The sequence below is a fragment of the Triturus cristatus genome, chromosome 2_1 (genome assembly GCF_964204655.1).
Source record: "Triturus cristatus chromosome 2_1, aTriCri1.1, whole genome shotgun sequence".
NCBI lineage: Eukaryota > Metazoa > Chordata > Amphibia > Caudata > Salamandridae > Triturus > Triturus cristatus.
The window spans coordinates 1,198,155,697-1,198,226,299 of NC_140581.1; positions in this window are offsets into that span (position 1 = coordinate 1,198,155,697).

Here is a 70,603-nt window from a genome sequence, read left to right on the forward strand (position 1 = left end):
GGCCAGAGTAAGAGGTAAGACCTTAACCAGTAGGCTAGAGTAAGAGTTAAGACCTTAACCATTAGGCCAGAGTACGAGTCTAAGACCTTAGCTATTAGGCCAGAGTAAGAGTTAAGACCTTAACCAGTAGGCCAGAGTAAGAGATAAGACCTTATCCAGTAGGCCAGAGTACGAGTCTAAGACCGTAGCTATTAGGCCAGAGTAAGAGTTAAGACCTTAACCATTAGGACAGAGTAAGAGTTAAGACCTTAACCAGTAGGCCAGAGTAAGACTTAAGACCTTAATTATTAGGCCAGAGTACGAGTCTAAGACCTTAGCTGTAAGGCCAGAGTAAGAGTTAAGACCTTAACCAGTAGGCCAGATTAAGAGTCTAAGACCGTTGCTATTAGGCCAGAGTAAGATTTAAGACCTTAGCTATTAGGCCATAGTAAGAGTTAAGACATTAGCTATTAAGCCAGAGTAAGAGTTAAGACCTTAAACAGTAGGCCAGAGTACGAGCCTAAGACCTTAGCTATTAGGCCAGCGTAAGAGTTAAGACCTTAACCTGTAGGCCATAGTACGAGTCTAAGACCTTAGCTATTAGGCCAAAGTAAGAGTTAAGACCTTAACCATTAGGCCAGAGTACGAGTTAAGACCTTAGCTATTAGGCCAGAGTAAGAGTTAAGACCTTAACCAGTAGGCCAGATTAAGAGTTAAGACCGTAAGCTGTAGAACAGAGTATGAGTCTAAGACCTTAGCTATTAGGCCAGAGTAATAGTTAAGACCTTAGCTATTAGGCCAGAGTAAGAGTTAAGACCTTAACCAGTAGTCCAGAGTAAGAGTTAAGACCTTAACCTGTAGGCCATAGTACGAGTCTAAGACCTTAGCTATTAGGCCAGAGTAAGAGTTAAGACCTTAGCTATTAGGCCAGAGTAAGAATTAAGACCTTAACCAGTAGGCCAGAGTAAGAGTTAAGACCTTAACCAGTAGGCCAGAGTAAGAGTTAAGACCTTAACCAATAGGCCGGAGTGCGAGTCTAAGACCTTAGCTATTAGGCCAGAGTACGAGTTTAAGACCTTAGCTATTAGGCCAGAGTAAGAGTTAAGACCTTAACCAGTAGGCCAGAGTACGAGTCTAAGACCTTAGCTATTAGGCCAGAGTACGAGTTTAAGACCTTAACCAGTAGGCCAGAGTAAGAGTTAAGACCTTAACCAGTAGGCCAGAGTATGAGTCTAAGACCTTAGCTATTAGGCCAGAGTACGAGTTTAAGACCTTAGCTATTAGGCCAGAGTAAGAGTTAAGACCTTAACCAGTAGGCCAGAGTACGAGTCTAAGACCTTAGCTAATAGGCCATAGTACGAGTCTAAGACCTTAGCTATTAGGCCAGAGCAAGAGTTAAGACCTTAACCAGTAGGCCAGAGTACGAGTTAAGAACTTAACCAGTAGGCCAGAGTAAGAGTTAAGACGTTAGCTATTAGGCCAGAGTAAGAGTTAAGACCTTAACCTGTAGGCCAGAGTACGAGTCTAAGACCTTAGCTATTAGGCGAGAGTAAGAGTTAAGACCTTAGCTATTAGGCCAGAGTAAGAGTTAAGACCTTAACCTGTAGGCCAGAGTACGAGTCTAAGACCTTAGCTATTAGGCCATAGTACAAGTCTAAGACCTTAGCTATTAGGCCAGAATAAGAGTTAAGACGTTAGCTATTAGTTAAGACCTTAGCTATAAGGCCAGAGTAAGAGTTAAGACCTTAGCTATTAGGCCAGAGTAAGAGTTAAGACCTTAACCAGTAGGCCAAAGTACGAGTTAAGAACTTAACCAGTAGGCCAGAGTTAAGACCTTAGATATTAGGCCAGAGTAAGAGTTAAGACCTTAACCTGTAGGCCAGAGTACGAGTCTAAGACCTTAGCTATTAGGCCAGAGTAAGAGTTAAGACCATAGCTATTAGGCCAGAGTAAGAGTTAAGACCTTAGCTATTAGGCCAGAGTAAGAGTTGAGACCTTAACCTTTAGGCCAGAGTAAGAGTTAAGACCTTAACCATTAGGCCAGAGTACAAGTCTAAGACCTTAGCTATTAGGCCAGAGTAAGAGTTAAGACCTTAGCTATTAGGCCAGAGTAAGAGTTAAGACCTTAACCAGTAGGCCAAAGTACGAGTTAAGACCTTAACCAGTAGGCCAGAGTAAGAGTTAAGACCTTAGATGTTAAGCCAGAGTAAGAGTTAAGACCTTAACCTGTAGGCCAGAGTAAAAGTATAAGACCTTAGCTATTAGGCCAGAGTAAGAGTTAAGACCATAGCTATTAGGCCAGAGTAAGAGTTAAGACCTTAGCTATTAGGCCAGAGTAATAGTTAAGACCTTAACCAGTAGGCCAGAGTAATAGTTAAGACCTTAACCAATAGGCCAGAGTAAGAGTTAAGACCTTAACCATTAGGCCAGAGTACGAGTCTAAGACCTTAGCTATTAGGCCAGAGTAAGAGTTAAGACATTAACCAGTAGGCCAGAGTAAGAGTTAAGACGTTATCCAGTAGGCCAGAGTACGAGTCTAAGACCTTAGCTATTAGGCCAGAGTAAGAGTTAAGACCTTAACCATTAGGCCAGAGTAAGAGTTAAGACCTTAAACAGTAGGCCAGAGTACGAGCCTAAGACCTTAGCTATTAGGCCAGCGTAAGAGTTAAGACCTTAACCAGTAGGCCAGAGTAAGAGTTAAGACCTTAACCATTAGGCCAGAGTACGAGTCTAAGACCTTAGCTATTAGGCCAGAGTAAGAGTTAAGACTGTAACCTGTAGGACAGAGTATGAGTCTAAGACCTTAGATATTAGGCCATAGTAATAGTTAAGACCTTAGCTATTAGGCCAGAGTAAGAGTTAAGACCTTAACCAGTAGGCCAGAGTAAGAGTTAAGACCTTAACCTGTAGGCCATAGTACGAGTCTAAGACCTTAGCTATTAGGCCAGAGTAAGAGTTAAGACCTTAGCTATTAGGCCAGAGTAAGAGTTAAGACCTTAACCAGTAGGCCAGAGTAAGAGTTAAGACCTTAACCAGTAGGCCAGAGTAAGAGTTAAGACCTTAACCAGTAGGCCAGAGTACGAGTCTAAGACCTTAGCTATTAGGCCATAGTACGAGTCTAAGACCTTAGCTATTAGGCCAGAGCAAGAGTTAAGACCTTAACCAGTAGGCCAGAGTACGAGTTAAGAACTTAACCAGTAGGCCAGAGTAAGAGTTAAGACCTTAGCTATTAGGCCAGAGTAAGAGTTAAGACCTTAACCTGTAGGCCAGAGTACGAGTCTAAGACCTTAGCTATTAGGCCAGATTAAGAGTTAAGACCTTAGCTATTAGGCCAGAGTAAGAGTTAAGACCTTAACCAGTAGGCCAGAGTACGAGTCTAAGACCTTAGCTATTAGGCCATAGTACGAGTCTAAGACCTTAGCTATTAGGCCAGAATAAGAGTTAAGACCTTAGCTATTAGTTAAGACCTTCGCTATAAGGCCAGAGTAAGAGTTAAGACCTTAGCTATTAGGCCAGACTAAGAGTTAAGACCTTAACCAGTAGGCCAGAGTATGAGTTAAGACCTTAACCAGTAGGCCAGAGTAAGAGTTAAGACCTTAACCAGTAGGCCAGAGTACGAGTTAAGACCTTAACCAGTAGGCCAGAGTAAGAGTTAAGACCTTAGCTATCAGGCCAGAGTAAGAGATAAAACCTTAACCTGTAGGCCAGAGTAAGAGTTAAGACCTTAGCTATTAGCTCAGAGTAAGAGCTAAGACCTTAACTAGTAGGCCAGAGTAAGAGGTAAGACCTTAACCATTAGGCCAGAGTACGAGTCTAAGACCTTAGCTATTAGGCCAGAGTAAGAGTTAAGACCTTAACCAGTAGGCCAGAGTAAGAGTTAAGACCTTAACCTGTAGGCTATAGTACGAGTCTAAGACCTTAGCTATTAGGCCAGAGTAAGAGTTAAGACCTTAACCAGTAGGCCAGAGTAAGAGTTAAGACCTTAACCATTAGGCCAGAGTGCAAGTCTAAGACCTTAGCTGTTAGGCCAGAGTAATAGTTAAGACCTTATCCAGTAGGCCAGAGTAAGAGTTAAGACCTTAGCTATTAGGTCAGAGTAAGAGTTAAAACCTTAACCAGTAGGCCATAGTGCGAGTCTAAGACCTTAGCTATTAGGCCAGAGTAAGAGTTAAGACCTTTGCTATTAGGCCAGAGGAAGAGTTAAGACCTTAGCTATTAGTTAAGACCTTAGCTATAAGGCCAGAGTAAGAGTTAAGACCTTAGCTATTAGGCCAGAGTAAGAGTTAAGACCTTAACCATTAGGCCAGAGTAGGAGTTAAGACCTTAACCAGTAGGCCAGAGTAAGAGTTAAGACCTTAACCATTAGGCCAGAGTACGAGTCTAAGACCTTAACCAGTAGGCCAGAGTAAGAGTTAAGACCTTAGCTATTAGGCCAGATTAAGAGTAAAGACCTTAACCTGTAGGCCAGAGTACGAGTCTAAGACCTTAGCTATTAGGCCAGAGTAAGAGTTAAGACCATACCTATTAGGCCAGAGTAAGAGTTAAGACCTTAGCTATTAGGCCAGAGTAAGAGTTAAGACCTTAACCAGTAGGCCAGAGTAAGAGTTAAGACCTTAACCAGTAGGCCAGAGTACGAGTCTAAGACCTTAGCTATTAGGCCAGAGTAAGAGTTAAGACCTTAACCATTAGGCCAGAGTAAGAGTTAAGACCTTAACCATTAGGCCAGAGTACGAGTCTAAGACCTTAAACAGTAGGCCAGAGTAAGAGTTAAGACCTTAGCTATTAGGCCAAAGTAAGAGTTAAGACCTTAGCTATTAGTTAAGACCTTACCTATAAGGCCAGAGTAAGAGTTAAGACCTTAGCTATTAGGCCAGAGTAATAGTTAAGACCTTATCCAGTAGGCCAGAGTACGAGTCTAAGACCTTAGCTATTAGGCCAGAGTACGAGTCTAAGACCTTAGCTATTAGGCCAGAGTAAGAGTTAAGACCTTAACCAGTAGGCCAGAGTACGAGTCTAAGACCTTAGCTATTAGGCCATAGTACGAGTCTAAGACCTTAGCTATTAGGCCAGAGCAAGAGTTAAGACCTTAACCAGTAGGCCAGAGTACAAGTTAAGAACTTAACCAGTAGGCCAGAGTAAGAGTTAAGACCTTAGCTATTAGGCCAGAGTAAGAGTTAAGACCTTAACCTGTAGGCCAGAGTACGAGTCTAAGACCTTAGCTATTAGGCCAGATTAAGAGTTAAGACCTTAGCTATTAGGCCAGAGTAAGAGTTAAGACCTTAACCAGTAGGCCAGAGTACGAGTCTAAGACCTTAGCTATTAGGCCATAGTACGAGTCTAAGACCTTAGCTATTAGGCCAGAATAAGAGTTAAGACCTTAGCTATTAGTTAAGACCTTCGCTATAAGGCCAGAGTAAGAGTTAAGACCTTAGCTATTAGGCCAGACTAAGAGTTAAGACCTTAACCAGTAGGCCAGAGTATGAGTTAAGACCTTAACCAGTAGGCCAGAGTAAGAGTTAAGACCTTAACCAGTAGGCCAGAGTACGAGTTAAGACCTTAACCAGTAGGCCAGAGTAAGAGTTAAGACCTTAGCTATCAGGCCAGAGTAAGAGATAAAACCTTAACCTGTAGGCCAGAGTAAGAGTTAAGACCTTAGCTAATAGCTCAGAGTAAGAGCTAAGACCTTAACTAGTAGGCCAGAGTAAGAGGTAAGACCTTAACCATTAGGCCAGAGTACGAGTCTAAGACCTTAGCTATTAGGCCAGAGTAAGAGTTAAGACCTTAACCAGTAGGCCAGAGTAAGAGTTAAGACCTTAACCTGTAGGCTATAGTACGAGTCTAAGACCTTAGCTATTAGGCCAGAGTAAGAGTTAAGACCTTAACCAGTAGGCCAGAGTAAGAGTTAAGACCTTAACCATTAGGCCAGAGTACAAGTCTAAGACCTTAGCTGTTAGGCCAGAGTAATAGTTAAGACCTTATCCAGTAGGCCAGAGTAAGAGTTAAGACCTTAGCTATTAGGTCAGAGTAAGAGTTAAAACCTTAACCAGTAGGCCATAGTGCGAGTCTAAGACCTTAGCTATTAGGCCAGAGTAAGAGTTAAGACCTTTGCTATTAGGCCAGAGGAAGAGTTAAGACCTTAGCTATTAGTTAAGACCTTAGCTATAAGGCCAGAGTAAGAGTTAAGACCTTAGCTATTAGGCCAGAGTAAGAGTTAAGACCTTAACCATTAGGCCAGAGTAGGAGTTAAGACCTTAACCAGTAGGCCAGAGTAAGAGTTAAGACCTTAACCATTAGGCCAGAGTACGAGTCTAAGACCTTAACCAGTAGGCCAGAGTAAGAGTTAAGACCTTAGCTATTAGGCCAGATTAAGAGTAAAGACCTTAACCTGTAGGCCAGAGTACGAGTCTAAGACCTTAGCTATTAGGCCAGAGTAAGAGTTAAGACCATAGCTATTAGGCCAGAGTAAGAGTTAAGACCTTAGCTATTAGGCCAGAGTAAGAGTTAAGACCTTAACCAGTAGGCCAGAGTAAGAGTTAAGACCTTAACCAGTAGGCCAGAGTACGAGTCTAAGACCTTAGCTATTAGGCCAGAGTAAGAGTTAAGACCTTAACCATTAGGCCAGAGTAAGAGTTAAGACCTTAACCATTAGGCCAGAGTACGAGTCTAAGACCTTAAACAGTAGGCCAGAGTAAGAGTTAAGACCTTAGCTATTAGGCCAGAGTAAGAGTTAAGACCTTAACCAGTAGGCCAGAGTAAGAGTTAAGACCTTAACCAGTAGGCCAGAGTAAGACTTAAGACCTTAACCATTAGGCCAGAGTACGAGTCTAAGACCTTAGCTATTAGGCCAGAGTAAGAGTTAAGACCTTAACCATTAGGCCAGAGTAAGAGTTAAGACCTTAAACATTAGGTCAGAGTACGAGTCTACGACCTTAACCAGTAGGCCAGAGTAAGAGTTAAGACCTTAGCTATTAGGCCAGAGTAAGAGTTAAGACCTTAACCAGTAGGCCAGAGTAAGAGTTAAGACCTTAACCAGTAGGCCAGAGTAAGACTTAAGACCTTAACCATTAGGCCAGAGTACGAGTCTAAGACCTTAGCTATAAGGCCAGAGTAAGAGTTAAGACCTTAACCAGTAGGCCAGAGTAAGAGTCTAAGACCTTTGCTATTAGGCCAGAGTAAGATTTAGGACCTTAGCTATTAGGCCATAGTAAGAGTTATGACCTTAGCTATTAAGCCAGAGTAAGAGTTAAGACCTTAACCAGTAGGCCAGATTAAGAGTTAAGACCGTAACCTGTAGGACAGAGTACGAGTCTAAGACCTTAGCTATTATGCCAGAGTAATAGTTAAGACCTTAGCTATTAGGCCAGAGTAAGAGTTAAGACCTTAACCAGTAGGCCAGAGTAAGAGTTAAGACCTTAACCTGTAGGCCATAGTACGAGTCTAAGACCTTAGCTCTTAGGCCAGAGTCAGAGTTAAGACCTTAGCTATTAGGCCAGAGTAAGAGTTAAGACCTTAACCAGTAGGCCAGAGTAAGAGTTAAGACCTTAACCAGTAGGCCAGAGTAAGAGTTAAGACCTTAACCAATAGGCCAGAGTACGAGTCTAAGACCTTAGCCATAAGGCCAGAGTAAGAGTTAAGACCTTAGCTATTAGGCCAGAGTAAGTGTTAAGACCTTAAGCAGTAGGCCAAAGTACGAGTTAAGACCTTAACCAGTAGGCCAGAGTAAGAGTTAAGACCTTAGATGTTAGGCCAGAGTAAGAGTTAAGACCTTAACCTGTAGGCCAGAGTACGAGTCTAAGACCTTAGCTATTAGGCCAGAGTAAGAGTTAAGACCATAGCTATTAGGCCAGAGTAAGAGTTAAGACCTTAGCTATTAGGCCAGAGTAAGAGTTAAGACCTTAACCAGTAGGCCAGAGTAAGAGGTAAGACCTTAACCAGTAGGCTAGAGTAAGAGTTAAGACCTTAACCATTAGGCCAGAGTACGAGTCTAAGACCTTAGCTATTAGGCCAGAGTAAGAGTTAAGACCTTAACCAGTAGGCCAGAGTAAGAGATAAGACCTTATCCAGTAGGCCAGAGTACGAGTCTAAGACCGTAGCTATTAGGCCAGAGTAAGAGTTAAGACCTTAACCATTAGGCCAGAGTAAGAGTTAAGACCTTAACCATTAGGCCAGAGTACGAGTCTAAGACCTTAACCAGTAGGCCAGAGTAAGAGTTAAGACCTTAGCTATTAGGCCAGAGTAAAAGTTAAGACCTTAACCAGTAGGCCAGAGTAAGACTTAAGACCTTAATTATTAGGCCAGAGTACAAGTCTAAGACCTTAGCTATAAGGCCAGAGTAAGAGTTAAGACCTTAACCAGTAGGCCAGATTAAGAGTCTAAGACCGTTGCTATTAGGCCAGAGTAAGATTTAAGACCTTAGCTATTAGGCCATAGTAAGAGTTAAGACCTTAGCTATTAAGCCAGAGTAAGAGTTAAGACCTTAAACAGTAGGCCAGAGTACGAGCCTAAGACCTTAGCTATTAGGCCAGCGTAAGAGTTAAGACCTTAACCTGTAGGCCATAGTACGAGTCTAAGACCTTAGCTATTAGGCCAAAGTAAGAGTTAAGACCTTAACCATTAGGCCAGAGTACGAGTTAAGACCTTAGCTATTAGGCCAGAGTAAGAGTTAAGACCTTAACCAGTAGGCCAGATTAAGAGTTAAGACCGTAAGCTGTAGGACAGAGTATGAGTCTAAGACCTTAGCTATTAGGCCAGAGTAATAGTTAAGACCTTAGCTATTAGGCCAGAGTAAGAGTTAAGACCTTAACCAGTAGGCCAGAGTAAGAGTTAAGACCTTAACCAGTAGGCTAGAGTAAGAGTTAAGACCTTAGCTATTAGGCCAGAGTAAGAGTTAAGACCTTAGCTATTAGGCCAGAGTAAGAGTTAGGAACTTAACCAGTAGGCCAGAGTAAGAGTTAAGACCTTAACCTGTAGGCCATAGTACGAGTCTTAGACCTTAGCTATTAGGCCAGAGTAAGAGTTAAGACCTTAACCATTAGGCCAGAGTACGAGTATAAGACCTTAGCTATTAGGCCAGAGTAAGAGTTAAGACCTTAACCAGTAGGCCAGAGTAAGAGTCTAAGACCTTAGCTATTAGGCCAGAGTAAGAGTTAAGACCTTAGCTATTAGGCGAGAGTAAGAGTTAAGACCTTAGCTATTAGGCCAGGGTAAGAGTTAAGAACTTAACCAGTAGGGCAGAGTAAGAGTTAAGACCTTAACCTGTAGGCCATAGTACGAGTCTAAGACCTTAGCTATTAGGCCAGAGTATGAGTCTAAGAACTTAGCTATCAGGCCAGAGTAAGAGTTAAGACCTTAGCTATTAGGCCAGAGTAAGAGTTAAGACCTTAACCTGTAGGCCATAGTACGAGTCTAAGACCTTAGCTATTAGGCCAGAGTAAGAGTTAAGACCTTAACCAGTAGGCCAGAGTACGAGTCTAAGACCTTAGCTATTAGGCCAGAGTAAGAGTTAAGACCTTAGCTATTAGGCCAGAGTAAGAGTTAAGACCTTAACCATTAGGCCAGAGTAAGAGTTAAGACCTTAACCAGTAGGCCAGATTTAGAGTTAAGACCTTATCTATTTGGCCAGAGTAAGAGTTAAGACCTTAGCTATTAGGCCAGAGTAAGAGTTAAGACCTTAACCAGTAGGCCAGAGTACGAGTCTAAGACCTTAGCTATTAGGCCAGAGTAAGAGTTAAGACCTTAGCTATTAGGCCAGAGTAAGAGTTAAGACCTTAACCATTAGGCCAGAGTACAAGTCTAAGACCTTAGCTATTAGGCCAGAGTAAGAGTTAAGACCTTAACCTGTAGGCCATAGTACGAGTCTAAGACCTTAGCTATTAGGCCAGAGTAATAGTTAAGACCTTAGCTATTAGGCCAGAGTAAGAGTTAAGACCTTAACCATTAGGCCAGAGTACTAGTCTTAGACCTTAGCTATTAGGCCAGAGTAAGAGTTAACACTATAACCAGTAGGCCATATTACGAGTCTAAGAACTTAGCTATCAGGCCAGAGTAAGAGTTAAGACCTTCGCTATTAGGCCAGAGTAAGAGTTAAGACCTTAACCATTAGGCCAGAGTACTAGTCTTAGACCTTTGCTATTAGGCCAGAGTAAGAGTTAAGACTTTAAAAAGTAGGCCAGAGTACGAGTCTAAGACCTTAGCTATTAGGCCAGACTAAGAGTTAGAACCTTAACCAGTAGGCCAGAGTACGATTCTAAGACCTTAGCTATTAGGCCAGAGTAAGAGTTAAGACCTTAGCTATTAGGCCAGAGTAAGAGTTAAGACCTTAACCAGTAGGCCAGAGTAAGAGTTAAGACCTTAACCAGTAGGCCAGAATACGAGTCTAAGACCTTAGCTACTAGGCCAGAGTAAGAGCTAAGACCTTAACTATTATGCCAGAGTAAGTGTTAAGAGCTTAACCAGTAGGCCAGAGTAAGAGTTAAGACCTTAACCAGTAGGCCACATTACGAGTCTAAGACCTTAGCTATTAGGCCAGAGTAAGAGTTAAGACCTTAACCAGTAGGCCAGAGTAAGAGTTAAGACCTTAACCAGTAGGCCAGAGTATGAGTTAAGACCTTAACCAGTGGGCCAGAGTACGAGTCTTAGACCTTAGCAATTAGGCCAGAGTAAGAGTCTAAGACCTTAGCTATTAGGCCAGAGTAAGAGTTAAAACCTTAACCAGTAGGCCAGAGTAAGAGTTAAGACCTTAGCTGTTAGGCCAGAGTAAGAGTCTAAGACCTTAGCTATTAGGCCAGAGTAAGAGTCTAAGACCTTAGCTATTAGGCCAGAGTAAGAGTTAAGACCTTAAACAGTGGGCCAGAGTAAGAGTTAAGACCTTAGCTGTTAGGCCAGAGTAAGAGTCTAAGACCTTAGCTATTAGGCCAGAGTAAGAGTTAAGACCTTAGCTAATAGGCCAGAGTAAGAGTTAAGACCTTAACCATTAGGCCAGAGTAAGAGTTAAGACCTTAACCTGTAGGCCATAGTACGATTCTAAGACCTTAGCTATTAGGCCATAGTAAGAGTTAAGACCTTAACCATTAGGCCAGAGTATGAGTTAAGACCTTAGCTATTAAGCCAGAGTACGAGTCTAAGACCTTAGCTATTAGGCCAGAGTAAGAGTTAAGACCTTAACCATTAGGCCAGAGTAAGAGTCTAAGACATTAACCAGTAGGCCAGAGTAAGAGTTAAGACCTTAACCATTAGGCTAGAGTAAGAGTTAAGACCTTAACCATTAGGCCAGAGTAAGAGTCTAAGACCTTAGCTATTATGCCAGAGTAAGAGTTAAGACCTAAAACAGTAGGCCAGAGTAAGAGTTAAGACCTTAGCTGTTAGGCCAGAGTAAGAGTCTAAGACCTTAGCTATTAGGCCAGTGTAAGAGTTAAGACCTTAACCATTAGGCCAGAGTAAGAGTCTAAGACCTTAGCTATTAGGCCAGAGTAAGAGTTAAGACCTTAGCTATTAGGCCAGAGTAAGAGTTAAGACCTTAACCAGTAGGCCAGAGTATGAGTCTAAGACCTTAGCTATTAGGCCAGAGTAAGAGTAAAGACCTTAGCTATTAGGCCAGAGTAAGAGTTAAGACCTTAACCTGTAGGCCAGAGTAAGAGTTAAGACCTTAGCTATTAGGCCATAGTACGAGTCTAAGACCTTAGCTCTTAGGCCAGAGTAAGAGTTAAGACCTTAGCTATTAGGCCGGAGTACGAGTCTAAGACCTTAGCTATTAGGCCAGAGTAAGAGTTAAGACCTTAACCAGTAGGCCAGATTACGAGCCTAAGACCTTAGCTATTAGGCCAGAGTAAGAGTTAAGACCTTAACCTGTAGGCCATAGTACGAGTCTAAGACCTTAGCTATTAGGCCAGAGTAAGAGTTAAGACCTTAGCTATTAGGCCAGAGTAAGAGTTAAGACCTTAACCATTAGGCCAGAGTACTAGTCTTAGACCTTAGCTATTAGGCCAGAGTAAGAGTTAAGACTTTAACCAGTAGGCCATATTACGAGTCTAAGAACTTAGCTATCAGGCCAGAGTAAGAGTTAAGACCTTAGCTATTAGGCCAGAGTAAGAGTTAAGACCTTAACCTGTAGGCCATAGTACGAGTCTAAGACCTTAGCTATTAGGCCAGAGTAAGAGTTAAGACCTTAACCAGTAGGCCAGAGTACGAGTCTAAGACCTTAGCTATTAGGCCAGAGTAAGAGTTAAGACCTTAGCTATTAGGCCAGAGTAAGAGTTAAGACCTTAACCATTAGGCCAGAGTAAGAGTTAATACCTTAACCAGTAGGCCAGATTTAGAGTTAAGACCTTATCTATTTGGCCAGAGTAAGAGTTAAGACCTTAGCTATTAGGCCAGAGTACGAGTCTAAGAACTTAGCTATTAGGCCAGAGTAAGAGTTAAGACCTTAGCTATTAGGCCAGAGTAAGAGTTAAGACCTTAACCATTAGGCCAGAGTACGAGTCTAAGACCTTAGCTATTAGGCCAGAGTAAGAGTTAAGACCTTAACCTGTAGGCCATAGTACGAGTCTAAGACCTTAGCTATTAGGCCAGAGTAAGAGTTAAGACCTTAACCATTAGGCCAGAGTAAGAGTTAAGACCTTAACCATTAGGCCAGAGTACTAGTCTTAGACCTTAGCTATTAGGCCAGAGTTAGAGTTAAGACTATAACCAGTAGGCCATATTACGAGTCTAAGAACTTAGCTATCAGGCCAGAGTAAGAGTTAAGACCTTAGCTATTAGGCCAGAGTAAGAGTTAAGACCTTAACCTGTAGGCCATAGTACGAGTCTAAGACCTTAGCTATTAGGCCAGAGTAAGAGTTAAGACCTTAGCTATTAGGCCAGAGTAAGAGTTAAGACCTTAACCATTAGGCCAGAGTACTAGTCTTAGACCTTAGCTATTAGGCCAGAGTAAGAGTTAAGACTTTAAAAAGTAGGCCAGAGTACGAGTCTAAGACCTTAGCTATTAGGCCAGAGTAAGAGTTAAGACCTTAACCAGTAGGCCAGAGTACGAGTCTAAGACCTTAGCTATTAGGCCAGAGTAAGAGTTAAGACCTTAGCTATTAGGCCAGAGTAAGAGTTAAGACCTTAACCAGTAGGCCAGAGTAAGAGTTAAGACCTTAACCAGTAGGCCAGAGTACGAGTCTAAGACCTTAGCTACTAGGCCAGAGTAAGAGTTAAGACCTTAACTATTATGCCAGAGTAAGTGTTAAGAGCTTAACCAGTAGGCCAGAGTAAGAGTTAAGACCTTAACCAGTAGGCCAGAGTATGAGTTAAGACCTTAACCAGTGGGCCAGAGTACGAGTCTTAGACCTTAGCAATTAGGCCAGAGTAAGAGTCTAAGACCTTAGCTATTAGGCCAGAGTAAGAGTTAAAACCTTAACCAGTAGGCCAGAGTAAGAGTTAAGACCTTAGCTGTTAGGCCAGAGTAAGAGTCTAAGACCTTAGCTATTAGGCCAGAGTAAGAGTCTAAGACCTTAGCTATTAGGCCAGAGTAAGAGTTAAGACCTTAAACAGTAGGCCAGAGTAAGAGTTAAGACCTTAGCTGTTAGGCCAGAGTAAGAGTCTAAGACCTTAGCTATTAGGCCAGAGTAAGAGTTAAGACCTTAGCTAATAGGCCAGAGTAAGAGTTAAGACCTTAACCATTAGGCCAGAGTAAGAGTTAAGACCTTAACCTGTAGGCCATATTACGAGTCTAAGAACTTAGCTATCAGGCCAGAGTAAGAGTTAAGACCTTAGCTATTAGGCCAGAGTAAGAGTTAAGACCTTAACCTGCAGGCCATAGTACGAGTCTAAGACCTTAGCTATTAGGCCAGAGTAAGAGTTAAGACCTTAACCAGTAGGCCAGAGTACGAGTCTAAGACCTTAGCTATTAGGCCAGAGTAAGAGTTAAGACCTTAGCTATTAGGCCAGAGTAAGAGTTAAGACCTTAACCATTAGGCCAGAGTAAGAGTTAAGACCTTAACCAGTAGGCCAGATTTAGAGTTAAGACCTTATCTATTTGGCCAGAGTAAGAGTTAAGACCTTAGCTATTAGGCCAGAGTACGAGTCTAAGAACTTAGCTATTAGGCCAGAGTAAGAGTTAAGACCTTAGCTATTAGGCCAGAGTAAGAGTTAAGACCTTAACCATTAGGCCAGAGTATGAGTCTAAGACCTTAGCTATTAGGCCAGAGTAAGAGTTAAGACCTTAACCTGTAGGCCATAGTACGAGTCTAAGACCTTAGCTATTAGGCCAGAGTAAGAGTTAAGACCTTAACCATTAGGCCAGAGTAAGAGTTAAGACCTTAACCATTAGGCCAGAGTACTAGTCTTAGACCTTAGCTATTAGGCCAGAGTTAGAGTTAAGACTATAACCAGTAGGCCATATTACGAGTCTAAGAACTTAGCTATCAGGCCAGAGTAAGAGTTAAGACCTTAGCTATTAGGCCAGAGTAAGAGTTAAGACCTTAACCTGTAGGCCATAGTACGAGTCTAAGACCTTAGCTATTAGGCCAGAGTAAGAGTTAAGACCTTAGCTATTAGGCCAGAGTAAGAGTTAAGACCTTAACCATTAGGCCAGAGTACTAGTCTTAGACCTTAGCTATTAGGCCAGAGTAAGAGTTAAGACTTTAAAAAGTAGGCCAGAGTACGAGTCTAAGACCTTAGCTATTAGGCCAGAGTAAGAGTTAAGACCTTAACCAGTAGGCCAGAGTACGAGTCTAAGACCTGAGCTATTAGGCCAGAGTAAGAGTTAAGACCTTAGCTATTAGGCCAGAGTAAGAGTTAAGACCTTAACCAGTAGGCCAGAGTAAGAGTTAAGACCTTAACCAGTAGGCCAGAGTACGAGTCTAAGACCTTAGCTACTAGGCCAGAGTAAGAGTTAAGACCTTAACTATTATGCCAGAGTAAGTGTTAAGAGCTTAACCAGTAGGCCATAGTAAGAGTTAAGACCTTAACCAGTAGGCCATATTACGAGTCTAAGACCTTAGCTATTAGGCCAGAGTAAGAGTTAAGACCTTAACCAGTAGGCCAGAGTAAGAGTTAAGACCTTAACCAGTAGGCCAGAGTATGAGTTAAGACCTTAACCAGTGGGCCAGAGTACGAGTCTTAGACCTTAGCAATTAGGCCAGAGTAAGAGTCTAAGACCTTAGCTATTAGGCCAGAGTAAGAGTTAAAACCTTAACCAGTAGGCCAGAGTAAGAGTTAAGACCTTAGCTGTTAGGCCAGAGTAAGAGTCTAAGACCTTAGCTATTAGGCCAGAGTAAGAGTCTAAGACCTTAGCTATTAGGCCAGAGTAAGAGTTAAGACCTTAAACAGTAGGCCAGAGTAAGAGTTAAGACCTTAGCTGTTAGGCCAGAGTAAGAGTCTAAGACCTTAGCTATTAGGCCAGAGTAAGAGTTAAGACCTTAGCTAATAGGCCAGAGTAAGAGTTAAGACCTTAACCATTAGGCCAGAGTAAGAGTTAAGACCTTAACCTGTAGGCCATAGTACGATTCTAAGACCTTAGCTATTAGGCCATAGTAAGAGTTAAGACCTTAACCATTAGGCCAGAGTATGAGTTAAGACCTTAGCTATTAAGCCAGAGTACGAGTCTAAGACCTTAGCTATTAGGCCAGAGTAAGAGTTAAGACCTTAACCATTAGGCCAGAGTAAGAGTCTAAGACCTTAACCAGTAGGCCAGAGTAAGAGTTAAGACCTTAACCATTAGGCCAGAGTAAGAGTCTAAGACCTTAGCTATTATGCCAGAGTAAGAGTTAAGACCTAAAACAGTAGGCCAGAGTAAGAGTTAAGACCTTAGCTGTTAGGCCAGAGTAAGAGTCTAAGACCTTAGCTATTAGGCCAGAGTAAGAGTTAAGACCTTAGCTATTAGGCCAGAGTAAGAGTCTAAGACCTTAACCATTAGGCCAGAGTAAGAGTTAAGACCTTAACCTGTAGGCCATAGTACGAGTCTCAGACCTTAGCTATTAGGCCAGAGTAAGAGTTAAGACCTTAGCTATTAGGCCAGAGTAAGAGTTAAGACCTTAACCATTAGGCCAGAGTACTAGTCTTAGACCTTAGCTATTAGGCCAGAGTACGAGTCTAAGAACTTAGCTATCAGGCCAGAGTAAGAGTTAAGACCTTAGCTATTAGGCCAGAGTAAGAGTTAAGACCTTAACCTGTAGGCCATAGAACGAGTCTAAGACCTTAGCTATTAGGCCAGAGTAAGAGTTAAGACCTTAGCTATTAGGCCAGAGTAAGAGTTAAGACCTTAACCATTAGGCCAGAGTACTAGTCTTAGACCTTAGCTATTAGGCCAGAGTAAGAGTTAAGACTTTAAAAAGTAGGCCAGAGTACGAGTCTAAGACCTTAGCTATTAGGCCAGAGTAAGAGTTAAGACCTTAACCAGTAGGCCAGAGTACGAGTCTAAGACCTTAGCTATTAGGCCAGAGTAAGAGTTAAGACCTTAGCTATTAGGCCAGAGTAAGAGTTAAGACCTTAACCATTAGGCCAGAGTACTAGTCTTAGACCTTAGCTATTAGGCCAGAGTAAGAGTTAAGACTTTAAAAAGTAGGCCAGAGTACGAGTCTAAGACCTTAGCTATTAGGCCAGAGTAAGAGTTAAGACCTTAACCAGTAGGCCAGAGTACGAGTCTAAGACCTGAGCTATTAGGCCAGAGTAAGAGTTAAGACCTTAGCTATTAGGCCAGAGTAAGAGTTAAGACCTTAACCAGTAGGCCAGAGTAAGAGTTAAGACCTTAACCAGTAGGCCAGAGTACGAGTCTAAGACCTTAGCTACTAGGCCAGAGTAAGAGTTAAGACCTTAACTATTATGCCAGAGTAAGTGTTAAGAGCTTAACCAGTAGGCCATAGTAAGAGTTAAGACCTTAACCAGTAGGCCATATTACGAGTCTAAGACCTTAGCTATTAGGCCAGAGTAAGAGTTAAGACCTTAACCAGTAGGCCAGAGTAAGAGTTAAGACCTTAACCAGTAGGCCAGAGTATGAGTTAAGACCTTAACCAGTGGGCCAGAGTACGAGTCTTAGACCTTAGCAATTAGGCCAGAGTAAGAGTCTAAGACCTTAGCTATTAGGCCAGAGTAAGAGTTAAAACCTTAACCAGTAGGCCAGAGTAAGAGTTAAGACCTTAGCTGTTAGGCCAGAGTAAGAGTCTAAGACCTTAGCTATTAGGCCAGAGTAAGAGTCTAAGTCCTTAGCTATTAGGCCAGAGTAAGAGTTAAGACCTTAAACAGTAGGCCAGAGTAAGAGTTAAGACCTTAGCTGTTAGGCCAGAGTAAGAGTCTAAGACCTTAGCTATTAGGCCAGAGTAAGAGTTAAGACCTTAGCTAATAGGCCAGAGTAAGAGTTAAGACCTTAACCATTAGGCCAGAGTAAGAGTTAAGACCTTAACCTGTAGGCCATAGTACGATTCTAAGACCTTAGCTATTAGGCCATAGTAAGAGTTAAGACCTTAACCATTAGGCCAGAGTATGAGTTAAGACCTTAGCTATTAAGCCAGAGTACGAGTCTAAGACCTTAGCTATTAGGCCAGAGTAAGAGTTAAGACCTTAACCATTAGGCCAGAGTAAGAGTCTAAGACCTTAACCAGTAGGCCAGAGTAAGAGTTAAGACCTTAACCATTAGGCCAGAGTAAGAGTCTAAGACCTTAGCTATTATGCCAGAGTAAGAGTTAAGACCTAAAACAGTAGGCCAGAGTAAGAGTTAAGACCTTAGCTGTTAGGCCAGAGTAAGAGTCTAAGACCTTAGCTATTAGGCCAGAGTAAGAGTTAAGACCTTAGCTATTAGGCCAGAGTAAGAGTCTAAGACCTTAACCATTAGGCCAGAGTAAGAGTTAAGACCTTAACCTGTAGGCCATAGTACGAGTCTCAGACCTTAGCTATTAGGCCAGAGTAAGAGTTAAGACCTTAGCTATTAGGCCAGAGTAAGAGTTAAGACCTTAACCATTAGGCCAGAGTACTAGTCTTAGACCTTAGCTATTAGGCCAGAGTACGAGTCTAAGAACTTAGCTATCAGGCCAGAGTAAGAGTTAAGACCTTAGCTATTAGGCCAGAGTAAGAGTTAAGACCTTAACCTGTAGGCCATAGTACGAGTCTAAGACCTTAGCTATTAGGCCAGAGTAAGAGTTAAGACCTTAACCATTAGGCCAGAGTACTAGTCTTAGACCTTAGCTAATACGCCAGAGTACGAGTCTAAGAACTTAGCTATCAGGTCAGAGTAAGAGTTAAGACCTTAGCTATTAGGCCAGAGTAAGAGTTAAGACCTTAACCTGTAGGCCATAGAACGAGTCTAAGACCTTAGCTATTAGGCCAGAGTAAGAGTTAAGACCTTAGCTATTAGGCCAGAGTAAGAGTTAAGACCTTAACCATTAGGCCAGAGTACTAGTCTTAGACCTTAGCTATTAGGCCAGAGTAAGAGTTAAGACTTTAAAAAGTAGGCCAGAGTACGAGTCTAAGACCTTAGCTATTAGGCCAGAGTAAGAGTTAAGACCTTAACCAGTAGGCCAGAGTACGAGTCTAAGACCTTAGCTATTAGGCCAGAGTAAGAGTTAAGACCTTAGCTATTAGGCCAGAGTAAGAGTTAAGACCTTAACCAGTAGGCCAGAGTAAGAGTTAAGACCTTAACCAGTAGGCCAGAGTACGAGTCTAAGACCTTAGCTACTAGGCCAGAGTAAGAGTTAAGACCTTAACTATTATGCCAGAGTAAGTGTTAAGAGCTTAACCAGTAGGCCAGAGTAAGAGTTAAGACCTTAACCAGTAGGCCATATTACGAGTCTAAGACCTTAGCTATTAGGCCAGAGTAAGAGTTAAGACCTTAACCAGTAGGCCAGAGTAAGAGTTAAGACCTTAACCAGTAGGCCAGAGTATGAGTTAAGACCTTAACCAGTGGGCCAGAGTACGAGTCTTAGACCTTAGCAATTAGGCCAGAGTAAGAGTCTAAGACCTTAGCTATTAGGCCAGAGTAAGAGTTAAAACCTTAACCAGTAGGCCAGAGTAAGAGTTAAGACCTTAGCTGTTAGGCCAGAGTAAGAGTCTAAGACCTTAGCTATTAGGCCAGAGTAAGAGTCTAAGACCTTAGCTATTAGGCCAGAGTAAGAGTTAAGACCGTAAACAGTAGGCCAGAGTAAGAGTTAAGACCTTAGCTGTTAGGCCAGAGTAAGAGTCTAAGACCTTAGCTATTAGGCCAGAGTAAGAGTTAAGACCTTAGCTAATAGGCCAGAGTAAGAGTTAAGACCTTAACCATTAGGCCAGAGTAAGAGTTAAGACCTTAACCTGTAGGCCATAGTACGATTCTAAGACCTTAGCTATTAGGCCATAGTAAGAGTTAAGACCTTAACCATTAGGCCAGAGTATGAGTTAAGACCTTAGCTATTAAGCCAGAGTACGAGTCTAAGACCTTAGCTATTAGGCCAGAGTAAGAGTTAAGACCTTAACCATTAGGCCAGAGTAAGAGTCTAAGACCTAAAACAGTAGGCCAGAGTAAGAGTTAAGACCTTAGCTGTTATGCCAGAGTAAGAGTCTAAGACCTTAGCTATTAGGCCAGAGTAAGAGTTAAGACCTTAGCTATTAGGCCAGAGTAAGAGTCTAAGACCTTAACCATTAGGCCAGAGTAAGAGTTAAGACCTTAACCTGTAGGCCATAGTACGAGTCTCAGACCTTAGCTATTAGGCCAGAGTAAGAGTTAAGACCTTAGCTATTAGGCCAGAGTAAGAGTTAAGACCTTCACCATTAGGCCAGAGTACTAGTCTTAGACCTTAGCTATTAGGCCAGAGTACGAGTCTAAGAACTTAGCTATCAGGCCAGAGTAAGAGTTAAGACCTTAGCTATTAGGCCAGAGTAAGAGTTAAGACCTTAACCTGTAGGCCATAGTACGAGTCTAAGACCTTAGCTATTAGGCCAGAGTAAGAGTTAAGACCTTACCTATTAGGCCAGAGTAAGAGTTAAGACCTTAACCATTAGGCCAGAGTACTAGTCTTAGACCTTAGCTATTACGCCAGAGTACGAGTCTAAGAACTTAGCTATCAGGCCAGAGTAAGAGTTAAGACCTTAGCTATTAGGCCAGAGTAAGAGTTAAGACCTTAACCATTAGGCCAGAGTAAGAGTTAAGACCTTAACCATTAGGCCAGAGTAAGAGTCTAAGACCTTAGCTATTAGGCCAGAGTAAGAGTTAAGACCTTAGCTATTAGACCAGAGTAAGAGTTAAGACCTTAACCATTAGGCCAGAGTAAGAGTCTAAGACCTTAGCTATTAGGCCAGAGTAAGAGTTAAGACCTTAACCAGTAGGCCAGAGTATGAGTCTAAGACCTTAGCTATTAGGCCAGAGTATGAGTCTAAGACCTTAGCTATTAGGCCAGAGTAAGAGTTAAGACCTTAACCATTAGGCCATAGTAAGAGTTAAGACCTTTTGTTATTAGGCCAGAGTAAGAGTTAAGACCTTAACCAGTAGGCCAGAGTATGAGTCTAAGACCTTAGCTATTAGGCCAGAGTAAGAGTTAAGACCTTAGCTATTAGGCCAGAGTAGGAGTTAAGACCTTAACCAGTAGGCCAGAGTAAGTGTTAAGACCTTAACCTGTAGGCCAGAGTAAGAGTCTAAGACCTTAACCAGTAGGCCAGAGTAAGAGTTAAGTCCTTAGCTATTAGGCGAGAGTAAGTGTTAAGACCTTAACCTGTAGGCCAGAGTAAGAGTCTAAGACCTTAACCAGTAGGCCAGAGTAAGAGTTAAGACCTTAGCTATTAGGCCAGAGTAAGTGTTAAGACCTTAACCTGTAGGCCAGAGTAAGAGTCTAAGACCTTAATCAGTAGGCCAGAGTAAGAGTTAAAGACCTTAGCTTTTAGGTCAGAGTAAGCGTTAAGACCTTAGCTATTAGGCCAGAGTAAGAGTTAAGACCTTAACCTGTAGGCCAGAGTAAGAGTTAAGACCTTAACCATTATGCCAGAGTAAGAGTTAGGACCTTAGGTATTAGGCCAGAGTAAGAGTTAAGACCTTAACCAGTATGCCAGAGTAAGAGTTAGTGATGAATACAGGCCCCAGCTAGGCCCGCAAAGCACAAGGGTTCGCTCTCCTGTAACGGAATCTATAAGGAAGTTGGCACGGAAACTGCAAAGTACAAAGACAACGTTTATTAACCCTTAAGGGTGGTCCTACAATCCACACAACACTCTTCAGTATTGTAAGGAGTAGCACACAGAACTTGCGTACACAGTCCCCTCTTATACACAGCAGAGGGGCTCATAGTGGGTGGATACAACATGAGGTCGAAGAACATTACCGTTTATGGTCATTCTCGATACTGAATCAATACATGGGCGGAGCTAACATACTCTTTGAGCCCGCGAAAACACATGGTCAAGCAAAGCTAATTATAACAGATGTGGTCAAGTCTGGGCATGCGCCAGATGGACAAGAGAGCTATTTATAAACTGTTACTAGGCAGATTACAGGAGCAACTAACACAGAGGTCGGACTCTCCTCGTGACGAACACGTGGCAGCATGTCAATACAAAATGGAGTCCGGACTTCTGTCAACATAACGAGGAAAACACGATCTAAAGGGGAAGCATTAATGTTTTCAGTAAATGCTTAATCACATTCTGCTTTAATTTACAACAGACGACCCTTTCAGCATTTACTGAAGACATCCGGCTTCCAAGAATAATCATCATATATATCAATTATCATCATTCCCTTAACCTCTTTAGCTAGACCCTTCTGGCGAGCAACATTGGCAATAGCTTTCTTATCTGGAATGCAGAATGAAATGCATACGGAACAGCACAATGGTCCACATTGAATACACATACAGAAAAGGAACAGAACTGCTATAATAATGCAGAGACCAGTTAAGACCTTCCATCCCCAGGCAGTAACCAACGCCCAAAACCATCCAGAAAAGGACCAAGTGCCGTTTTCTGTGTGGATTTCAGCTGCTATTTTATGCAGCTTGTTAATGGCGTTATAAACGGATGGCGTATGATCAGGGATGAACACACAGCAGCTACTTCCAATAATTTTACAGGCTCCACCTCGATCAGCTAGCATTACATCCAATACCATACGATTCTGTAATGCAACAATCCTAGTTATTTGTAATTCTTCCGTAAGATTCCCAAGAGCGGCAGCAGTCTGATTTGTCACAGCTTCTACCACTCTTGTCAATCTTCGGATCTTCCTACTATTCAAAGCAGCTCCAACAAAGAAAAACAGTCCTAGGTTAAAATCAATATACTGTTGCAAGCTGGTATCGGTTTGATCCACATCATCAATTGATAGAGTACGTTTATATCTATTTACAGTCACATTATTCAACAGCTTCAAATCCTTATGATATGACGCAGGTGCTAAGAATACAGGAGGTAATAGGAATGATACATAGCATACCCCAGACCACCCAGCCGGCAAACGGTAATAACCTTTATTTCCACATACAAAATAGGTATTATGGGACGCTAGGAAGGTACTGTTGTTCAACCCGTCAATGTTCAATACGGTTATGCAATCACTGACACCAACAGGGATAAAACCCACACTCTGGACACACAGGTCCGCTTGGGCTTGGGCCACTTGGATCACAAATTTGTCCTTCCCCCCAGTGTCTCTGGTGTTCGTGAAGATATAGGGAATGGATTCATTGTCTGGTCGGTACTCTTCCCATTCCCAAATTGTCCCATTTGCTTGTGGATATCCATTTTTGTCCTGATGACATTCTTTATTGAGTCTGAAAAGCAATCGTCCCACTATCGGTTTCCGAGTGGCAAACAGCAAAGTGTACCATGCTCTACAAGAGCCATTATGAGAGAAAGGAAGTGGTATGAATGGCGTACCTCCTTTCTTCTGATGGGCTGGCATCATCCCACATATCCAACAGTTCGTAGCGTTCGTGGCAACGTGGGTGTGATGCAGCATCTGAATGAAAGTGTTATTCAAATAGGATTGTCGATGCTTCAACTCTTGATATGGCAATGTATAAAAGTAGTGCTCCGCAGGCACTGGAGTCGTCAACACAAGCGTCTTTCGAGCAGGAGTTGCCTCCTCCACAAACCATGTGGTTATACCAACGATAGCTACGGTTAGCATGAACCCCAACGCACAAAGAATTTTCTTCTTCTCCATGTCAAAGGAAACAATACCCTGATGTCTTCCTGAAACTAAAAAGGTCTGTCAGAACTCTTCCCCTTGGGCAGCGGTTGATTTCTTCACCAGCGGGCCAAGACGGGTGTCACTACACTAATGCAGGGCTGATCCCCCCCCCTTGCCTCATCGGCTCTCCGTTTCACTAACCCAAGGGCCGTTCTGACAGTATGTCCCGGTACTGGAAACCTCACTTCCTTGGTCGCAGATGATATCGCCTTCCTCCAGAAGTCGTGTGGTCCGGAAAGAGCTCCTCAGTGACGTTTGGCTCCGCAGCACGGCCTGTCTCTGCTGCTAGGATTTCTCGTTGATCGGTCAGCACGGCAGACTCCACCAATCCGGGCGGTACCTTTCGACAGTGTAAGGAATGGATCCAATTCTTCCTGTTCGAGACTCGCACTGCCGTCCTCGTTGCAAGGAGGACTTGCTCAGGTCCGACCCATCTCGGCTCCAAACTGTTCGTTCTGTCGAAGACCTTCACCATGACATGATCCCCAGGCCGGAGACCATGTCCTTCGCCGGTAGACCGATCAGGGAGCGCCTCTCGGACCTGTTGATGAATAGAAACCAAATTATCCGTTAACTGTGCCAGATAATCGCTCATCATTACACAAGGTACATCATACACCGCCTTAGGCCTTGGTGGACCCCAAATATTCATTGGGCGTCCAAATACGATTTCATATGGCGTAAGGCCAGTTCGAGAGTGTGGCACCGACCTAATTGACAATAACGCCAGTGGTAGGGCGTCTGGCCAAGTCAAAGATGTTGAAGCTTGGATTTTGGCGATCTTAAGCTTCAGTGTACCATTATACTTCTCGACTAGTCCTGCAGACTGGGGGTGGAATACGGCGTGGAACTTCTGGGTGATGCCTAGGCCCTTCAAGACATATTTTATAACATCCGCTACAAAGTGAGGGCCATTATCACTCCACAGAAGTCTACAAACGCCGTATCGAGGAAAAAACTCTTTCAGCAATAGCTTCGCTGTAGTCATTGCAGTATTGTCTTTCGTAGGGTACGCCTCAACCCATTTACTGAAGGCGCAGACCACTACTAGAACATACTTCAAATTGTTACAGCGCTCAAGCTGGATATAGTCCATCTGCAGAACCTCAAAGGGTGCAGTGGGCGTCGCAAATCCTCCTGCTGGAGTTCGAGTGCCTTTCCCTGGGTTATACTTCAGACAGATCATACAGGTCTGCACCACCCTCTTTGCTGTGCTAGAAATCTCTGGATGCTCCCAGACTTGGGTAAGCAATTTCACAATTGCGGAAGCTCCAACATGTGCTAGCCCATGTGCCATTTGAACCATAGGTTGTACGAAAGCCGTGGGTAACTTCCATCTATCCATCTGCTTATTTCTCCAACAGCCCTCATCATCCAACTCTCCCTCGCTAGCCCATTGCTCCCGCTCTTTATCAGAAGCGGTCCTTTGCATTTCTCGCACTTCCTCCTTCGCATCATGCCATCTTTCCACCTGTGACTTTACTACATACATGGCAGTAGCGCCGGGCTGCATCGCAGTCTCCCGTGCTACCCGGTCTGCTAACGCATTCCCTTCTCCAACTTTATCAACTACTTTCCTATGAGCACTACACTTAACAATGGCAATTTTCTTCGGGTATGTCAATGCGGTTAAGAGATTGTGGACTAACTCCCCATGCATTATCTGTACCCCATGTGACGTTAAGAACCCTCTCTCCTTCCAGAGTAGGCCGAAATCGTGCGCTACTCCGAAGGCATAGCGGCTATCTGTGTAAACATTCACACACAATCCTGTACTGAGCTCACATGCTCGTGTTAGTGCTATCAGTTCCGCTGCTTGAGCTGATTTCTGCGGTATGCGTGCTGTCTCCACTATCGTCTGTAACGTGGTAATTGCATACGCTGCTGAAGTCGTACCATCTGGTAGCTTCAGGCATGATCCGTCTACCCACAACTCTCCATCTACCTCTGAAAAGGGCGTATCCTGGAGATCAATACGACCCTTTGTTTGTTCCTCAGTCACAAGAATACAATCATGAGCTTTCTGCGCCTCAGGCTGGGTCTCGGGGTATGGCAACAATGTGGCCGGGTTTAATGTCACGCACCTTTTTAACGTAATATGAGGAGCCAAAAGCGTCAACTCATATCCCGTTAAACGGGCACTGGTCAAATGCTGCGTCTTTGTTTGATTAAGCAGGGCATCAACAGCGTGGGGGACTAACACCAACAGCTTATGGGACAACACAATTCCTTCACTCTGCCGTATTGACACAGCTGTCGCCGCAACCGAGCGAAAACACCCTGGCAATGCTCGGGCGACAGGATCAAGTACAGCCGAAAAGTATGCACAAGGGCGTTGCTTATCGCCGTGCATCTGCACTAAGACTGATAATGCACATCCATGTTTCTCATGCACATACAACGAAAAGGGTTTTGTATAATCAGGGGTCCCTAACACTGGTGCTGAACAAAGGGCCTGTCTCAATTGCTGAAAAGCAGCGTCACACTCATCTGACCAGGGGATCGGGATGGGCGTGTCTTTTGTCAAGAGAGCTAGTAATGGCTTAGCTATGTGTGAAAACCCCAATATCCACTGTCTACAAAAAGAAACAAGACCCAAAAATGCACGCACATCCTTCTGCGTGGATGGTCTCGGTGTGTCCAAAATTACTTGGATACGATCTGGTGTGAGTGCACGCCCCTCCTTAGACAAAAAATAAGTCACCTTTGGTCTACAGAATTGCAATTTCTTCCTAGAGACCTTGTGATTGTGGGATGCTAAAAAGGAAAGTAAGGCTAGCGTGCTTTTCTCGCACAACTCCAGGGTGTCAGCCGCCAACAGGATGTCATCGACATATTGAATGAGGGCGACCCCCTCGAGTAAGGCAAAGGAGTCCAACTGTCGTTTCAAAGCCTGACTATAAATACTAGGGCTTTCTGTGTAGCCCTGGGGAATTCTACAAAAACGATAAGATCTATTGTTTAATGTGAACCCAAAAAGAAATCGGCTATCAGGGTGAATGGGAATAGAAAAGAAGGCATTTTTCAAATCAATCACTGAGAACATGGTCGCCGTAGGCGGGACCAAGGTAAGCAACGTCGTGATATCGGAGACCACCGGGTACTGAGGTATCACGATCTTATTTACCTCCCTCAAATCAATTATGAACCGATAGACCCTTGCATCTGTATCCTTTTTCAGAATAGGGAGAATCGGACTGTTACAGATATTATAGGGAACTTCTTCCACTACTCCTACTGCGATCAAATCATGCACAATCTGTATGAGAGCTTCCTCGCCCTCCTGGGAAATACGATACTGCGGGAGGCGTGGTAGCACCGCCCCCTCCTGGACACTAATGTGGACCGGAGGAATCACCATTTGTCCCACATCTGTGTCCGAAGTCGCCCATAAAGCTCGGGGGAGGGTAGCCAACAATGCATCCTCTGATATCGTACACATCCGCCCAGACCTGGGATAGTTGTCATTTAAGATCACCCTCACACCCTCAGGGGAGCAGCGGATTGTAGCCCTAAAGTACTTTAACATATCAAGGCCCATAATGTTATCCGGTGTATACGGAGCAAGCAGAAACGGACAGGGCGCAGAAAAACAATCAACTTTAAATGCAAGGGGCTGTGAAAGAGGGCTTCGGGAGAGTGTACCGTCAAACCCTACCGATGTAACTATTGAGCCGGATGGGGGAGCCCCCGGAACCAAGTACCTAGACAATGCACTACGTGTCGCTCCTGTATCCACTAGGAACTGATCAGTAGAACCTAAAACCTCAGCCGATACATAAGGACCCGTCTGATCGACCGGCACCTCAACTGATTCGGACCCCCATCCAACGCATTCCTATGCATGCTGAGAATCATGATATCCCGATTGATCGATGTCCGATACATGATACTGGTGCTGGCGATCAAAAACATTTGAGCTATCTCGGTGCTGCCCGGCAGTATCGAAACGGACATTATCGTTAGAATTCCCTCTAAAGTTCAAGAAGCCCCCTCTACCTCTCGGGCCACCCGGAGTGTGCCCCTGACGCGAAGCACGCAACGCTGGGCAATCCCTGGCCCAATGGCCCAACTGCTTGCAGTACGCACACTGGTTCCTATTCAAATCAGATCGGCCCGAAGGGGGACCATAAGATCCGCCCCTTCCTCTATTATTATTACCCCGTCGGGGCGGGCCATATACTTGTGCTAACATCACCTTGGTTTTGAGATCTTTCGATTTCTTCTCCTCCTGGCCCTTCGCCTCGTGCTCCTGACGCTCATAATACTGAGCGATGGTCAGAAGGGCCGTCGGTGTCGCGGAGGACCAAGAACTCTCACTCGCTTTCAACCGGGCCGCAACTGCCGGCAGCAGATTAGCCACATATTTGTCCACGAAAAGATGGCGGCCTGTGTCGTCAGTAAGCGACTGGCCACTAAAGTCATGAAACGTTTCTTCAAAGCGCGTGAAGAAATCTGCAACTGACTCGTCAACTTTCTGTTTACATGCTGCTAACATATTCCAGTCAATCTTTTTAGGGGGGATAATCGTCTTTAACTTAGTCACAATAGCAGCGGGGAGATCTAAAATACTCTGCGGCGGTTTCTGCGCGGGCTTCCTCTCCCTGTCTTCATCCTCAAGCTCAGACCACCGGGCCTTAAAGGCAACTATATCATCTACCTTTCGTACAGATCGCCACATATCCGGTGGTAGAATAAGGCCAAAGAACAGGTCTATATCCGCTAAAGTCATAATGCAAGAATTCAAGGCCCCCTCGACTTCCTCATAGAAGGCCGCTGGATTCTTGCGGGGGTCAGGCAACGCATTCTTCAATGCCATAACATCGGCTCTATGCCATGGAGTATAAACCCAATTATACACAAAATATCCCCTAGCATCGACAGAATTAATGTCCGGGCTAGTCCCCGCTCCTTTAGGAGGAACATACAAAGGCGCCGCCTCTCGCATTGGTTTAGCATGCACTACATCATCCTTATCTGACTGGGAGGTAGATGGGTAACCCCCTGCCGCAACCGAATCCGACTGCTTCTCCTCCTCCGCTTGTTGGCGTGCTTTCTCTCGAAGGGCCAGCACCTCGTCCCGCAAGGCGAACAGCCGCCGAGCCGCCTCAGGAGCCTTAGAGGGAGAAAAAGCACCGTTACGTATTGCTCTAGCGTCCGAAGACACTTTGTCAGGCTCAAGGACATGAGAATATTTTCGGAAAGCAGTAATCACTTCTTCCGCGAAATGACCCAGAAAATACACTTTATCTCTCTCCTGCCACGGCCCCCAAGTTTGAAATAAGTCCTCCATGGATACCTTGCCTTTAAGCGCACGGAAGGAAAGTGTCCGAAGCTCAGCCATTTGCTCGGCCGACAGCATGGACCGTGTGTCTACCTTACCCGAAACCGGGTCAGAATCTTGCGGCCGTGGAGCAGATGCGCCAACATAAGGGGGCGGAGAGCGATCTAGCAAATAAAAATCATCATCAGGATTAATAAGGACAGGATAAAGCGGCTGGCGAACAACATATTGACCCGAAACTTGTAGCCTATGCTCTTTCTCTTGTCTGTCCGTTTGCTCTTTGTCCTCCCGACGCTTCGCTTCCTGCGCTCGCACATGATCATTCTTTCGTTGCTCCTTATCAAACAGCGCTTTCTCACGCTTCTCTCGCTCACGCACTTCCTTCACCCATAATCGCACACACTCAAACATATCCTGACGAGCACGTCGTTTACACATACACTGTTCCACATACTCAATCTTACGTATATCAAACGATCCATACAAAGGCCATCGCAACTCAGGATCCTTCTTCGTGTATTTCCTCCATAGCGTGCTGTACATTATGGAAGAAAGACCATGCTTCACGTACATATCCCTATTAGGAGTCCCCTCTGGGGGAGCCGGAGCAGATTCCTCGAGGTTCAACCGGTTTCCAAAACAGCAGCACCACTTACGGAGTGCGCTAAAAGCAGGCATGCTAGGAATAATGCAAAATATGCAATATTATAAAGAAAATGGCACTTAATCGTTGCGCCGTTCAAAGTTTACACAGCTCCGGAGAAATTTCTCCACATTACCTGCCTATATGTGTTGCAACGCATATATTTTCACAAAGACAAATTCAAAATATGACTAGTCACCATCAATCAAACTCAAATAGCCAGACCAGGCTTCAAAACTCGGAGCAAGTACCGTACAACGGTTCTTACCAATCAAGAGTCCAGGTTCCAACTGCCAAGCTCCACAATCGCCCAAACGGCTCTCACGGCAGGACCGACAGAAGAGGTCTCAGTCGATGACCGGCGCCACCCAGACGGTCAGCTCGGAAGGGAAGGAAGAAAAACCTCGGGATGCCAGGGCTAAGACGCCGCTGGCAGTGATCACGTCCCCGGCCAAACTCCTCACCTTCGTTGCGACCAGTCCTTCGAGCATCCGAGTCGCCGATGAGCCCCACGTGACGGGCGCCAATTGATGAATACAGGCCCCAGCTAGGCCCGCAAAGCACAAGGGTTCGCTCTCCTGTAACGGAATCTATAAGGAAGTTGGCACGGAAACTGCAAAGTACAAAGACAACGTTTATTAACCCTTAAGGGTGGTCCTACAATCCACACAACACTCTTCAGTATTGTAAGGAGTAGCACACAGAACTTGCGTACACAGTCCCCTCTTATACACAGCAGAGGGGCTCATAGTGGGTGGATACAACATGAGGTCGAAGAACATTACCGTTTATGGTCATTCTCGATACTGAATCAATACATGGGCGGAGCTAACATACTCTTTGAGCCCGCGAAAACACATGGTCAAGCAAAGCTAATTATAACAGATGTGGTCAAGTCTGGGCATGCGCCAGATGGACAAGAGAGCTATTTATAAACTGTTACTAGGCAGATTACAGGAGCAACTAACACAGAGGTCGGACTCTCCTCGTGACGAACACGTGGCAGCATGTCAATACAAAATGGAGTCCGGACTTCTGTCAACATAACGAGGAAAACACGATCTAAAGGGGAAGCATTAATGTTTTCAGTAAATGCTTAATCACATTCTGCTTTAATTTACAACATTAGGACCTTAACCATTAGGCCAGAGTACGAGTCTAAGACCTTAGCTATTAGGCCAGAGTAAGAGTTAAGACCTTAGCTATTAGGCCAGAGTACGAGTCTAAGACCTTAGCTATTAGGCCAGAGTAAGAGTTAGGACCTTAGCTATTAGGCCAGAGTACGAGTCTAAGACCTTAGCTATTAGGCCAGAGTAAGAGTTAAGACCTTAACCAGTAGGCCAGAGTGCGAGTCTAAGACCTTAGCTTTTAGGCCAGAGTAAGAGTTAAGACCATAGCTATTAGGGCAGAGTACGAGCCTAAGACATTAACCATTAGGCCAGAGTAAGAGTCTAAGACCTTAGCTATTAGGCCAGGGTAAGAGTTAAGACCTTAACCTGTAGGCCATAGTACGAGTCTAAGACCTTAGCTATTAGGGCAGAGTAAGTGTTAAGACCTTAGCTATTAGGCCAGAGTAAGAGTTAAGACCTTAACCATTAGGCCAGAGTACAAGTCTAAGACCTTAGCTATTAGGCCAGAGTAAGAGTTAAGACCTTAACCAGTAAGCCAGAGTAAGAGTTAAGACCTTGAACAGTGGGCCAGAGTATGAGTCTAAGACCTTAGCTATTAGGCCAGAGTAAATGTTTCGACCTTAGCTATTAGTCCAGAATAAGAGTTAGGACCTTAACCATTAGGCCAGAGTAAGAGTTAAGACCTTAACAAGTAGGCCAGAGTACGAGTCTAAGACCTTAGCTATTAGGCCAGAGTAAGAGTTAAGACCTTAACCTGTAGGCCATAGTACGAGTCTCAGACCTTAGCTATTAGGCCAGAGTAAGAGTTAAGACCTTAACCAGTCGGCCAGATTAAGAGTTAGGACCTTAGCTATTAGGCCAGAGTAAGAGTTAAGACCTTAACCATTAGGCCAGAATAAGAGTTACGACTTTAACCAGTAGGCCAGAGTATGAGTCTAAGACCTTAGCTATTAGGCCAGAGTAAGAGTTAAGACCTTAACCAGTAGGCCAGAGTACGAGTATAAGACCTTAGCTATTAGGCCAGAGTAAGAGTTAAGACCTTAACCTGTAGGCCATAGTACGAGTCTAAGACCTTAGCTATTAGGCCAGAGTAAGTGTTAAGACCTTAACCTGTAGGCCAAAGTAAGAGTCTAAGACCTTTACCAGTAGGCCAGAGTAAGAGTTAAGACCTTAGCTATTAGGCGAGAGTACGAGTCTAAGACCGTAGCTATTAGGCCAGAGTAAGAGTTAAGACCTTAGCTATTAGGCCAGAGTAAGAGTTAAGACCTTAACCTGTAGGCCATAGTACGAGTCTAAGACCTTAGCCATTAGGCCAGAGTAAGAGTTAAGACCTTAACCAGTAGGCCAGATTAAGAGTTAAGATCTTAGCTATTAGGCCAGAGTAAGAGTTAAGACCTTAACCAGTAGGGCAGAGTAAGAGTTAAGACTTTAACCAGTAGGCCAGAGTACGAGTCTAAGACCTTAGCTTTTAGGCCAGAGTAAGAGTTAAGACCTTAACCAGTAGGCCAGAGTACGAGTCTAAGACCTTAGCTATTAAGCCAGAGTAAGAGTTAAGACCTTAGCTATTAGGCCAGAGTAAGAGTTAAGACCTTAACCAGTAGGGCAGAGTAAGAGTTAAGACCTTAACCAGTAGGCCAGAGTACGAGTCTAAGACCTTAGCTACTAGGCCAGAGTAAAAGTTAAGACCTTAGCTATTATGCCAGAGTAAGTGTTAAGAGCTTAACCAGTAGGCCAGAGTAAGAGTTAAGACCTTAACCTGTAGGCCAGAGTAAGAGTTAAGACCTTAACCTGTAGGCCAGAGTACGAGTCTAAGACCTTAGATATTAGGCCAGAGTACGAGTCTAAGACCTTAGCTATTAGGCCAGAGTAAGAGTTAAGACCTTAGCTATTAGGCCAGAGTAAGAGTTAAGACCTTAACCAGTAGGCCAGAGAAAGAGTTAAGACCTTAGCTATTAGGCCAGAGTAAGAGTTAAGACCTTAGCTATTAGGCAAGAGTAAGAGTTAAGACCTTAACCTGTAGGCCAGAGTAAGAGTTAAGACCTTAGCTATTAGGCCAGAGTAAGAGTTAAGACCTTAACCAGCAGGCCAGAGTAAGAGTTAAGACCTTAACCTGTAGGCCATAGTACGAGTCTAAGACCTTAGCTATTAGGCCAGAGTAAGAGTTAAGACCTTAACCAGTATGCCAGAGTAAGAGTTAAGACCTTAGCTATTAGGCCAGCGTAAGAGTTAAGACCTTAACCAGTAGGCCAGAGTACGAGTCTAAGACCTTAGCTATTAGGCCAGAGTAAGAGTTAAGACCTTAACCTGTAGGCCAGAGTAAGAGTTAAGACCTTAACCATTAGGCCAGAGTAAGAGTTAAGACCTTAACCATTGGGCCAGAGTAAGAGTCTAAGACCTTAGCTATTAGGCCAGAGTAAGAGTTAAGACCTTAACCAGTAGGCCAGAGTAAGAGTTAAGACGTTAACCATTAGGCCAGAGTACGAGTCTAAGACCTTAGCTGTTAGGCCAGAGTAAGAGTTAAGACCTTAACCAGTAGGCCAGAGAAAGAGTTAAGACCTTAGCTATTAGGCCAGAGTACGAGTCTAAGACCTTAGCTATTAGGCCAGAGTAAGAGTTAAGACCCTAACCAGTAGGCCAGAGAAAGAGTTAAGACCTTAGCTATTAGGCCAGAGTAAGAGTTAAGACCTTAGCTATTAAGCCAGAGTAAGAGTTAAGACCTTAACCATTAGGCCAGAGTACGAGACTAAGACCTTAGCTATTAGGCCAGAGTAAGAGTTAAGACCTTAACCATTAGGCCAGAGTAAGAGTTACGACTTTAACCAGTAGGCCAGAGTATGAGTCTAAGACCTTAGCTACTAGGCCAGAGTAAAAGTTAAGACCTTAGCTATTATGCCAGAGTAAGTGTTAAGAGCTTAAACAGTAGGCCAGAGTAAGAGTTAAGACCTTAACCTGTAGGCCAGAGTAAGAGTTAAGACCTTAACCTGTAGGCCAGAGTACGAGTCTAAGACCTTAGCTATTAGGCCAGAGTACGAGTCTAAGACCTTAGCTATTAGGCCAGAGTAAGAGTTAAGACCTTAGCTATTAGGCCAGAGTAAGAGTTAAGACCTTAACCAGTAGGCCAGAGAAAGAGTTAAGACCTTAGCTATTAGGCCAGAGTAAGAGTTAAGACCTTAGCTATTAGGCCAGAGTAAGAGTTAAGACCTTAACCTGTAGGCCAGAGTAAGAGTTAAGACCTTAGCTATTAGGCCAGAGTAAGAGTTAAGACCTTAACCAGCAGGCCAGAGTAAGAGTTAAGACCTTAACCTGTAGGACATAGTACGAGTCTAAGACCTTAGCTATTAGGCCAGAGTAAGAGTTAAGACCTTAACCAGTAGGCCAGAGTAAGAGTTAAGACCTTAGCTATTAGGCCAGCGTAAGAGTTAAGACCTTAACCAGTAGGCCAGAGTACGAGTCTAAGACCTTAGCTATTAGGCCAGAGTAAGAGTTAAGACCTTAACCTGTAGGCCAGAGTAAGAGTTAAGACCTTAACCATTAGGCCAGAGTAAGAGTTAAGACCTTAACCATTAGGCCAGAGTAAGAGTCTAAGACCTTAGCTATTAGGCCAGAGTAAGAGTTAAGACCTTAACCAGTAGGCCAGAGTAAGAGTTAAGACCTTAACCATTAGGCCAGAGTACGAGTCTAAGACCTTAGCTGTTAGGCCAGAGTACGAGTTAAGACCTTAACCAGTAGGCCAGAGAAAGAGTTAAGACCTTAGCTATTAGGCCAGAGTACGAGTCTAAGACCTTAGCTATTAGGCCAGAGTACGAGTCTAAGACCTTAGCTATTAGGCCAGAGTAAGAGTTAAGACCTTAACCAGTAGGCCAGAGAAAGAGTTAAGATCTTAGCTATTAGGCCAGAGTAAGAGTTAAGACCTTAGCTATTAAGCCAGAGTAAGAGTTAAGACCTTAACCATTAGGCCAGAGTACGAGACTAAGACCTTAGCTATTAGGCCAGAGTAAGAGTTAAGACCTTAACCATTAGGCCAGAGTAAGAGTTACGACTTTAACCAGTAGGCCAGAGTATGAGTCTAAGACCTTAGCTATTAGGCCAGAGTAAGAGTTAAGACCTTAACCAGTAGGCCAGAGTACGAGTCTAAGACCTTAGCTATTAGGCCAGAGTAAGAGTTAAGACCTTAGCTATTAGGCCAGAGTAAGAGTTAAGACCTTAACCAGTAGGCCAGAGTAAGAGTTAAGACCTTAACCAGTAGGCCAGAGTAAGAGTTAAGACATTAACCCTTAGGCCAGTGTACGAGTCTAAGACCTTAGCTATTAGGCCAGAGTAAGAGTTAAGACCTTAACCAGTAGGCCAGGTTAAGAGTTAAGACCTTAGCTATTAGGCCATAGTAAGAGTTAAGACCTTAGCTATTAGGCCAGAGTACGAGTCTAAGACCTTAGCTATTAGGCCAGAGTAAGAGTTAAGACCTTAACCAGTAGGCCAGAGTGCGAGTCTAAGACCTTAGCTATTAGGCCAGAGTAAGAGTTAAGACCATAGCTATTAGGGCAGAGTACGAGTCTAAGACATTAACCATTAGGCCAGAGTAAGAGTCTAAGACCTTAGCTATTAGGCCAGAGTAAGAGTTAAGACCTTAACCTGAAGGCCATAGTATGAGTCTAAGACCTTAGCTATTAGGGCAGAGTAAGAGTTAAGACCTTAGCTATTAGGCCAGAGTAAGAGTTAAGACCTTAACCGATTAGGCCAGAGTACACGTCTAAGACCTTAGCTATTAGGCCAGAGTAAGAGTTAAGACCTTAACCAGTAGGCCAGAGTAAGAGTTAAGACCTTAAACAGTAGGCCAGAGTATGAGTCTAAGACCTTAGCTATTAGGCCAGAGTAAAAATTTTGACCTTAGCTATTAGTCCAGAGTAAGAGTTAGGACCTTAACCATTAGGCCAGAGTAAGAGTTAAGACCTTAACAAGTAGGCCAGAGTACGAGTCTAAGACCTTAGCTATTAGGCCAGAGTAAGAGTTAAGACCTTAACCTGTAGGCCATAGTACGAGTCTAAGACCTTAGCCATTAGGCCAGAGTAAGAGTTAAGACCTTAACCAGTAGGCCAGATTAAGAGTTAAGATCTTAGCTATTAGGCCAGAGTAAGAGTTAAGACCTTAACCAGTAGGGCAGAGTAAGAGTTAAGACCTTAACCAGTAGGCCAGAGTACGAGTCTAAGACCTTAGCTACTAGGCCAGAGTAAAAGTTAAGACCTTAGCTATTATGCCAGAGTAAGTGTTACGAGCTTAACCAGTAGGCCAGAGTAAGAGTTAAGACCTTAACCAGTAGGCCATATTACGAGTCTAAGGCCTTGGCTATTAGGCCAGAGTAAGAGTTAAGACCATAACTATTAGGCCAGAGTATGAGTCTAAGACCTTAACCAGTAGGCCAGAGTAAGAGTTAAGACCTTAGCTATTAGGCCAGAGTAAGAGTTAAGACCTTAAACATTAGGCTAGAGTAAGAGTCTAAGACCTTAGCTATTAGGCCAGAGTAAGAGTTAAGACCTTAACCTGTAGGCCATAGTACGAGTCTAAGACCTTAGCTATTAGGCCAGAGTAAGAGTTAAGACCTTAGCTATTAGGCCAGAGTAAGAGTTAAGACTTTAACCATTAGGCCAGAGTAAAAGTTAAGACCTTAACCAGTAGGCCAGAGTACAAGTCTATGACCTTAGCTATTTGGCCAGAGTAAGAGTTTAGACCTTAACCAGTAGGCCACAGTAAGAGTTAAGACCTTAACCTGTAGGCCTTAGTACGAGTCTAAGACCTTAGCTATTAGGCCAGAGTAAGAGTTAAGACCTTAACCAGTAGGCCAGATTTAGAGTTAAGACCTTAGCTATTAGGTCAGAGTAAGAGTTAAGACCTTAACCATTAGGCCAGAGTAAGAGTTAACACTTTAACCAGTAGGCCAGAGTACGAGTCTAAGACCTTAGCTATTAGGCCAGAGTAAGAGTTAAGACCTTAACCAGTAGGCCAGAATACGAGTCTAAGACCTTAGCTATTAGGCCAGAGTACGAGTTAAGACCTTAGCTATTAGGCCAGAGTAAGAGTTAAGACCTTAGCTATTAGGCCAGAGTAAGAGTTAAGACCTTAAACAGTAGGCCAGAGTAAGAGTCTAAGACCTTAACCATTAGGCCAGAGTACGAGTCTAAGACCTTAGCTATTAGGCCAGAGTAAGTGTTAAGACCTTAACCATTAGGCCAGAGTAAGAGTTAAGACCTTAACCATTAGGCCAGAGTAAGAGTCTAAGACCTTAGCTATTATGCCAGAGTAAGAGTTAAGACCTTAAACAGTAGGCCAGAGTAAGAGTTAAGACCTTAGCTGTTAGGCCAGAGTAAGAGTCTAAGACCTTAGCTATTAGGCCAGAGTAAGAGTTAAGATCTTAGCTATTAGGCCAGAGTAAGAGTCTAAGACCTTAACCAGTAGGCCAGAGTAAGAGTTAAGACCTTAACCATTAGGCCAGAGTAAGAGTTAAGACCTTAACCTGTAGGCCATAGTACGAGTCTAAGACCTTAGCTATTAGGCCAGAGTAAGAGTTAAGACCTTAGCTATTAGGCCAGAGTAAGAGTTAAGACCTTAACCATTAGGCCAGAGTACTAGTCTTAGACCTTAGCTATTAGGTCAGAGTACAAGTCTAAGAACTTAGCTATCAGGCCAGAGTAAGAGTTAAGACCTTAGCTATTAGGCCAGAGTAAGAGTTAAGACCTTAACCTGTAGGCCATAGTACGAGTCTAAGACCTTAGCTATTAGGCCAGAGTAAGAGTTAAGACCTTAGCTATTAGGCCAGAGTAAGAGTTAAGACCTTAACCATTAGGCCAGAGTACTAGTCTTAGACCTTAGCTATTAGGCCAGAGTACGAGTCTAAGAACTTAGCTATCAGGCCAGAGTAAGAGTTAAGACCTTAGCTATTAGGCCAGAGTAAGAGTTAAGAAGTTAACCATTAGGCCAGAGTAAGAGTTAAGACCTTAACCATTAGGCCAGAGTAAGAGTCTAAGACCTTAGCTATTAGGCCAGAGTAAGAGTTAAGACCTTAGCTATTAGGCCAGAGTAAGAGTTAAGACCTTAACCATTAGGCCAGAGTAAGAGTCTAAGACCTTAGCTATTAGGCCAGAGTAAGAGTTAAGACCTTACCTATTAGGCCAGAGTAAGAGTTAAGACCTTACCCAGTAGGCCAGAGTATGAGTCTAAGACCTTAGCTATTAGGCCAGAGTATGAGTCTAAGACCTTAGCTATTAGGCCAGAGTAAGAGTTAAGACCTTAACCATTAGGCCATAGTAAGAATTAAGACCTTTTGCTATTAGGCCAGAGTAAGAGTTAAGACCTTAACCAGTAGGCCAGAGTATGAGTCTAAGACCTTAGCTATTAGGCCAGAGTAAGAGTTAAGACCTTAACCAGTAGGCCAGAGAAAGTGTTAAGACCTTAACCTGTAGGCCAGAGTAATAGTCTAAGACCTTAACCAGTAGGCCAGAGTAAGAGTAAGTGTTAAGACCTTAACCTGTAGGCCAGAGTAAGAGTCTAAGACCTTAACCAGTAGGCCAGAGTAAGAGTTAAGACCTTAGCTATTAGGCCAGAGTAAGTGTTAAGACCTTAACCTGTAGGCCAGAGTAAGAGTCTAAGACCTTAATCAGTAGGCCAGAGTAAGAGTTAAGACCTTAGCTATTAGGCCAGAGTAAGAGTTAAGACCTTAACCTGTAGGCCAGAGTAAGAGTTAAGACCTTAACCATTAGGCCAGAGTAAGAGTTAGGACCTTAGCTATTAGGCCAGAGTAAGAGTTAAGACCTTAACCAGTAGGCCAGAGTAAGAGTTAAGACCTTAACCATTAGGCCAGAGTACGAGTCTAAGACCTTAGCTATTAGGCCAGAGTAAGAGTTAAGACCTTAACCATTAGGCCAGAGTACGAGTCTAAGACCTTAGCTATTAGGCCAGAGTACGAGTTTAAGACCTTAGCTATTAGGCCAGAGTAAGAGTTAAGACCTTAGCTAATAGGCCAGAGTAAGAGTTAAGACCTTAACCAGTAGGCCAGAGTACGAGTCTAAGACCTTAGCTATTAGGCCAGAGTAAGAGTTAAGACCTTAACCTGTAGGCCATAGTACGAGTCTAAGACCTTAGCTATTAGGCCAGAGTAAGTGTTAAGACCTTAGCTATTAGGCCAGAGTAAGAGTTAAGACCTTAACCATTAGGCCAGAGTAAGAGTTAAGACCTTAACCATTAGGCCAGAGTAAGAGTTAAGACCTTAACCTGAAGGCCAGAGTAAGAGTTAAGACCTTAGCTATTAGGCCATAGTACGAGTCTAAGACCTTAGCTCTTAGGCCAGAGTAAGAGTTAAGACCTTAACCAGTAGGCCAGAGTAAGAGTTAAAACCTTAGCTATTAGGTCATAGTACGAGTCTAAGACCTTAGCTATTAGGCCAGAGTATGAGTCTAAGACCTTAGCTATTAGGCCAGAGTAAGAGTTAAGACCTTAACCATTAGGCCAGAGTAAGAGTCTAAGACCTTAGCTATTAGGCCAGAGTAAGAGTTAAGACCTTAGCTATTAGGCCGTAGTACAAGTCTAAGACCTTAGCTATTAGGCCAGAGTAAAAGTTAAGACCTTAACCATTAGGCCAGAGTAAGAGTTAAGACCTTAAACAGTAGGCCAGAGTAAGAGTTAAGACCTTAGCTGTTAGGCCAGAGTAAGAGTCTAAGACCTTATCTATTAGGCCAGAGTAAGAGTTAAGACCTTAGCTATTAGGCCAGAGTAGGAGTTAAGACCTTAACCAGTAGGCCAGAGTAAGAGTTAAGACCTTAGCTATTAGGCCAGAGTACGAGTCTAAGACCTTAGCTATTAGGCCAGAGTTAGAGTTAAGACCTTAGCTATTAGGCCAGAGTATGAGTCTAAGACCTTAGCTATTAGGCCAGAGTAAGAGTTAAGACCTTAACCATTAGGCCATAGTAAGAGATAAGACCTTAGCTATTAGGCCAGAGTAAGAGTTAAGACCTTAACCAGTAGGCCAGAGTATGAGTCTAAGACCTTAGCTATTATGCCAGAGTAAGAGTTAAGACCTTAGCTATTAGGCCAGAGTAAGAGTTAAGACCTTAACCATTAGGCCAGAGTAAGAGTCTAAGACCTTAGCTATTAGGCCAGAGTAAGAGTTAAGACCTTAGCTATTAGGCCGTAGTACAAGTCTAAGACCTTAGCTATTAGGCCAGAGTAAAAGTTAAGACCTTAACCATTAGGCCAGAGTAAGAGTCTAAGACCTTAGCTATTAGGCCAGAGTAAGAGTTAGGACCTTAACCATTAGGCCAGAGTAAGAGTTAAGAACTTAACATGTAGGCCAGAGTACGAGTCTAAGACCTTAGCTATTAGGCCAGAGTAAGAGTTAAGACCTTAACCTGTAGGCCATAGTACGAGTCTAAGACCTTAGCTATTAGGCCAGAGTAAGTGGTAAGACCTTAACCTGTAGGCCAGAGTAAGAGTCTAAGACCTTTACCAGTAGGCCAGAGTAAGAGTTAAGACCTTAGCTATTAGGCGAGAGTATGAGTCTAAGACCGTAGCTATTAGGCCAGAGTAACAGTTAAGACCTTAGCTATTAGGCCAGAGTAAGAGTTAAGACCTTAACCATTAGGCCAGAGTAAGAATTAAGACCTTAACCATTAGGCCAGAGTAAGAGCTAAGACCTTAACCTGTAGGCCAGAGTAAGAGTTAAGACCTTAGCTATTAGGCCATAGTACGAGTCTAAGACCTTAGCTCTTAGGCCAGAGTAAGAGTTAAGACCTTAACCAGTAGGCCAGAGTAAGAGTTAAGACCTTAGCTATTAGGCCATAGTACGAGTCTAAGACCTTAGCTATTAGGCCAGAGTAAGATTTAAGACCTTATCCTGTAGGCCAGAGTAAGAGTCTAAGACATTAGCTATTAGGCCAGAGTACGAGTCTAAGACCTTAGCTATTAGACCAGAGTAAGAGTTAAGACCTTAACCAGTAGGCCAGAGTAATAGTTAAGACCTTAGCTATTAGGCCAGAGTACGAGTCTAAGACCTTAGCTATTAGGCCAGAGTAAGAGTTAAGACCTTAACCATTAGGCCAGAGTACGAGTCTAAGACCTTAGCTATTAGGCAGAGTAAGAGGTAAGACCTTAACCATTAGGCCAGAGTAAGTGTCTAAGACCTTAGCTATTAGGCCAGAGTAAGAGTTAAGACCTTAACCTGTAGGCCATATTACGAGTCTAAGACCTTAGCTATTAGGCCAGAGTAAGAGTTAAGACCTTAACCATTAGGCCAGAGTAAGAGTCTTAGACCTTAGCTATTAGGCCAGAGTAAGAGTTAAGACCTTAGCCATTAGGCCGTAGTACAAGTCTAAGACCTTAGCTATTAGGCCAGAGTAAAAGTTAAGACCTTAACCATTAGGCCAGAGTAAGAGTCTAAGACCTTAGCTATTAGGCCAAAGTAAGAGTTAAGACCTTAAACAGTAGGCCAGAGTAAGAGTTAAGACCTTAGCTGTTAGGCCAGAGTAAGAGTCTAAGACCTTAGCTATTAGGCCAGAGTAAGAGTTAAGACCTTAGCTATTAGGCCAGAGTAAGAGTTAAGACCTTAACCAGTAGGCCAGAGTAAGAGTTAAGACCTTAGCTATTAGGCCAGAGTACGAGTCTAAGACCTTAGCTATTAGGCCAGAGTAAGAGTCTAAGACCGTAGCTATTAGGCCAGAGTAAGAGTTAAGACCTTAACCATTAGGCCATAGTAAGAGATAAGACCTTAGCTATTAGGCCAGAGTAAGAGTTAAGACCTTAACCAGTAGGCCAGAGTATGAGTCTAAGACCTTAGCTATTAGGCCAGAGTAAGAGTCTAAGACCTTAGCTATTAGGCCAGAGTAAGAGTTAAGACCTTAACCATTAGGCCAGAGTAAGAGTCTAAGACCTTAGCTATTAGGCCAGAGTAAGAGTTAAGACCTTAGCTATTAGGCCGTAGTACAAGTCTAAGACCTTAGCTATTAGGCCAGAGTAAAAGTTAAGACCTTAACCATTAGGCCAGAGTAAGAGTTAAAACCTTAGCTATTAGGCCAGAGTACGTGTTAAGACCTTAACCTGTAGGCCAGAGTAAGAGTTAAGACCTTAACCAGTAGGCCAGAGTAAGAGTTAAGACCTTAACCATTAGGCCAGAGTAAGAGTCTAAGACCTTAGCTATTAGGCCAGAGTAAGAGTTAAGACCTTAGCTATTAGGCCGTAGTACAAGTCTAAGACCTTAGCTATTAGGCCAGAGTACAAGTTAAGACCTTAACCATTAGGCCAGAGTAAGAGTCTAAGACCTTAGCTATTAGGCCAGAGTAAGAGTTAGGACCTTAACCATTAGGCCAGAGTAAGAGTTAAGACCTTAACATGTAGGCCAGAGTACGAGTCTAAGACCTTCGCTATTAGGCCAGAGTAAGAGTTAAGACCTTAACCTGTAGGCCATAGTACGAGTCTAAGACCTTAGCTATTAGGCCAGAGTAAGTGGTAAGACCTTAACCTGTAGGCCAGAGTAAGAGTCTAAGACCTTTACCAGTAGGCCAGAGTAAGAGTTAAGACCTTAGCTATTAGGCGAGAGTATGAGTCTAAGACCGTAGCTATTAGGCCAGAGTAACAGTTAAGACCTTAGCTATTAGGCCAGAGTAAGAGTTAAGACCTTAACCATTAGGCCAGAGTAAGAATTAAGACCTTAACCATTAGGCCAGAGTAAGAGCTAAGACCTTAACCTGTAGGCCAGAGTAAGAGTTAAGACCTTAGCTATTAGGCCATAGTACGAGTCTAAGACCTTAGCTCTTAGGCCAGAGTAAGAGTTAAGACCTTAACCAGTAGGCCAGAGTAAGAGTTAAGACCTTAGCTATTAGGCCATAGTACGAGTCTAAGACCTTAGCTATTAGGCCAGAGTAAGATTTAAGACCTTATCCTGTAGGCCAGAGTAAGAGTCTAAGACATTAGCTATTAGGCCAGAGTACGAGTCTAAGACCTTAGCTATTAGACCAGAGTAAGAGTTAAGACCTTAACCAGTAGGCCAGAGTAATAGTTAAGACCTTAGCTATTAGGCCAGAGTACGAGTCTAAGACCTTAGCTATTAGGCCAGAGTAAGAGTTAAGACCTTAACCATTAGGCCAGAGTACGAGTCTAAGACCTTAGCTATTAGGCAGAGTAAGAGGTAAGACCTTAACCATTAGGCCAGAGTAAGTGTCTAAGACCTTAGCTATTAGGCCAGAGTAAGAGTTAAGACCTTAACCTGTAGGCCATAGTACGAGTCTAAGACCTTAGCTATTAGGCCAGAGTAAGAGTTAAGACCTTAACCATTAGGCCAGAGTAAGAGTCTTAGACCTTAGCTATTAGGCCAGAGTAAGAGTTAAGACCTTTGCCATTAGGCCGTAGTACAAGTCTAAGACCTTAGCTATTAGGCCAGAGTAAAAGTTAAGACCTTAACCATTAGGCCAGAGTAAGAGTCTAAGACCTTAGCTATTAGGCCAAAGTAAGAGTTAAGACCTTAAACAGTAGGCCAGAGTAAGAGTTAAGACCTTAGCTGTTAGGCCAGAGTAAGAGTCTAAGACCTTAGCTATTAGGCCAGAGTAAGAGTTAAGACCTTAGCTATTAGGCCAGAGTAAGAGTTAAGACCTTAACCAGTAGGCCAGAGTAAGAGTTAAGACCTTAGCTATTAGGCCAGAGTACGAGTCTAAGACCTTAGCTATTAGGCCAGAGTAAGAGTCTAAGACCGTAGCTATTAGGCCAGAGTAAGAGTTAAGACCTTAACCATTAGGCCATAGTAAGAGATAAGACCTTAGCTATTAGGCCAGAGTAAGAGTTAAGACCTTAACCAGTAGGCCAGAGTATGAGTCTAAGACCTTAGCTATTAGGCCAGAGTAAGAGTCTAAGACCTTAGCTATTAGGCCAGAGTAAGAGTTAAGACCTTAACCATTAGGCCAGAGTAAGAGTCTAAGACCTTAGCTATTAGGCCAGAGTAAGAGTTAAGACCTTAGCTATTAGGCCGTAGTACAAGTCTAAGACCTTAGCTATTAGGCCAGAGTAAAAGTTAAGACCTTAACCATTAGGCCAGAGTAAGAGTTAAAACCTTAGCTATTAGGCCAGAGTACGTGTTAAGACCTTAACCTGTAGGCCAGAGTAAGAGTTAAGACCTTAACCAGTAGGCCAGAGTAACTGTTAAGACCTTAACCATTAGGCCAGAGTACGAGTCTAAGACCTTAGCTATTAGGCCAGAGTAAGAGTTAAGACCTTAACCATTAGGCCAGAGTACGAGTCTAAGACCTTAGCTATTAGGCCAGAGTACGAGTTTAAGACCTTAGCTATTAGGCCAGAGTAAGAGTTAAGACCTTAGCTAATAGGCCAGAGTAAGAGTTAAGACCTTAACCAGTAGGCCAGAGTACGAGTCTAAGACCTTAGCTATTAGGCCAGAGTAAGAGTTAAGACCTTAACCTGTAGGCCATAGTACGAGTCTAAGACCTTAGCTATTAGGCCAGAGTAAGTGTTAAGACCTTAGCTATTAGGCCAGAGTAAGAGTTAAAACCTTAACCATTAGGCCAGAGTAAGAGTTAAGACCTTAACCTGAAGGCCAGAGTAAGAGTTAAGACCTTAGCTATTAGGCCATAGTACGAGTCTAAGACCTTAGCTCTTAGGCCAGAGTAAGAGTTAAGACCTTAACCAGTAGGCCAGAGTAAGAGTTAAAACCTTAGCTATTAGGCCATAGTACGAGTCTAAGACCTTAGCTATTAGGCCAGAGTATGAGTCTAAGACCTTAGCTATTAGGCCAGAGTAAGAGTTAAGACCTTAACCATTAGGCCAGAGTAAGAGTCTAAGACCTTAGCTATTAGGCCAGAGTAAGAGTTAAGACCTTAGCTATTAGGCCGTAGTACAAGTCTAAGACCTTAGCTATTAGGCCAGAGTAAAAGTTAAGACCTTAACCATTAGGCCAGAGTAAGAGTCTAAGACCTTAGCTATTAGGCCAGAGTAAGAGTTAAGACCTTAAACAGTAGGCCAGAGTAAGAGTTAAGACCTTAGCTGTTAGGCCAGAGTAAGAGTCTAAGACCTTAGCTATTAGGCCAGAGTAAGAGTTAAGACCTTAGCTATTAGGCCAGAGTAAGAGTTAAGACCTTAACCAGTAGGCCAGAGTAAGAGTTAAGACCTTAGCTATTAGGCCAGAGTACGAGTCTAAGACCTTAGCTATTAGGCCAGAGTAAGAGTTAAGACCTTAGCTATTAGTCCTAAGTATGAGTCTAATACCTTAGCTATTAGGCCAGAGTAAGAGTTAAGACCTTAACCATTAGGCCATAGTAAGAGATAAGACCTTAGCTATTAGGCCAGAATAAGAGTTAAGACCTTAACCAGTAGGCCAGAGTATGAGTCTAAGACCTTAGCTATTAGGCCAGAGTAAGAGTCTAAGACCTTAGCTATTAGGCCAGAGTAAGAGTTAAGACCTTAACCATTAGGCCAGAGTAAGAGTCTAAGACCTTAGCTATTAGGCCAGAGTAAGAGTTAAGACCTTAGCTATTAGGCCGTAGTACAAGTCTAAGACCTTAGCTATTAGGCCAGAGTAAGAGTTAAGACCTTAACCAGTAGGCCAGAGTATGAGTCTAAGACCTTAGCTATTAGGCCAGAGTAAGAGTTAAGACCTTAGCTATTAGGCCAGAGTAAGAGTTAAGACCTTAACCATTAGGCCAGAGTACTAGTCTTAGACCTTAGCTATTAGGCCAGAGTACGAGTCTAAGAACTTAGCTATCAGGCCAGAGTAAGAGTTAAGACCTTAGCTATTAGGCCAGAGTAAGAGTTAAGACCTTAACCATTAGGCCAGAGTAAGAGTTAAGACCTTAACCATTAGGCCAGAGTAAGAGTCTAAGACCTTAGCTATTAGGCCAGAGTAAGAGTTAAGACCTTAGCTATTAGGCCAGAGTAAGAGTTAAGACCTTAACCATTAGGCCAGAGTAAGAGTCTAAGACCTTAGCTATTAGGCCAGAGTAAGAGTTAAGACCTTAACCATTAGGCCAGAGTACTAGTCTTAGACCTTAGCTATTAGGTCATAGTACGAGTCTAAGACCTTAGCTATTAGGCCAGAGTATGAGTCTAAGACCTTAGCTATTAGGCCAGAGTAAGAGTTAAGACCTTAACCATTAGGCCAGAGTAAGAGTCTAAGACCTTAGCTATTAGGCCAGAGTAAGAGTTAAGACCTTAGCTATTAGGCCGTAGTACAAGTCTAAGACCTTAGCTATTAGGCCAGAGTAAAAGTTAAGACCTTAACCATTAGGCCAGAGTAAGAGTTAAGACCTTAAACAGTAGGCCAGAGTAAGAGTTAAGACCTTAGCTGTTAGGCCAGAGTAAGAGTCTAAGACCTTATCTATTAGGCCAGAGTAAGAGTTAAGACCTTAGCTATTAGGCCAGAGTAAGAGTTAAGACCTTAACCAGTAGGCCAGAGTAAGAGTTAAGACCTTAGCTATTAGGCCAGAGTACGAGTCTAAGACCTTAGCTATTAGGCCAGAGTTAGAGTTAAGACCTTAGCTATTAGGCCAGAGTATGAGTCTAAGACCTTAGCTATTAGGCCAGAGTAAGAGTTAAGACCTTAACCATTAGGCCATAGTAAGAGATAAGACCTTAGCTATTAGGCCAGAGTAAGAGTTAAGACCTTAACCAGTAGGCCAGAGTATGAGTCTAAGACCTTAGCTATTATGCCAGAGTAAGAGTTAAGACCTTAGCTATTAGGCCAGAGTAAGAGTTAAGACCTTAACCATTAGGCCAGAGTAAGAGTCTAAGACCTTAGCTATTAGGCCAGAGTAAGAGTTAAGACCTTAGCTATTAGGCCGTAGTACAAGTCTAAGACCTTAGCTATTAGGCCAGAGTAAAAGTTAAGACCTTAACCATTAGGCCAGAGTAAGAGTCTAAGACCTTAGCTATTAGGCCAGAGTAAGAGTTAGGACCTTAACCATTAGGCCAGAGTAAGAGTTAAGACCTTAACATGTAGGCCAGAGTACGAGTCTAAGACCTTAGCTATTAGGCCAGAGTAAGAGTTAAGACCTTAACCTGTAGGCCATAGTACGAGTCTAAGACCTTAGCTATTAGGCCAGAGTAAGTGGTAAGACCTTAACCTGTAGGCCAGAGTAAGAGTCTAAGACCTTTACCAGTAGGCCAGAGTAAGAGTTAAGACCTTAGCTATTAGGCGAGAGTATGAGTCTAAGACCGTAGCTATTAGGCCAGAGTAACAGTTAAGACCTTAGCTATTAGGCCAGAGTAAGAGTTAAGACCTTAACCATTAGGCCAGAGTAAGAATTAAGACCTTAACCATTAGGCCAGAGTAAGAGCTAAGACCTTAACCTGTAGGCCAGAGTAAGAGTTAAGACCTTAGCTATTAGGCCATAGTACGAGTCTAAGACCTTAGCTCTTAGGCCAGAGTAAGAGTTAAGACCTTAACCAGTAGGCCAGAGTAAGAGTTAAGACCTTAGCTATTAGGCCATAGTACGAGTCTAAGACCTTAGCTATTAGGCCAGAGTAAGATTTAAGACCTTATCCTGTAGGCCAGAGTAAGAGTCTAAGACATTAGCTATTAGGCCAGAGTACGAGTCTAAGACCTTAGCTATTAGACCAGAGTAAGAGTTAAGACCTTAACCAGTAGGCCAGAGTAATAGTTAAGACCTTAGCTATTAGGCCAGAGTACGAGTCTAAGACCTTAGCTATTAGGCCAGAGTAAGAGTTAAGACCTTAACCATTAGGCCAGAGTACGAGTCTAAGACCTTAGCTATTAGGCAGAGTAAGAGGTAAGACCTTAACCATTAGGCCAGAGTAAGTGTCTAAGACCTTAGCTATTAGGCCAGAGTAAGAGTTAAGACCTTAACCTGTAGGCCATAGTACGAGTCTAAGACCTTAGCTATTAGGCCAGAGTAAGAGTTAAGACCTTAACCATTAGGCCAGAGTAAGAGTCTTAGACCTTAGCTATTAGGCCAGAGTAAGAGTTAAGACCTTAGCCATTAGGCCGTAGTACAAGTCTAAGACCTTAGCTATTAGGCCAGAGTAAAAGTTAAGACCTTAACCATTAGGCCAGAGTAAGAGTCTAAGACTATAGCTATTAGGCCAAAGTAAGAGTTAAGACCTTAAACAGTAGGCCAGAGTAAGAGTTAAGACCTTAGCTGTTAGGCCAGAGTAAGAGTCTAAGACCTTAGCTATTAGGCCAGAGTAAGAGTTAAGACCTTAGCTATTAGGCCAGAGTAAGAGTTAAGACCTTAACCAGTAGGCCAGAGTAAGAGTTAAGACCTTAGCTATTAGGCCAGAGTACGAGTCTAAGACCTTAGCTATTAGGCCAGAGTAAGAGTCTAAGACCGTAGCTATTAGGCCATAGTAAGAGTTAAGACCTTAACCATTAGGCCATAGTAAGAGATAAGACCTTAGCTATTAGGCCAGAGTAAGAGTTAAGACCTTAACCAGTAGGCCAGAGTATGAGTCTAAGACCTTAGCTATTAGGCCAGAGTAAGAGTCTAAGACCTTAGCTATTAGGCCAGAGTAAGAGTTAAGACCTTAACCATTAGGCCAGAGTAAGAGTCTAAGACCTTAGCTATTAGGCCAGAGTAAGAGTTAAGACCTTAGCTATTAGGCCGTAGTACAAGTCTAAGACCTTAGCTATTAGGCCAGAGTAAAAGTTAAGACCTTAACCATTAGGCCAGAGTAAGAGTTAAAACCTTAGCTATTAGGCCAGAGTACGTGTTAAGACCTTAACCTGTAGGCCAGAGTAAGAGTTAAGACCTTAACCAGTAGGCCAGAGTAAGAGTTAAGACCTTAACCATTAGGCCAGAGTACGAGTCTAAGACCTTAGCTATTAGGCCAGAGTAAGAGTTAAGACCTTAACCATTAGGCCAGAGTACGAGTCTAAGTCCTTAGCTATTAGGCCAGAGTACGAGTTTAAGACCTTAGCTATTAGGCCAGAGTAAGAGTTAAGACCTTAGCTAATAGGCCAGAGTAAGAGTTAAGACCTTAACCAGTAGGCCAGAGTACGAGTCTAAGACCTTAGCTATTAGGCCAGAGTAAGAGTTAAGACCTTAACCTGTAGGCCATAGTACGAGTCTAAGACCTTAGCTATTAGGCCAGAGTAAGTGTTAAGACCTTAGCTATTAGGCCAGAGTAAGAGTTAAGACCTTAACCATTAGGCCAGAGTAAGAGTTAAGACCTTAACCTGAAGGCCAGAGTAAGAGTTAAGACCTTAGCTATTAGGCCATAGTACGAGTCTAAGACCTTAGCTCTTAGGCCAGAGTAAGAGTTAAGACCTTAACCAGTAGGCCAGAGTAAGAGTTAAAACCTTAGCTATTAGGCTATAGTACGAGTCTAAGACCTTAGCTATTAGGCCAGAGTATGAGTCTAAGACCTTAGCTATTAGGCCAGAGTAAGAGTTAAGACCTTAACCATTAGGCCAGAGTAAGAGTCTAAGACCTTAGCTATTAGGCCAGAGTAAGAGTTAAGACCTTAGCTATTAGGCCGTAGTACAAGTCTAAGACCTTAGCTATTAGGCCAGAGTAAAAGTTAAGACCTTAACCATTAGGCCAGAGTAAGAGTCTAAGACCTTAGCTATTAGGCCAGAGTAAGAGTTAAGACCTTAAACAGTAGGCCAGAGTAAGAGTTAAGACCTTAGCTGTTAGGCCAGAGTAAGAGTCTAAGACCTTAGCTATTAGGCCAGAGTAAGAGTTAAGACCTTAGCTATTAGGCCAGAGTAAGAGTTAAGACCTTAACCAGTAGGCCAGAGTAAGAGTTAAGACCTTAGCTATTAGGCCAGAGTACGAGTCTAAGACCTTAGCTATTAGGCCAGAGTAAGAGTTAAGACCTTAGCTATTAGGCCAGAGTATGAGTCTAAGACCTTAGCTATTAGGCCAGAGTAAGAGTTAAGACCTTAACCATTAGGCCATAGTAAGAGATAAGACCTTAGCTATTAGGCCAGAATAAGAGTTAAGACCTTAACCAGTAGGCCAGAGTATGAGTCTAAGACCTTAGCTATTAGGCCAGAGTAAGAGTCTAAGACCTTAGCTATTAGGCCAGAGTAAGAGTTAAGACCTTAACCATTAGTCCAGAGTAAGAGTCTAAGACCTTAGCTATTAGGCCAGAGTAAGAGTTAAGACCTTAGCTATTAGGCCGTAGTACAAGTCTAAGACCTTAGCTATTAGGCCAGAGTAAGAGTTAAGACCTTAACCAGTAGGCCAGAGTATGAGTCTAAGACCTTAGCTATTAGGCCAGAGTAAGAGTTAAGACCTTAGCTATTAGGCCAGAGTAAGAGTTAAGACCTTAACCATTAGGCCAGAGTACTAGTCTTAGACCTTAGCTATTAGGCCAGAGTACGAGTCTAAGAACTTAGCTATCAGGCCAGAGTAAGAGTTAAGACCTTAGCTATTAGGCCAGAGTAAGAGTTAAGACCTTAACCATTAGGCCAGAGTAAGAGTTAAGACCTTAACCATTAGGCCAGAGTAAGAGTCTAAGACCTTAGCTATTAGGCCAGAGTAAGAGTTAAGACCTTAGCTATTAGGCCATAGTAAGAGTTAAGACCTTAACCATTAGGCCAGAGTAAGAGTCTAAGACCTTAGCTATTAGGCCAGAGTAAGAGTTAAGACCTTAGCTATTAGGCCAGAGTAAGAGTTAAGACCTTAACCAGTAGGCCAGAGTATGAGTCTAAGACCTTAGCTATTAGGCCAGAGTATGAGTCTAAGACCTTAGCTATTAGGCCAGAATAAGAGTTAAGACCTTAACCAGTAGGCCAGAGTATGAGTCTAAGACCTTAGCTATTAGGCCAGAGTAAGAGTCTAAGACCTTAGCTATTAGGCCAGAGTAAGAGTTAAGACCTTAACCATTAGGCCAGAGTAAGAGTCTAAGACCTTAGCTATTAGGCCAGAGTAAGAGTTAAGACCTTAGCTATTAGGCCGTAGTACAAGTCTAAGACCTTAGCTATTAGGCCAGAGTAAGAGTTAAGACCTTAACCAGTAGGCCAGAGTATGAGTCTAAGACCTTAGCTATTAGGCCAGAGTAAGAGTTAAGACCTTAGCTATTAGGCCAGAGTAAGAGTTAAGACCTTAACCATTAGGCCAGAGTACTAGTCTTAGACCTTAGCTATTAGGCCAGAGTACGAGTCTAAGAACTTAGCTATCAGGCCAGAGTAAGAGTTAAGACCTTAGCTATTAGGCCAGAGTAAGAGTTAAGACCTTAACCATTAGGCCAGAGTAAGAGTTAAGACCTTAACCATTAGGCCAGAGAAAGAGTCTAAGACCTTAGCTATTAGGCCAGAGTAAGAGTTAAGACCTTAGCTATTAGGCCAGAGTAAGAGTTAAGACCTTAACCATTAGGCCAGAGTAAGAGTCTAAGACCTTAGCTATTAGGCCAGAGTAAGAGTTAAGACCTTAGCTATTAGGCCAGAGTAAGAGTTAAGACCTTAACCAGTAGGCCAGAGTATGAGTCTAAGACCTTAGCTATTAGGCCAGAGTATGGGTCTAAGACCTTAGCTATTAGGCCAGAGTAAGAGTTAAGACCTTAACCATTAGGCCATAGTAAGAGTTAAGACCTTTTGCTATTAGGCCAGAGTAAGAGTTAAGACCTAAACCAGTAGGCCAGAGTATGAGTCTAAGACCTTAGCTATTAGGCCAGAGTAAGAGTTAAGACCTTAGCTATTAGGCCGTAGTACAAGTCTAAGACCTTAGCTATTAGGCCAGAGTAAAAGTTAAGACCTTAACCATTAGGCCAGAGTAAGAGTCTAAGACCTTAGCTATTAGGCCAGAGTAAGAGTTAAGACCTTAAACAGTAGGCCAGAGTAAGAGTTAAGACCTTAGCTGTTAGACCAGAGTAAGAGTCTAAGACCTTAGCTATTAGGCCAGAGTAAGAGTTAAGACCTTAGCTATTAGGCCAGAGTAAGTGTTAAGACCTTAACCAGTAGGCCAGAGTAAGAGTTAAGACCTTAGCTATTAGGCCAGAGTACGAGTCTAAGACCTTAGCTATTAGGCCAGAGTAAGAGTTAAGACCTTAGCTATTAGGCCTAAGTATGAGTCTAAGACCTTAGCTATTAGGCCAGAGTAAGAGTTAAGACCTTAACCATTAGGCCATAGTAAGAGATAAGACCTTAGCTATTAGGCCAGAATAAGAGTTAAGACCTTAACCAGTAGGCCAGAGTATGAGTCTAAGACCTTAGCTATTAGGCCAGAGTAAGAGTCTAAGACCTTAGCTATTAGGCCAGAGTAAGAGTTAAGACCTTAACCATTAGGCCAGAGTAAGAGTCTAAGACCTTAGCTATTAGGCCAGAGTAAGAGTTAAGACCTTAGCTATTAGGCCGTAGTACAAGTCTAAGACCTTAGCTATTAGGCCAGAGTAAGAGTTAAGACCTTAACCAGTAGGCCAGAGTATGAGTCTAAGACCTTAGCTATTAGGCCAGAGTAAGAGTTAAGACCTTAGCTATTAGGCCAGAGTAAGAGTTAAGACCTTAACCATTAGGCCAGAGTACTAGTCTTAGACCTTAGCTATTAGGCCAGAGTACGAGTCTAAGAACTTAGCTATCAGGCCAGAGTAAGAGTTAAGACCTTAGCTATTAGGCCAGGGTAAGAGTTAAGACCTTAACCATTAGGCCAGAGTAAGAGTTAAGACCTTAACCATTAGGCCAGAGTAAGAGTCTAAGACCTTAGCTATTAGGCCAGAGTAAGAGTTAAGACCTTAGCTATTAGGCCAGAGTAAGAGTTAAGACCTTAACCATTAGGCCAGAGTAAGAGTCTAAGACCTTAGCTATTAGGCCAGAGTAAGAGTTAAGACCTTAACCATTAGGCCAGAGTACTAGTCTTAGACCTTAGCTATTAGGTCATAGTACGAGTCTAAGACCTTAGCTATTAGGCCAGAGTATGAGTCTAAGACCTTAGCTATTAGGCCAGAGTAAGAGTTAAGACCTTAACCATTAGGCCAGAGTAAGAGTCTAAGACCTTAGCTATTAGGCCAGAGTAAGAGTTAAGACCTTAGCTATTAGGCCGTAGTACAAGTCTAAGACCTTAGCTATTAGGCCAGAGTAAAAGTTAAGACCTTAACCATTAGGCCAGAGTAAGAGTTAAGACCTTAAACAGTAGGCCAGAGTAAGAGTTAAGACCTTAGCTGTTAGGCCAGAGTAAGAGTCTAAGACCTTATCTATTAGGCCAGAGTAAGAGTTAAGACCTTAGCTATTAGGCCAGAGTAAGAGTTAAGACCTTAACCAGTAGGCCAGAGTAAGAGTTAAGACCTTAGCTATTAGGCCAGAGTACGAGTCTAAGACCTTAGCTATTAGGCCAGAGTTAGAGTTAAGACCTTAGCTATTAGGCCAGAGTATGAGTCTAAGACCTTAGCTATTAGGCCAGAGTAAGAGTTAAGACCTTAACCATTAGGCCATAGTAAGAGATAAGACCTTAGCTATTAGGCCAGAGTAAGAGTTAAGACCTTAACCAGTAGGCCAGAGTATGAGTCTAAGACCTTAGCTATTATGCCAGAGTAAGAGTTAAGACCTTAGCTATTAGGCCAGAGTAAGAGTTAAGACCTTAACCATTAGGCCAGAGTAAGAGTCTAAGACCTTAGCTATTAGGCCAGAGTAAGAGTTAAGACCTTAGCTATTAGGCCGTAGTACAAGTCTAAGACCTTAGCTATTAGGCCAGAGTAAAAGTTAAGACCTTAACCATTAGGCCAGAGTAAGAGTCTAAGACCTTAGCTATTAGGCCAGAGTAAGAGTTAGGACCTTAACCATTAGGCCAGAGTAAGAGTTAAGACCTTAACATGTAGGCCAGAGTACGAGTCTAAGACCTTAGCTATTAGGCCAGAGTAAGAGTTAAGACCTTAACCTGTAGGCCATAGTACGAGTCTAAGACCTTAGCTATTAGGCCAGAGTAAGTGGTAAGACCTTAACCTGTAGGCCAGAGTAAGAGTCTAAGACCTTTACCAGTAGGCCAGAGTAAGAGTTAAGACCTTAACCAGTAGGCCAGAGTAAGTGTTAAGACCTTAACCTGTAGGCCAGAGTAATAGTCTAAGACCTTAACCTGTAGGCCAGAGTAAGAGTTAAGACCTTAGCTAATAGGCGAGAGTAAGTGTTAAGACCTTAACCTGTAGGCCAGAGTAAGAGTCTAAGACCTTAACCAGTAGGCCAGAGTAAGAGTTAAGACCTTAGCTATTAGGCCAGAGTAAGTGTTAAGACCTTAACCTGTAGGCCAGAGTAAGAGTCTAAGACCTTAATCAGTAGGCCAGAGTAAGAGTTAAAGACCTTAGCTATTAGGTCAGAGTAAGAGTTAAGACCTTAGCTATTAGGCCAGAGTAAGAGTTAAGACCTTAACCTGTAGGCCAGAGTAAGAGTTAAGACCTTAACCATTAGGCCAGAGTAAGAGTTAGGACCTTAGCTATTAGGCCAGAGTAAGAGTTAAGACCTTAACCAGTAGGCCAGAGTAAGAGTTAAGACCTTAACCATTAGGCCAGAGTACGAGTCTAAGACCTTAGCTATTAGGCCAGAGTAAGAGTTAAGACCTTAACCATTAGGCCAGAGAACGAGTCTAAGACCTTAGCTATTAGGCCAGAGTACGAGTTTAAGACCTTAGCTATTAGGCCAGAGTAAGAGTTAAGACCTTAGCTAATAGGCCAGAGTAAGAGTTAAGACCTTAACCAGTAGGCCAGAGTACGAGTCTAAGACCTTAGCTATTAGGCCAGAGTAAGAGTTAAGACCTTAACCTGTAGGCCATAGTACGAGTCTAAGACCTTAGCTATTAGGCCAGAGTAAGTGTTAAGACCTTAGCTATTAGGCCAGAGTAAGAGTTAAGACCTTAACCATTAGGCCAGAGTAAGAGTTAAGACCTTAACCATTAGGCCAGAGTAAGAGTTAAGACCTTAACCTGAAGGCCAGAGTAAGAGTTAAGACCTTAGCTATTAGGCCATAGTACGAGTCTAAGACCTTAGCTCTTAGGCCAGAGTAAGAGTTAAGACCTTAACCAGTAGGCCAGAGTAAGAGTTAAAACCTTAGCTATTAGGCCATAGTACGAGTCTAAGACCTTAGCTATTAGGCCAGAGTATGAGTCTAAGACCTTAGCTATTAGGCCAGAGTAAGAGTTAAGACCTTAACCATTAGGCCAGAGTAAGAGTCTAAGACCTTAGCTATTAGGCCAGACTAAGAGTTAAGACCTTAGCTATTAGGCCGTAGTACAAGTCTAAGACCTTAGCTATTAGGCCAGAGTAAAAGTTAAGACCTTAACCATTAGGCCAGAGTAAGAGTCTAAGACCTTAGCTATTAGGCCAGAGTAAGAGTTAAGACCTTAAACAGTAGGCCAGAGTAAGAGTTAAGACCTTAGCTGTTAGGCCAGAGTAAGAGTCTAAGACCTTATCTGTTAGGCCAGAGTAAGAGTTAAGACCTTAGCTATTAGGCCAGAGTAAGAGTTAAGACCTTAACCAGTAGGCCAGAGTAAGAGTTAAGACCTTAGCTATTAGGCCAGAGTACGAGTCTAAGACCTTAGCTATTAGGCCAGAGTAAGAGTTAAGACCTTAGCTATTAGGCCAGAGTAAGAGTTAAGACCTTAGCTATTAGGCCAGAGTAAGAGTTAAGACCTTAACCATTAGGCCAGAGTAAGAGTCTAAGACCTTAGCTATTAGGCCAGAGTAAGAGTTAAGACCTTAGCTATTAGGCCGTAGTACAAGTCTAAGACCTTAGCTATTAGGCCAGAGTAAAAGTTAAGACCTTAACCATTAGGCCAGATTAAGAGTCTAAGACCTTAGCTATTATGCCAGAGTAAGAGTTAGGACCTTAACCATTAGGCCAGAGTAAGAGTTAAGACCTTAACATGTAGGCCAGAGTACGAGTCTAAGACCTTCGCTATTAGACCAGAGTAAGAGTTAAGACCTTAGCTATTAGGCCAGAGTAAGAGTTAAGACCTTAACCAGTAGGCCAGAGTAAGAGTTAAGACCTTAACCAGTAGGCCAGAGTAAGAGTTAAGACCTTAACCCTTAGGCCAGAGTACGAGTCTAAGACCTTAGCTATTAGGCCAGAGTAAGAGTTAAGACCTTAACCAGTAGGCCAGATTAAGAGTTAAGACCTTAGCTATTAGGCCATAGTAAGAGTTAAGACCTTAGCTATTAGGCCAGAGTACGAGTCTAAGACCTTAGCTATTAGGCCAGAGTAAGAGTTAAGACCTTAACCAGTAGGCCAGAGTGCGAGTCTAAGACCTTAGCTATTAGGCCAGAGTAAGAGTTAAGACCATAGCTATTAGGGCAGAGTACGAGTCTAAGACATTAACCATTAGGCCAGAGTAAGAGTCTAAGACCTTAGCTATTAGGCCAGAGTAAGAGTTAAGACCTTAACCTGTAGGCCATAGTACGAGTCTAAGACCTTAGCTATTAGGGCAGAGTAAGAGTTAAGACCTTAGCTATTAGGCCAGAGTAAGAGTTAAGACCTTAACCGATTAGGCCAGAGTACAAGTCTAAGACCTTAGCTATTAGGCCAGAGTAAGAGTTAAGACCTTAACCAGTAGGCCAGAGTAAGAGTTAAGACCTTAAACAGTAGGCCAGAGTATGAGTCTAAGACCTTAGCTATTAGGCCAGAGTAAACATTTTGACCTTAGCTATTAGTCCAGAGTAAGAGTTAGGACCTTAACCATTAGGCCAGAGTAAGAGTTAAGACCTTAACAAGTAGGCCAGAGTACGAGTCTAAGACCTTAGCTATTAGGCCAGAGTAAGAGTTAAGACCTTAACCTGTAGGCCATAGTACGAGTCTAAGACCTTAGCCATTAGGCCAGAGTAAGAGTTAAGACCTTAACCAGTAGGCCAGATTAAGAGTTAAGATCTTAGCTATTAGGCCAGAGTAAGAGTTAAGACCTTAACCATTAGGCCAGAGTAAGAGTTAAGACTTTAACCAGTAGGCTAGAGTACGAGTCTAAGACCTTAGCTTTTAGGCCAGAGTAAGAGTTAAGACCTTAACCAGTAGGCCAGAGTACGAGTCTAAGACCTTAGCTATTAGGCCAGAGTAAGAGTTAAGACCTTAGCTATTAGGCCAGAGTAAGAGTTAAGACCTTAACCAGTAGGGCAGAGTAAGAGTTAAGACCTTAACCAGTAGGCCAGAGTACGAGTCTAAGACCTTAGCTACTAGGCCAGAGTAAAAGTTAAGACCATAACTATAAGGCCAGAGTATGAGTCTAAGACCTTAACCAGTAGGCCAGAGTAAGAGTTAAGACCTTAGCTATTAGGCCAGAGTAAGAGTTAAGACCTTAAACATTAGGCTAGAGTAAGAGTCTAAGACCTTAGCTATTAGGCCAGAGTAAGAGTTAAGACCTTAACCTGTAGGCCATAGTACGAGTCTAAGACCTTAGCTATTAGGCCAGAGTAAGAGTTAAGACCTTAGCTATTAGGCCAGAGTAAGAGTTAAGACCTTAACCATTAGGCCAGAGTAAAAGTTAAGACCTTAACCAGTAGGCCAGAGTACAAGTCTAAGACCTTAGCTATTTGGCCAGAGTAAGAGTTTAGACCTTAACCAGTAGGCCACAGTAAGAGTTAAGACCTTAACCTGTAGGCCTTAGTACGAGTCTAAGACCTTAGCTATTAGGCCAGAGTAAGAGTTAAGACCTTAACCAGTAGGCCAGATTTAGAGTTAAGACCTTAGCTATTAGGTCAGAGTAAGAGTTAAGACCTTAACCATTAGGCCAGAGTAAGAGTTAACACTTTAACCAGTAGGCCAGAGTACGAGTCTAAGACCTTAGCTATTAGGCCAGAGTAAGAGTTAAGACCTTAACCAGTAGGCCAGAGTACGAGTCTAAGACCTTAGCTATTAGGCCAGAGTATGAGTTAAGACCTTAGCTATTAGGCCAGAGTAAGAGTTAAGACCTTAGCTATTAGGCCAGAGTAAGAGTTAAGACCTTAAACAGTAGGCCAGAGTAAGAGTCTAAGACCTTAACCATTAGGCCAGAGTACGAGTCTAAGACCTTAGCTATTAGGCCATAGTACGAGTCTAAGACCTTAGCTCTTAGGCCAGAGTAAGAGTTAAGACCTTAACCAGTAGGCCAGAGTAAGAGTTAAAACCTTAGCTATTAGGCTATAGTACGAGTCTAAGACCTTAGCTATTAGGCCAGAGTATGAGTCTAAGACCTTAGCTATTAGGCCAGAGTAAGAGTTAAGACCTTAACCATTAGGCCAGAGTAAGAGTCTAAGACCTTAGCTATTAGGCCAGAGTAAGAGTTAAGACCTTAGCTATTAGGCCGTAGTACAAGTCTAAGACCTTAGCTATTAGGCCAGAGTAAAAGTTAAGACCTTAACCATTAGGCCAGAGTAAGAGTCTAAGACCTTAGCTATTAGGCCAGAGTAAGAGTTAAGACCTTAAACAGTAGGCCAGAGTAAGAGTTAAGACCTTAGCTGTTAGGCCAGAGTAAGAGTCTAAGACCTTAGCTATTAGGCCAGAGTAAGAGTTAAGACCTTAGCTATTAGGCCAGAGTAAGAGTTAAGACCTTAACCAGTAGGCCAGAGTAAGAGTTAAGACCTTAGCTATTAGGCCAGAGTACGAGTCTAAGACCTTAGCTATTAGGCCAGAGTAAGAGTTAAGACCTTAGCTATTAGGCCAGAGTATGAGTCTAAGACCTTAGCTATTAGGCCAGAGTAAGAGTTAAGACCTTAACCATTAGGCCATAGTAAGAGATAAGACCTTAGCTATTAGGCCAGAATAAGAGTTAAGACCTTAACCAGTAGGCCAGAGTATGAGTCTAAGACCTTAGCTATTAGGCCAGAGTAAGAGTCTAAGACCTTAGCTATTAGGCCAGAGTAAGAGTTAAGACCTTAACCATTAGTCCAGAGTAAGAGTCTAAGACCTTAGCTATTAGGCCAGAGTAAGAGTTAAGACCTTAGCTATTAGGCCGTAGTACAAGTCTAAGACCTTAGCTATTAGGCCAGAGTAAGAGTTAAGACCTTAACCAGTAGGCCAGAGTATGAGTCTAAGACCTTAGCTATTAGGCCAGAGTAAGAGTTAAGACCTTAGCTATTAGGCCAGAGTAAGAGTTAAGACCTTAACCATTAGGCCAGAGTACTAGTCTTAGACCTTAGCTATTAGGCCAGAGTACGAGTCTAAGAACTTAGCTATCAGGCCAGAGTAAGAGTTAAGACCTTAGCTATTAGGCCAGAGTAAGAGTTAAGACCTTAACCATTAGGCCAGAGTAAGAGTTAAGACCTTAACCATTAGGCCAGAGTAAGAGTCTAAGACCTTAGCTATTAGGCCAGAGTAAGAGTTAAGACCTTAGCTATTAGGCCATAGTAAGAGTTAAGACCTTAACCATTAGGCCAGAGTAAGAGTCTAAGACCTTAGCTATTAGGCCAGAGTAAGAGTTAAGACCTTAGCTATTAGGCCAGAGTAAGAGTTAAGACCTTAACCAGTAGGCCAGAGTATGAGTCTAAGACCTTAGCTATTAGGCCAGAGTATGAGTCTAAGACCTTAGCTATTAGGCCAGAATAAGAGTTAAGACCTTAACCAGTAGGCCAGAGTATGAGTCTAAGACCTTAGCTATTAGGCCAGAGTAAGAGTCTAAGACCTTAGCTATTAGGCCAGAGTAAGAGTTAAGACCTTAACCATTAGGCCAGAGTAAGAGTCTAAGACCTTAGCTATTAGGCCAGAGTAAGAGTTAAGACCTTAGCTATTAGGCCGTAGTACAAGTCTAAGACCTTAGCTATTAGGCCAGAGTAAGAGTTAAGACCTTAACCAGTAGGCCAGAGTATGAGTCTAAGACCTTAGCTATTAGGCCAGAGTAAGAGTTAAGACCTTAGCTATTAGGCCAGAGTAAGAGTTAAGACCTTAACCATTAGGCCAGAGTACTAGTCTTAGACCTTAGCTATTAGGCCAGAGTACGAGTCTAAGAACTTAGCTATCAGGCCAGAGTAAGAGTTAAGACCTTAGCTATTAGGCCAGAGTAAGAGTTAAGACCTTAACCATTAGGCCAGAGTAAGAGTTAAGACCTTAACCATTAGGCCAGAGAAAGAGTCTAAGACCTTAGCTATTAGGCCAGAGTAAGAGTTAAGACCTTAGCTATTAGGCCAGAGTAAGAGTTAAGACCTTAACCATTAGGCCAGAGTAAGAGTCTAAGACCTTAGCTATTAGGCCAGAGTAAGAGTTAAGACCTTAGCTATTAGGCCAGAGTAAGAGTTAAGACCTTAACCAGTAGGCCAGAGTATGAGTCTAAGACCTTAGCTATTAGGCCAGAGTATGAGTCTAAGACCTTAGCTATTAGGCCAGAGTAAGAGTTAAGACCTTAACCATTAGGCCATAGTAAGAGTTAAGACCTTTTGCTATTAGGCCAGAGTAAGAGTTAAGACCTAAACCAGTAGGCCAGAGTATGAGTCTAAGACCTTAGCTATTAGGCCAGAGTAAGAGTTAAGACCTTAGCTATTAGGCCGTAGTACAAGTCTAAGACCTTAGCTATTAGGCCAGAGTAAAAGTTAAGACCTTAACCATTAGGCCAGAGTAAGAGTCTAAGACCTTAGCTATTAGGCCAGAGTAAGAGTTAAGACCTTAAACAGTAGGCCAGAGTAAGAGTTAAGACCTTAGCTGTTAGACCAGAGTAAGAGTCTAAGACCTTAGCTATTAGGCCAGAGTAAGAGTTAAGACCTTAGCTATTAGGCCAGAGTAAGAGTTAAGACCTTAACCAGTAGGCCAGAGTAAGAGTTAAGACCTTAGCTATTAGGCCAGAGTACGAGTCTAAGACCTTAGCTATTAGGCCAGAGTAAGAGTTAAGACCTTAGCTATTAGGCCTAAGTATGAGTCTAAGACCTTAGCTATTAGGCCAGAGTAAGAGTTAAGACCTTAACCATTAGGCCATAGTAAGAGATAAGACCTTAGCTATTAGGCCAGAATAAGAGTTAAGACCTTAACCAGTAGGCCAGAGTATGAGTCTAAGACCTTAGCTATTAGGCCAGAGTAAGAGTCTAAGACCTTAGCTATTAGGCCAGAGTAAGAGTTAAGACCTTAACCATTAGGCCAGAGTAAGAGTCTAAGACCTTAGCTATTAGGCCAGAGTAAGAGTTAAGACCTTAGCTATTAGGCCGTAGTACAAGTCTAAGACCTTAGCTATTAGGCCAGAGTAAGAGTTAAGACCTTAACCAGTAGGCCAGAGTATGAGTCTAAGACCTTAGCTATTAGGCCAGAGTAAGAGTTAAGACCTTAGCTATTAGGCCAGAGTAAGAGTTAAGACCTTAACCATTAGGCCAGAGTACTAGTCTTAGACCTTAGCTATTAGGCCAGAGTACGAGTCTAAGAACTTAGCTATCAGGCCAGAGTAAGAGTTAAGACCTTAGCTATTAGGCCAGAGTAAGAGTTAAGACCTTAACCATTAGGCCAGAGTAAGAGTTAAGACCTTAACCATTAGGCCAGAGTAAGAGTCTAAGACCTTAGCTATTAGGCCAGAGTAAGAGTTAAGACCTTAGCTATTAGGCCAGAGTAAGAGTTAAGACCTTAACCATTAGGCCAGAGTAAGAGTCTAAGACCTTAGCTATTAGGCCAGAGTAAGAGTTAAGACCTTAACCATTAGGCCAGAGTACTAGTCTTAGACCTTAGCTATTAGGTCATAGTACGAGTCTAAGACCTTAGCTATTAGGCCAGAGTATGAGTCTAAGACCTTAGCTATTAGGCCAGAGTAAGAGTTAAGACCTTAACCATTAGGCCAGAGTAAGAGTCTAAGACCTTAGCTATTAGGCCAGAGTAAGAGTTAAGACCTTAGCTATTAGGCCGTAGTACAAGTCTAAGACCTTAGCTATTAGGCCAGAGTAAAAGTTAAGACCTTAACCATTAGGCCAGAGTAAGAGTTAAGACCTTAAACAGTAGGCCAGAGTAAGAGTTAAGACCTTAGCTGTTAGGTCAGAGTAAGAGTCTAAGACCTTATCTATTAGGCCAGAGTAAGAGTTAAGACCTTAGCTATTAGGCCAGAGTAAGAGTTAAGACCTTAACCAGTAGGCCAGAGTAAGAGTTAAGACCTTAGCTATTAGGCCAGAGTACGAGTCTAAGACCTTAGCTATTAGGCCAGAGTTAGAGTTAAGACCTTAGCTATTAGGCCAGAGTATGAGTCTAAGACCTTAGCTATTAGGCCAGAGTAAGAGTTAAGACCTTAACCATTAGGCCATAGTAAGAGATAAGACCTTAGCTATTAGGCCAGAGTAAGAGTTAAGACCTTAACCAGTAGGCCAGAGTATGAGTCTAAGACCTTAGCTATTATGCCAGAGTAAGAGTTAAGACCTTAGCTATTAGGCCAGAGTAAGAGTTAAGACCTTAACCATTAGGCCAGAGTAAGAGTCTAAGACCTTAGCTATTAGGCCAGAGTAAGAGTTAAGACCTTAGCTATTAGGCCGTAGTACAAGTCTAAGACCTTAGCTATTAGGCCAGAGTAAAAGTTAAGACCTTAACCATTAGGCCAGAGTAAGAGTCTAAGACCTTAGCTATTAGGCCAGAGTAAGAGTTAGGACCTTAACCATTAGGCCAGAGTAAGAGTTAAGACCTTAACATGTAGGCCAGAGTACGAGTCTAAGACCTTAGCTATTAGGCCAGAGTAAGAGTTAAGACCTTAACCTGTAGGCCATAGTACGAGTCTAAGACCTTAGCTATTAGGCCAGAGTAAGTGGTAAGACCTTAACCTGTAGGCCAGAGTAAGAGTCTAAGACCTTTACCAGTAGGCCAGAGTAAGAGTTAAGACCTTAACCAGTAGGCCAGAGTAAGTGTTAAGACCTTAACCTGTAGGCCAGAGTAATAGTCTAAGACCTTAACCTGTAGGCCAGAGTAAGAGTTAAGACCTTAGCTAATAGGCGAGAGTAAGTGTTAAGACCTTAACCTGTAGGCCAGAGTAAGAGTCTAAGACCTTAACCAGTAGGCCAGAGTAAGAGTTAAGACCTTAGCTATTAGGCCAGAGTAAGTGTTAAGACCTTAACCTGTAGGCCAGAGTAAGAGTCTAAGACCTTAATCAGTAGGCCAGAGTAAGAGTTAAAGACCTTAGCTATTAGGTCAGAGTAAGAGTTAAGACCTTAGCTATTAGGCCAGAGTAAGAGTTAAGACCTTAACCTGTAGGCCAGAGTAAGAGTTAAGACCTTAACCATTAGGCCAGAGTAAGAGTTAGGACCTTAGCTATTAGGCCAGAGTAAGAGTTAAGACCTTAACCAGTAGGCCAGAGTAAGAGTTAAGACCTTAACCATTAGGCCAGAGTACGAGTCTAAGACCTTAGCTATTAGGCCAGAGTAAGAGTTAAGACCTTAACCATTAGGCCAGAGTACGAGTCTAAGACCTTAGCTATTAGGCCAGAGTACGAGTTTAAGACCTTAGCTATTAGGCCAGAGTAAGAGTTAAGACCTTAGCTAATAGGCCAGAGTAAGAGTTAAGACCTTAACCAGTAGGCCAGAGTACGAGTCTAAGACCTTAGCTATTAGGCCAGAGTAAGAGTTAAGACCTTAACCTGTAGGCCATAGTACGAGTCTAAGACCTTAGCTATTAGGCCAGAGTAAGTGTTAAGACCTTAGCTATTAGGCCAGAGTAAGAGTTAAGACCTTAACCATTAGGCCAGAGTAAGATTTAAGACCTTAACCATTAGGCCAGAGTAAGAGTTAAGACCTTAACCTGAAGGCCAGAGTAAGAGTTAAGACCTTAGCTATTAGGCCATAGTACGAGTCTAAGACCTTAGCTCTTAGGCCAGAGTAAGAGTTAAGACCTTAACCAGTAGGCCAGAGTAAGAGTTAAAACCTTAGCTATTAGGCCATAGTACGAGTCTAAGACCTTAGCTATTAGGCCAGAGTATGAGTCTAAGACCTTAGCTATTAGGCCAGAGTAAGAGTTAAGACCTTAACCATTAGGCCAGAGTAAGAGTCTAAGACCTTAGCTATTAGGCCAGACTAAGAGTTAAGACCTTAGCTATTAGGCCGTAGTACAAGTCTAAGACCTTAGCTATTAGGCCAGAGTAAAAGTTAAGACCTTAACCATTAGGCCAGAGTAAGAGTCTAAGACCTTAGCTATTAGGCCAGAGTAAGAGTTAAGACCTTAAACAGTAGGCCAGAGTAAGAGTTAAGACCTTAGCTGTTAGGCCAGAGTAAGAGTCTAAGACCTTATCTGTTAGGCCAGAGTAAGAGTTAAGACCTTAGCTATTAGGCCAGAGTAAGAGTTAAGACCTTAACCAGTAGGCCAGAGTAAGAGTTAAGACCTTAGCTATTAGGCCAGAGTACGAGTCTAAGACCTTAGCTATTAGGCCAGAGTAAGAGTTAAGACCTTAGCTATTAGGCCAGAGTAAGAGTTAAGACCTTAGCTATTAGGCCAGAGTAAGAGTTAAGACCTTAACCATTAGGCCAGAGTAAGAGTCTAAGACCTTAGCTATTAGGCCAGAGTAAGAGTTAAGACCTTAGCTATTAGGCCGTAGTACAAGTCTAAGACCTTAGCTATTAGGCCAGAGTAAAAGTTAAGACCTTAACCATTAGGCCAGATTAAGAGTCTAAGACCTTAGCTATTATGCCAGAGTAAGAGTTAGGACCTTAACCATTAGGCCAGAGTAAGAGTTAAGACCTTAACATGTAGGCCAGAGTACGAGTCTAAGACCTTCGCTATTAGACCAGAGTAAGAGTTAAGACCTTAGCTATTAGGCCAGAGTAAGAGTTAAGACCTTAACCTGTAGGCCAGAGTAAGAGTTAAGACCTTAACCAGTAGGCCAGAGTAAGAGTTAAGACCTTAACCCTTAGGCCAGAGTACGAGTCTAAGACCTTAGCTATTAGGCCAGAGTAAGAGTTAAGACCTTAACCAGTAGGCCAGATTAAGAGTTAAGACCTTAGCTATTAGGCCATAGTAAGAGTTAAGACCTTAGCTATTAGGCCAGAGTACGAGTCTAAGACCTTAGCTATTAGGCCAGAGTAAGAGTTAAGACCTTAACCAGTAGGCCAGAGTGCGAGTCTAAGACCTTAGCTATTAGGCCAGAGTAAGAGTTAAGACCATAGCTATTAGGGCAGAGTACGAGTCTAAGACATTAACCATTAGGCCAGAGTAAGAGTCTAAGACCTTAGCTATTAGGCCAGAGTAAGAGTTAAGACCTTAACCTGTAGGCCATAGTACGAGTCTAAGACCTTAGCTATTAGGGCAGAGTAAGAGTTAAGACCTTAGCTATTAGGCCAGAGTAAGAGTTAAGACCTTAACCGATTAGGCCAGAGTACAAGTCTAAGACCTTAGCTATTAGGCCAGAGTAAGAGTTAAGACCTTAACCAGTAGGCCAGAGTAAGAGTTAAGACCTTAAACAGTAGGCCAGAGTATGAGTCTAAGACCTTAGCTATTAGGCCAGAGTAAACATTTTGACCTTAGCTATTAGTCCAGAGTAAGAGTTAGGACCTTAACCATTAGGCCAGAGTAAGAGTTAAGACCTTAACAAGTAGGCCAGAGTACGAGTCTAAGACCTTAGCTATTAGGCCAGAGTAAGAGTTAAGACCTTAACCTGTAGGCCATAGTACGAGTCTAAGACCTTAGCCATTAGGCCAGAGTAAGAGTTAAGACCTTAACCAGTAGGCCAGATTAAGAGTTAAGATCTTAGCTATTAGGCCAGAGTAAGAGTTAAGACCTTAACCATTAGGCCAGAGTAAGAGTTAAGACTTTAACCAGTAGGCTAGAGTACGAGTCTAAGACCTTAGCTTTTAGGCCAGAGTAAGAGTTAAGACCTTAACCAGTAGGCCAGAGTACGAGTCTAAGACCTTAGCTATTAGGCCAGAGTAAGAGTTAAGACCTTAGCTATTAGGCCAGAGTAAGAGTTAAGACCTTAACCAGTAGGGCAGAGTAAGAGTTAAGACCTTAACCAGTAGGCCAGAGTACGAGTCTAAGACCTTAGCTACTAGGCCAGAGTAAAAGTTAAGACCATAACTATAAGGCCAGAGTATGAGTCTAAGACCTTAACCAGTAGGCCAGAGTAAGAGTTAAGACCTTAGCTATTAGGCCAGAGTAAGAGTTAAGACCTTAAACATTAGGCTAGAGTAAGAGTCTAAGACCTTAGCTATTAGGCCAGAGTAAGAGTTAAGACCTTAACCTGTAGGCCATAGTACGAGTCTAAGACCTTAGCTATTAGGCCAGAGTAAGAGTTAAGACCTTAGCTATTAGGCCAGAGTAAGAGTTAAGACCTTAACCATTAGGCCAGAGTAAAAGTTAAGACCTTAACCAGTAGGCCAGAGTACAAGTCTAAGACCTTAGCTATTTGGCCAGAGTAAGAGTTTAGACCTTAACCAGTAGGCCACAGTAAGAGTTAAGACCTTAACCTGTAGGCCTTAGTACGAGTCTAAGACCTTAGCTATTAGGCCAGAGTAAGAGTTAAGACCTTAACCAGTAGGCCAGATTTAGAGTTAAGACCTTAGCTATTAGGTCAGAGTAAGAGTTAAGACCTTAACCATTAGGCCAGAGTAAGAGTTAACACTTTAACCAGTAGGCCAGAGTACGAGTCTAAGACCTTAGCTATTAGGCCAGAGTAAGAGTTAAGACCTTAACCAGTAGGCCAGAGTACGAGTCTAAGACCTTAGCTATTAGGCCAGAGTATGAGTTAAGACCTTAGCTATTAGGCCAGAGTAAGAGTTAAGACCTTAGCTATTAGGCCAGAGTAAGAGTTAAGACCTTAAACAGTAGGCCAGAGTAAGAGTCTAAGACCTTAACCATTAGGCCAGAGTACGAGTCTAAGACCTTAGCTATTAGGCCAGAGTAAGTGTTAAGACCTTAACCATTAGGCCAGAGTAAGAGTTAAGACCTTAACCATTAGGCCAGAGTAAGAGTCTAAGACCTTAGCTATTATGCCAGAGTAAGAGTTAAGACCTTAAACAGTAGGCCAGAGTAAGAGTTAAGACCTTAGCTGTTAGGCCAGAGTAAGAGTCTAAGACCTTAGCTATTAGGCCAGAGTAAGAGTTAAGACCTTAGCTATTAGGCCAGAGTAAGAGTCTAAGACCTTAACCAGTAGGCCAGAGTAAGAGTTAAGACCTTAACCATTAGGCCAGAGTAAGAGTTAAGACCTTAACCTGTAGGCCATAGTACGAGTCTAAGACCTTAGCTATTAGGCCAGAGTAAGAGTTAAGACCTTAGCTATTAGGCCAGAGTAAGAGTTAAGACCTTAACCATTAGGCCAGAGTACTAGTCTTAGACCTTAGCTATTAGGTCAGAGTACAAGTCTAAGAACTTAGCTATCAGGCCAGAGTAAGAGTTAAGACCTTAGCTATTAGGCCAGAGTAAGAGTTAAGACCTTAACCTGTAGGCCATAGTACGAGTCTAAGACCTTAGCTATTAGGCCAGATTAAGAGTTAAGACCTTAGCTATTAGGCCAGAGTAAGAGTTAAGACCTTAACCATTAGGCCAGAGTACTAGTCTTAGACCTTAGCTATTAGGCCAGAGTACGAGTCTAAGAACTTAGCTATCAGGCCAGAGTAAGAGTTAAGACCTTAGCTATTAGGCCAGAGTAAGAGTTAAGAAGTTAACCATTAGGCCAGAGTGAGAGTTAAGACCTTAACCATTAGGCCAGAGTAAGAGTCTAAGACCTTAGCTATTAGGCCAGAGTAAGAGTTAAGACCTTAGCTATTAGGCCAGAGTAAGAGTTAAGACCTTAACCATTAGGCCAGAGTAAGAGTCTAAGACCTTAGCTATTAGGCCAGAGTAAGAGTTAAGACCTTAAACAGTAGGCCAGAGTAAGAGTTAAGACCTTAGCTGTTAGGCCAGAGTAAGAGTCTAAGACCTTAGCTATTAGGCCAGAGTAAGAGTTAAGACCTTAGCTATTAGGCCAGAGTAAGAGTTAAGACCTTAACCAGTAGGCCAGAGTAAGAGTTAAGACCTTAGCTATTAGGCCAGAGTACGAGTCTAAGACCTTAGCTATTAGGCCAGAGTAAGAGTTAAGACCTTAGCTATTAGGCCTAAGTATGAGTCTAAGACCTTAGCTATTAGGCCAGAGTAAGAGTTAAGACCTTAACCATTAGGCCATAGTAAGAGATAAGACCTTAGCTATTAGGACAGAATAAGAGTTAAGACCTTAACCAGTAGGCCAGAGTATGAGTCTAAGACCTTAGCTATTAGGCCAGAGTAAGAGTCTAAGACCTTAGCTATTAGGCCAGAGTAAGAGTTAAGACCTTAACCATTAGGCCAGAGTAAGAGTCTAAGACCTTAGCTATTAGGCCAGAGTAAGAGTTAAGACCTTAGCTATTAGGCCGTAGTACAAGTCTAAGACCTTAGCTATTAGGCCAGAGTAAGAGTTAAGACCTTAACCAGTAGGCCAGAGTATGAGTCTAAGACCTTAGCTATTAGGCCAGAGTAAGAGTTAAGACCTTAACCATTAGGCCAGAGTACTAGTCTTAGACCTTAGCTATTAGGCCAGAGTACGAGTCTAAGAACTTAGCTATCAGGCCAGAGTAAGAGTTAAGACCTTAGCTATTAGGCCAGAGTAAGAGTTAAGACCTTAACCATTAGGCCAGAGTAAGAGTTAAGACCTTAACCATTAGGCCAGAGTAAGAGTCTAAGACCTTAGCTATTAGGCCAGAGTAAGAGTTAAGACCTTAGCTATTAGGCCAGAGTAAGAGTTAAGACCTTAACCATTAGGCCAGAGTAAGAGTCTAAGACCTTAGCTATTAGGCCAGAGTAAGAGTTAAGACCTTAACCATTAGGCCAGAGTACTAGTCTTAGACCTTAGCTATTAGGTCATAGTACGAGTCTAAGACCTTAGCTATTAGGCCAGAGTATGAGTCTAAGACCTTAGCTATTAGGCCAGAGTAAGAGTTAAGACCTTAACCATTAGGCCAGAGTAAGAGTCTAAGACCTTAGCTATTAGGCCAGAGTAAGAGTTAAGACCTTAGCTATTAGGCCGTAGTACAAGTCTAAGACCTTAGCTATTAGGCCAGAGTAAAAGTTAAGACCTTAACCATTAGGCCAGAGTAAGAGTTAAGACCTTAAACAGTAGGCCAGAGTAAGAGTTAAGACCTTAGCTGTTAGGCCAGAGTAAGAGTCTAAGACCTTATCTATTAGGCCAGAGTAAGAGTTAAGACCTTAGCTATTAGGCCAGAGTAAGAGTTAAGACCTTAACCAGTAGGCCAGAGTAAGAGTTAAGACCTTAGCTATTAGGCCAGAGTACGAGTCTAAGACCTTAGCTATTAGGCCAGAGTTAGAGTTAAGACCTTAGCTATTAGGCCAGAGTATGAGTCTAAGACCTTAGCTATTAGGCCAGAGTAAGAGTTAAGACCTTAACCATTAGGCCATAGTAAGAGATAAGACCTTAGCTATTAGGCCAGAGTAAGAGTTAAGACCTTAACCAGTAGGCCAGAGTATGAGTCTAAGACCTTAGCTATTATGCCAGAGTAAGAGTTAAGACCTTAGCTATTAGGCCAGAGTAAGAGTTAAGACCTTAACCATTAGGCCAGAGTAAGAGTCTAAGACCTTAGCTATTAGGCCAGAGTAAGAGTTAAGACCTTAGCTATTAGGCCGTAGTACAAGTCTAAGACCTTAGCTATTAGGCCAGAGTAAAAGTTAAGACCTTAACCATTAGGCCAGAGTAAGAGTCTAAGACCTTAGCTATTAGGCCAGAGTAAGAGTTAGGACCTTAACCATTAGGCCAGAGTAAGAGTTAAGACCTTAACATGTAGGCCAGAGTACGAGTCTAAGACCTTAGCTATTAGGCCAGAGTAAGAGTTAAGACCTTAACCTGTAGGCCATAGTACGAGTCTAAGACCTTAGCTATTAGGCCAGAGTAAGTGGTAAGACCTTAACCTGTAGGCCAGAGTAAGAGTCTAAGACCTTTACCAGTAGGCCAGAGTAAGAGTTAAGACCTTAACCAGTAGGCCAGAGTAAGTGTTAAGACCTTAACCTGTAGGCCAGAGTAATAGTCTAAGACCTTAACCTGTAGGCCAGAGTAAGAGTTAAGACCTTAGCTAATAGGCGAGAGTAAGTGTTAAGACCTTAACCTGTAGGCCAGAGTAAGAGTCTAAGACCTTAACCAGTAGGCCAGAGTAAGAGTTAAGACCTTAGCTATTAGGCCAGAGTAAGTGTTAAGACCTTAACCTGTAGGCCAGAGTAAGAGTCTAAGACCTTAATCAGTAGGCCAGAGTAAGAGTTAAAGACCTTAGCTATTAGGTCAGAGTAAGAGTTAAGACCTTAGCTATTAGGCCAGAGTAAGAGTTAAGACCTTAACCTGTAGGCCAGAGTAAGAGTTAAGACCTTAACCATTAGGCCAGAGTAAGAGTTAGGACCTTAGCTATTAGGCCAGAGTAAGAGTTAAGACCTTAACCAGTAGGCCAGAGTAAGAGTTAAGACCTTAACCATTAGGCCAGAGTACGAGTCTAAGACCTTAGCTATTAGGCCAGAGTAAGAGTTAAGACCTTAACCATTAGGCCAGAGTACGAGTCTAAGACCTTAGCTATTAGGCCAGAGTACGAGTTTAAGACCTTAGCTATTAGGCCAGAGTAAGAGTTAAGACCTTAGCTAATAGGCCAGAGTAAGAGTTAAGACCTTAACCAGTAGGCCAGAGTACGAGTCTAAGACCTTAGCTATTAGGCCAGAGTAAGAGTTAAGACCTTAACCTGTAGGCCATAGTACGAGTCTAAGACCTTAGCTATTAGGCCAGAGTAAGTGTTAAGACCTTAGCTATTAGGCCAGAGTAAGAGTTAAGACCTTAACCAATAGGCCAGAGTAAGAGTTAAGACCTTAACCATTAGGCCAGAGTAAGAGTTAAGACCTTAACCTGAAGGCCAGAGTAAGAGTTAAGACCTTAGCTATTAGGCCATAGTACGAGTCTAAGACCTTAGCTCTTAGGCCAGAGTAAGAGTTAAGACCTTAACCAGTAGGCCAGAGTAAGAGTTAAAACCTTAGCTATTAGGCCATAGTACGAGTCTAAGACCTTAGCTATTAGGCCAGAGTATGAGTCTAAGACCTTAGCTATTAGGCCAGAGTAAGAGTTAAGACCTTAACCATTAGGCCAGAGTAAGAGTCTAAGACCTTAGCTATTAGGCCAGACTAAGAGTTAAGACCTTAGCTATTAGGCCGTAGTACAAGTCTAAGACCTTAGCTATTAGGCCAGAGTAAAAGTTAAGACCTTAACCATTAGGCCAGAGTAAGAGTCTAAGACCTTAGCTATTAGGCCAGAGTAAGAGTTAAGACCTTAAACAGTAGGCCAGAGTAAGAGTTAAGACCTTAGCTGTTAGGCCAGAGTAAGAGTCTAAGACCTTATCTGTTAGGCCAGAGTAAGAGTTAAGACCTTAGCTATTAGGCCAGAGTAAGAGTTAAGACCTTAACCAGTAGGCCAGAGTAAGAGTTAAGACCTTAGCTATTAGGCCAGAGTACGAGTCTAAGACCTTAGCTATTAGGCCAGAGTAAGAGTTAAGACCTTAGCTATTAGGCCAGAGTAAGAGTTAAGACCTTAGCTATTAGGCCAGAGTAAGAGTTAAGACCTTAACCATTAGGCCAGAGTAAGAGTCTAAGACCTTAGCTATTAGGCCAGAGTAAGAGTTAAGACCTTAGCTATTAGGCCGTAGTACAAGTCTAA